The following is a 72,089-nucleotide window of genomic DNA, read 5'->3' as shown; positions in this document are numbered from 1 at the left end:
AAAAACTCCCTTATATGCCCTCTCGGGAGGTAAAAAGGAGGTGTGACAGCTTCGGCGACTCTGCTGGAGATAAGAACCCAAAATCTTTGGTTCACGGTTCAGAATTCGAGCTTGTTAATATGACCTATGCTTGGTTTTATTGTTTGTTGATATTACGGTATTTGTGGACCTAATGTGCTAATTGCCGCTTATTTACTGCTTTGATATTATTTGAATTATATTAAACTGTCTTCTTACGCCTCCCACCTAAGTCTTCTAAAAAATGGTGCATACGTTCGCGTGATCCACTTTTCTGTTAGAAGTTGTACCAAATAGAACGAGCTTGGGCCAGCAACAAGGCCGGGTAGACTTTCGTGCTCCCGGTACGTTACCCCCTCCTCGGCTCGAGCTGTCCGCTCGGGTAAGCCAGGTCAAGAACATAACCCCAGGTGTAAAGCTAGAACAACATAACCTTATGTCGGATCCCTAGTAGGAACGTTTGTTTGCATCACGTGCATTTGACTTTGGGGACTCAACACAGGGGTTGGGTCCGTCTATGACAGGTGTACCCAAAATAACAGACCACCTTAATGCATCTTGCGTGCTATGTGTATATTTATTTGTTTCGGTTTGTATGTTGATCGTCTAAGGAAAGAAAACAACAAAAAAACCAAGAGTGAGGTAGGATAGAGAATTCACCTGGTTCTGAAAACTCCGGTATTTGAAAATGCCTCGAAACGCTGCCAAAATTTTTGAAAAAAAACGAGGAAAAGAAAATGTTTTTAAAAAAAATGAAAGTGAGTCAATATCATGTTTTCCAATTATGTCAAAACTGGGCGAACTACGCGGGTCTGATTCTCGCCAGATGTGAGATACGTAGGCAAGCCTCATCAATTCCAGCCCACAATTTTTCAAAAAAATCCAAAACTATTTCTTCTTTACTTCCTTCTTTAGAAAGTCTTTCTTTTAGACCCCAATTCTTTTTAAAAAAATACAAAAATATTTTCTTTTAATTTCTTCTCAAAATCCAAAAATATTTTCATTCTTCTTTCAAAAATTGAAAAGAAAATTCAAGATTCAAAAATATTTTCTTTTTCATTAGAAGCATTTCTTTCATAAATTCAAAATAAAATTCAAAAATATTTTCTTTCTTCTTTAGAAATTTTTCTATCGAAATTCCAAAAAAAGAAAAGAAAAAAAAGTCAAAATTCAAAAAAAAATATATATTTTCTTTCTTCTTTAGGTCTTTCTTTTCAAAAAATTTTAAAAAAAAAAACAAAAAAATCGAAATCAAAAAAATATTCTTCTTTATATGTCTTTCTTTTGGAAAAAGTCCAAAATCCAAAAAAAAGAGATAGTTTATTTACTTTATTCTTAATCTTCCCGAACTACGCAAAGATCTGATTCATGCGGCATCATGATACGTAGGCAACCCACATCAGGATCGATCGAATGGTTTAAAAGAAAAAAAAAAGGAGAGAAAATAAAGAAAAGAAAACAAAAAGAAGAGAAGAGTGACCATTATAACATGTTGTTTGTATTGAATTGTTAAGAAAGTTGAGTTGGTCAGTTTGTGGTAAGCTGGCAACACAAGATCCAAAGGAAAAATGCCATTGACAACTGACATCGAAGCTGTTGCAAGCAGTCATGAGACTCAAGGTCAGAGGGTTCAACAAGAGTCTACTATCGTTGAGGAAAATAGAGTACTGAAACAAAAAATGATTGAAATGTGTCGAGCATGGGCCAATCGCCAAGGACCGCCCTTATCTATTCAAAGTTTCCCAGAGTTCACACCGATCTCGACTACTGTCATGCCGGTCTCATTTTCTGATCAATCATATCCACCTGGGTTCAGTCATTATCTCAACTGTACAACTACAGCAGGAACTTCTGTTGTGCGCTCCTAAAGTTTGCCACTGACAACCAATCAGACAACCACTACTGTTATGCGCGTATTCACCATCCCACAACCGATGGTGGTGCAGAAAAAAACTCATGAGTCACAATTCGCTACCCAACAAGAGCAGTACCACTCTCCTGAGTACCACTCGTACTTGTTTGATCTTCCTGCAAACATTGAGAAGCCTTCCCGAAAGATCGTAGAACAACAGTTGAAAAACATACGAGGATTGGCTGGTCAGAAGAGCATTGCCTTGAAGGATCTATGTATGTTCCCTGATGTCCACTTGCCACCTGATTTCAAGACTCCCAAATTTGAAAAGAATGATGGACATGGAGACCCCATCGCTTACTTGAAAAGGTATTGCAATCAACAAAGAGGTGCGGGAGGAAAGGAAGAATTACTGATGACTTATTTTGGGGAAAGCCTTAAGGGAGTAGCCTCCGAATGATTTATGGATCAAGACACATCTAACTAGTATGTCTGGGATGACATGGCACATGCCTTTGTCAAACAGTTCCAATACAACATTGACATCGCCCCAGACCGCAATTCCCTTTCAAACCTAAAGAAGAAACCAACTGAAAGTTTTAGGGAATATGCCATTAAATGGAGAGAGCAAGCAGCTAGAGTTAAGCCACCTGTGGATGACCACGAGCTAATCACTATCTTTCTTCAGGCACAAGAGCCAGATTATTTTCAAAAAATGATGTCCGTAGTGGGTAAATCCTTCTCGGAAGCAATCAAAATGGGGGAAATGGTTGAGAATTGCCTTAAGACAGGCAGAATTATAAGTCAAGCAGCTTTCAAAGCTGCAACTCAGGCTGTCCAAATTGAATCCGGTGACACGAATGATATGGATGAAGAAATCATGATGACATCATGGCCGAGAAGAGGTCCTAGGAGAACGTCTGGAAGGTATGACCAGCCTCATCTATTTTCCGATAACTCCCCTGAGCATTATTATCCACCTTAGAACCCGCAATACTTTGTTGTTCCATCTCAGTGTGTTGTCCCGCCACCAAAACACCCTAGAAGGCGAGCACGAGCACCGCAAAATCTTCACCAGCCACCACAAAATTTTCAAGTTCCCCATAACCCACATCCAAGCCATGGGTATAGAAGGGAACAAAGGTTGAAAGATAATTTTACACTAATAGGAGAGCCCTATGCAAGCTTGTTTGAGAAATTAATGCATTATGACATAATTGCACCTATTCCTCTAAATCATGTGGACTCACGTGCAAGAAGCATTGACCCTTCTAAAAGGTGTGAATACCATCCCAATGCCGAGGAGCACTATGTTGAAAGTTGTCGAGATTTGAAAAGAGAAATCGAAAGGATGATCCAGGAAAAATTGATTGTGCTCCAAGACAGTGACATCTAGAATATTATGCAAAATCCTTTACTTGCACATGATAATGCACACTTTGCGGGGATGATACGTGGTGGCATGGAGTATGAGATTCCTCTCCGGAACTTGCTGAATGACATTAATTATATTGAAATTGGAGAAGGCCTTGATTATTCTGATGAGCAAATTTGTGGCTAAATGTCAAGCTTAGCAATTGAAAAGTCACTCCCTCCTCACTAGGAAGGAATCTTGGTAGCTTGTTTTGATGTTTTTTCTATTATCTAGGTTATTTCAAGGTTATGATCTAGATTTTATTTGTTTTATTCAGTCAAACCCTTCTATCTCTCTATTCTGTTTGTGTGAGTCTTGTCTGTCTATTTTGTTGATATTTTGATTAGCCGGGTTATTTTAGGGTTATAACCCATATTTTAGGTTATGTGTCTTGTTGTTTATTCAATGAAGTACTGTTTGTACTTTTGTGTCATTCCATACTTAGTTTTTTTCCCGCTAGTTTTAGTGATATGACATGCATGCGGAATTTTTGGTCATATCTTAGAAAATTGATTTAAGTTTGAATTGGATAACCGAGAACAAGACGCTTTGAGGATGAATAAGGAGTTGAATTAATTTGGAATTAAGGTCGAGTAAAATTCACCTTTAAATCATTGTGAAGATCGGGCTTGAGGATATTGAACCAATTGAAGCCTGGTCGAAAGTTTGACATTAATAGATGGAAAGTATTTTTCGAGCACAACACACCAAGAAGACAGACATGCTCATTAATGTTGCGATCGTAAAAGGATACTATGTTTGGTGTTCTCGAGGCTGGGAGGTCCTTTTTTCTGCTACACAAACACTTTATACCCTTTGTTACCCTTTTTGCGCCCGTGTTACTTTCTTTGACCACCCTCTTTTGGAATCAAGTTCAGCCAAAAGTCAAAAAAAAAGTCCATGCCCCAAGAGCAAAAACTGGGGCAACTTTTAGAAAGTTAAAATGAAAAAAAAAAAAAAGAAAAGAATAGTGGAAGGTCCATGCCCTTAGAAAATAGAAGTTGGGGCAACTTGTTTTGAAAACAAAAAAAAGAAAAAAAGAAAAAAAAGAGACAAAGAAAAAGAAAGAAAGATGAAAAATTATAGTTAGGTCAGATGTTTGAACTACGTTCGACCTGATTCCTTAAAAAAGGATACGTAGGCAGCCTCACGGTTCAGTCTAACCAAAAAAATTCAAAAAAAAAAGAAAAAAAGAAAAAAAATTCCAAAAATCCTCAGTATCTGAAACTGAGGCAAAGATTTTATTCGACTTTTGAAAGAGTCGATTCCTTGTAAGTCTACAACCCCCCTTAGTTTGAGTCTACTTTGAGCCTTTATGACGATCCTTCTTTCCAACCCTATCCAAAAACCTTCCAAATAAAGACCTCCCGATATGCCTTCAAGAATGCAAAAAGAAGCATGCAATGAGCAACAGTTGTCACGCGACATAGAACACTATCAAGTTGCTCACAAAAGAAAACCAAAAAAAGGGAAAGAAAAAGAAAAGAAAAAACTGAGAGAGTCTTACTAGTGAAAACCCTCACGAGCACTGTAAGACGATGGTAAGAAGAGATAAATAAATGAGAGAGTTGTTGGTAAAAGCCCCTAGGGGAACCACTAGTCGAAAGTGAGACATGAAGTTGATGCAAAGAATTGGCACGAACAAGCCCGACTTCAAAGGTCATAAGAATGGTAAAAGAGAAGATTGGATTAGTTTGATAGATCCGGCCATTAAGTCCAAAATGCATGTCATGATCATTAAGGCTAGTTATTGAAAAAAGAAAAAAAAAGAAAAAAAACCTTCCTTCTATCCTTCTCGACAGGGACATTTCTTGTTAATATTATTTCTTTGCATCATTTGTGTCCTCCACTCTGAGTCAGTCCTTGTCAAAACAAGCAAGAAAAGATTTAAAAATCTACTACCAGTTTTTCAGTTGCATAAAGTAAATTTGGCCAGCACACTCAATTGTTACTTTCAACATGCCTTGAGGATTCATGCAAAGGCTCCCCCCAAAAAACTCTTGTCATCCTACTTGGCGCAAGCAAAGATAACTTGTGATTCTCTCTGACAGACAAATTGCTCAAAAAGCAGGAAGTCTTTCAAGTTATCAGAAAAGGTCAACTGAGCAGAGATCTCCAGTTGGGATAAGGTTGATTGAGCCTCAAATACAAATGGTACTGGGTGTGAAACAATCAAAGTTGGTGCAGAACAAAAGTCCCTTGAGACCGACTCAAGCTACTTAAGACTCAAGGCCACAAACCGACCACCACTTTTAAAACTGACAAAATTTTCTTTGTTTATACATGAACAAAGCAGTGCAAGGAAAGTGGTTTAAAAAAAAGAAAAAAAAGGGAAAAGGAAGAGAAGAGAAGAGAATAGCCAATAAAGGAAAGTTTCTCAAATCTTTACCTTTATTGTCTTGCTAATGTGCATAAAATGTTGTCATTGCACTCATATTTTTCCTCCTAGGATAAAAAGCCTTAGTCTGATGGATTTTCTCCCAATAAAAAATCTTAGTCTGATGAATGTTTCTCCTAAGATAGGAAACCTAGTCCGATGAATCTTTCTCCTAGGATCAAAATCTTAGTTTGATGAATCTTTAAATCTTAGTTTGATGAATCTTTCTCCTAAGATAAGAAACCTAGTCTGATGAATCTTTCTCCTAGGATAGAAATCTTAGTCTGATGAATCTTTCTCCTAAGATAATAAAAAAAAACCCAGTCTGATAAATCTTTCTCCTAGGACCGAAATCTTAGTCTGATGAATCCTTCTCCTAAGATAAGAAACCTAGTCTGATGAATCTTTCTCTTAGGATAAATGGCTTAGTCTGATGAATCTTTCTCCTAAGATAGAAGACCTAGTCTGATGAACTTTCTCCTAGGATAGAAATCTTAGTCTGATGAATCTTTCTCCTAAGATACCAAAAAAGAAAAAAAGAAAAGAGACCTAGTCTGATGAACTTTCTCCTAGGATTGAAATCTTAGTCTGATGAGTCTTTCTCCTAAGATAGAACACCTAGTCTGATGAACTTTCTCCTAGGATCAAAATCTTAGTCTAATGAATCTTTCTCCTAAGATAGAAGACCTAGTCTGATGAACTTTCTCCTAGGATCAAAATCTTAGTCTGATGAATCTCTCTTCTAAGATAATAAATAAGATAGAAGATCTAGTCTGATGAACTTTCTCCTAGGATAGAAATCTTAGTCTGATAATTCTTTCTCCTAAGATAGCAAAAAGGGACCTAGTCTGATGAATTTTCTCCAAGGATCAAAATCTTAGTCTGATGATTTTTTCTTCTTAGATATAAAAGCCTAGTCTGATGAACTTTCTCTTAGGATAGAAATCTTAGTCTGATAAATCTTTCTCCTAAGATAACCAAAAAAACTAGTCTAATGAATCTTTCTCCTAGGATAAACGTCTTAGTCTGATGAATTTGTCTCCTAAGATAGAAAACATAGTCTGATGAATTTTCTCCTAGGATAGAAGTCTTAATCTGATGAATGTTTCTCCTAAGATACCAAAAACAAAACAAAAAAAATACCTAGTCTGATGAATCTTTCTCCTAAGGTAGAAAACCTAGTCTGATGAATTTTCTCCTAGGATCGAGGTCTTAGTCTGATGAATTTTCTCCTAGAATAGAAATCTTAGTCTGATGAATCTTTCTCCTAAGATACCGAAAAAAAATATAGACCTAATTTGATGAACTTTTCTCCTAGGATCAAAATCTTAGTCTGATGAATTTTTCTCCTAAGATAATAAATATAGACCTACTCTGATGAACTTTTCTCCAAGGATCAAAATCTTAATCTGATGAATCTTTCTCCTAAGATAATAAATTAGAAAACCTAATCTGATGAACTTTCTCCTAGGATAATTGTTTTAGTCTGATGAATTTTTCTCCTAAGATATAAAAATCTATTTTAATGAATTTTCTCCTAAAAAAAGAAAAAAAGAAAAGAGGGTGTCTTGATTAAAAATAAAAAGTCTTTTGTTCATGCCTTTGAAAAAAAAAAAGATTGGGGCAATTTGTTTAAAAGAATGATTTTCTCAACAAAAAAAAACAAACAAACAAAAAAACTAAAACCAAAAAAAATCCAAAAAATCCTTCTTGGTTCATTTTAGCATAGGTACACAATTCAGTAGTCTCACTTTCCAACATAGGGTCCCACTCCCTAGTGGATGCCAGCATAACCTGGTAATCATTTCCACCATAGGGTCCCACTCCCTAGTTGATGCCAGCATAACCTGGTAATCTTTTCCCAACATAGGGTCCCACTCCTTAGTTTATGCCAGCATAACCTGGTAATATTTCCAACTTAGGGCCTCCAAACCCTAGTTGATTTCATTTTAGATATAGGGTCTCCACCCCCTAATCTCTTTTTCCCAAGGATATACAATCCTGACTTTTATTGCTTTCAATAAAGTAGTTTAGAATCTTGTTACAATAACTCACGAAATTTTCCTAGTGAAAACTGGGGCAGAAAAATTTCGTTCGTTTGTTTGTTTTGGTGTCTGAGCAGGTTTTACCTCAAGACACAGGGTTCGAGATGACCAAAAGAATGAGTCTCAATCGAGAATAAAGACAAAAGAAGTGAACTCAAAGTGCAGAAGCGGAGAAAAGATGTGGACTGCTCGAGACGCGATTGAAGTCACAAGCTTTGCATGTCCCGCTTTGATCCGAAGAAGCTGTGGAAGAATGAACTAACACCTTCAGCTAACAAGCATCAAGATTCAGATCAGAGTCCGCATGAAGAACCAACCAAGACTCAAGATCAAGCTTCAGAAGACTCATAAATAGGAATTTTGTAACTCGTAGCAGATAGGCTTAGTTAGTCTTTTTCATTTTTGATTTTAATGTAATAACAGGACCGCATACCGGAACCTCGACGGCACCTCAATCGGCTCTCCACCTTGGTACTATATCAACTCATTCACTTCTGAACTACACGTGGCATGATTCCTTTATAGCAAAGGATATGTAGGCAGCTCAAATATCAGGGCTCGGTCACATTCTCCTTTCTTTTAGTTTTTGGTCTCTCTAAATAAGGGTCGGGTCAAAAAACTTGTCTCATCGTTCTTTGTCTGAAAACTCTTCGTGTTTTCAGTCAAAGAGGTGCAATTGTAGACATGTAATTTTTTACCCTCCCCAGAATTTCACATTTTTAGTGTTTAGATATTAGTTTAGGTCTAATAGTACGATTTTCACTATTTTTTTAACTTTTACTTTATTTTTATCACAAAAAAATAAAAATTACAAAAAATATTTTTTCTTTAGGTTATTGTCAATTAGTATATTTATATTTATAGTATTATAACATTTGAAAATACAAAAAAAAATCAGTTTCACTCGTTGTATTTAGTTTTATATTAGTTTATTTTAATTTAGAGTAATTTTTATATTTTTATAGATACATTGTATTGTTTGGTCTTTTTAGCCTAAGTTCAAACCCAAAAGACATGGTCCAACCCAATTACCCTTAGCCCATTCTTCCCAACCCATTAGCCCACTTAAGTGCAAGATTTAATCCTAGTCATCTATTTCCTTCTAATCTAATGGCTATCATCCCTTCCCATCTCCATATAAAATACCCAATTATAGAAACCCTACCCTAAGTTTTCAATGACCAGACCTAGACCTAGTCTAAAAATCGGCAGCTTCTTCCATTGAGATACATCGTTTTTAGTCCTTTACTGTATATGTAATCCAGTATTAGGTCTATTCGTTGTTTCTCAAATGTAATTAGAGTTACATATAATAGCTTTAAAAGGTGAAGTATCTATTAATGACCAGGTGGGGTTGAAGCTATTTGCAAAATCTGTGGCCTCTCCTATTCCAAAATTTCTCTTCACCAATCATTACTTTTACGGTGAAGACGTCTTCATTGGGGAAATTGAAACGAAAAAGAAAAGAGAAAGGGGAAGGAATATTTGGAAAAAGAGATAACAAAATTGAAGAAAACAAAAACAAAGAAGTTGAGAGGAAACAAAAGGAAAATAACCTTGAAAAGAGTAAAGAAAAGACTTTTTCAAAAGAAAGAGGAAAGATTGCTTTAACAAGAAAAAATTCTGGTGAGAATAAGAAAAGGAGTTTTCCGTTCGTGGCTTTTGATTCGAGGTTCCGGTTTGTAATTTCGGTATTTTGGTCCAAGAATTATTACTTTGTTTAGCCCGATTGACTTGCAATTTTCAGCTTTGTTCATCAATAAAAGGTCCATTTCTCAATTTTTATTTTTATTTCGTTGTGTTATGATAGCTTGGTGCGCGTGTTGGTTGATTTGTGATTCTATGTTGTTTGAGTAGCATGTCTTAGTTTTCATTTAAATTGTCTTAATTAGTTTTTATTTCGATTGTGATGTATATGTAGTCTTGGTTCTTGAATAAATGCTTTTAATTGGGTAGATGAAAATTGGAGTTGTTTCTCTCTGGGTAAGAAAATAAGAATGGGTCATAAAGTGGGTCTTGAACTATAAGGAATTTAGGCCAAGTAATATCGTGTTAGCTATCCTATTTGCTCCCCCAATAATATCTTGTCCATAAATTCGGCATCATAACAATCTCAAAGTAGTTTAGTAAAATAATTCATAAATCTCGTAGCTTGCTTTAAGCGCGATTTAGTCTATTATCGTGGTTATGTATACGTTCGCGTAACATAATTATGATTTTTTTTATTTTTTGTATAAACATATAATAATAAATCGAGGTATGCGTTCGCTCAATTTCGACCAAACTTTCTTAATATTTATAAAGCGTGATTAATTATGGACACGTACGTGTGATATGATTCTTGACGCGCCAAACAAAAGAGTACACGTACGTGTGACTCCTTTTAAAACAATTTTTTAATCACGAATAAATCAAGCAATTAAAAATGCTAAAAAGGTAAAATTCACATAGGTTCTAAAATAAGTAATTAGACAACTTAAACCAAGTATAAATTGCTAAGCGACCGTTCCAGAACCACGGAACCCAGAAATGCCTAACACCTTCTCCCGGATTAACAGAATTTCTTACCTGGATTTCTGTATTCGCAGATCATAAATAAGAGTCAACTTCCTTGATTCGGTATTTTAAACCGGTGACTTGGGACACCATAAATTATCCCAAGTGGCGACTCTGAATTAATATAAATAATTCCGTTTCGATTATTGTCACATTAATTGGAAAAACTCCCTTATATGCCCCCTCGGGTGGTAAAAAGGAGGTGTGCTAACTATGACTCCATTGGTTAGGTTGGCGATATTTCAGCCAATGAGATGCAATAATATAATGCTACCAAGACAAGGCTTAGTCTTGTGGAACTCATGGCAGGGCTTAGCCTGATTGAAAACCAAATAGATAGTACTAGAATAGAGCAATATTTATGGAAGGAGGGACAATGCTTAGTTTCATGCAAATGTGGAGGCAGGGATTAGCCTCATGCAAATGTGGAGGCAGGGATTAGCCTCATGCAAGTGTGGAGGCAAGGAATAACCTCATACAGGTATGGAGGCAGGGATTAGCCTCATGCAAATATGGAGGAAAGAATTAGCCTCATGCAAATATGGAGACAAGGATTTGCCTCATGCAGGTATGGAGGCAGGGATTAGCCTCGTGTAGACTGGGAGGCAAGAATTAGCCTCATGCAGATATGGAGGCAAGGATTAGCCTCATGCAAATATGAAGGCAAGGATTAGCCTCATGCAAATATGGAGGCAGGGATTAGCCTCATGCAAATATGGAGGCAGGGATTAGCCTCGTGCAGACAGGGAGGAAAGGATTAGCCTCATGCAGATATGGTGGCAAGGATTAGCCTCATGCAAATATGGAGGCAGGGACTAGCCTCATGCAAATATGGAGGCAAAGATTAGCCTCATGCAGATACGGAGGCAAGGATTAGCCTCATGCAGATTTAGAGGCAAGAATTAGCCTCATGCAAGTATGGAGGCAAGGATTAGCCTCATGCAGATATGGATCTAGGATTAGACTCATGAAGTTATGGAGGCAAAGATTAGTCTCACGTAGATGTGGAGGCAAAGATTAGCCTCATGCGGATATGGAGGCAAGGATTAGCCTCATGCAAAGAGCGAGTAGCAAATAAGAGTAGTATATGTCTTAGCTGGAGATATATTCGGTATCTGATTGGCCTGATTGATAGTGACCTTGTCACGTGTGTATACTTATGGACTCTATCATTATGTCAGATGTGCCTGGGTTCAAAGAAAAATTATAACTTTTGTGAGGGGGGAGGTTGGTTCGTGCTTTTGTCTGCTGGCCTTGCTTTGCTTCGTTTTGGAGGCCTTTTCGAGTTTCCCCGGGTAACGCCTGACTGTTACGAAAATAGAGTTTTCGAAAATATGCAATTATTGATAAAAAGAGGGTTATTTTAGAAAACATAGTGAAATATCAAGTAATTTTAGATGAACTAGAGACTGTAACATATTTCAGAGACATTGCAACTTCTTCATGTTAGAATTTTGAGGGTCCTCCTCAAAATTCTGCCCCAGTTTGGTAGATGATCCCTCGACCGTTTGTGAGTAATGAGACTTGTCGACTCTTCCTCAAAATTTTGAGAATCCTTCTCAAAATTCTGCCCCAGTTTCTTAACCGATTTCTGACCGTCTGACATATGTTGGCGTTGGCTGGACTTGCTCTGGAATTTTGAGGGTCCTCCTCAAAATTCTTCCCTAGTTTCTAATTTTGGGGGAAATGGAAATTTCATTATGATATGACCGAAGCCATAAGGCTGCCTACGTATCCCCTCTTAAACGGGAATCAGGTTAAGCGTAGTTCAATTACATCAGATGAAGAAATGTAAATAGTCTATGCATAGTATCTCTTGACTGCGTCTGAATTGATTGGTTTTGGCCAGACTTTTCCATCCATTTCTGCAAGTATGAGTGCTCCTCCTGTCAACACCCTGTAAACCATGTAAGGACTTTGCCAGTTGGGAGAGAATTTCCCTTTGGCTTCATTTTGGTGTGAGAAAATCTTCTTCAGCACTAGCTGTCCCAATGCAAATTGCCCGATCCCTCAGACTCTACCGAGCTGTCCGTGAGTTGTGAGACCTAAGTAACCCAGGGCTGTGATACCAACTTGTCACAATCCGGATTTCCCACCATCGGGTGTCGTGATGACGCCTACTATCGGAGCTAGGCAAGCCAAATATTTAAAACACCTTTCCTGCTTTTTTTCAAACAATATAATAAACGAGACAAAATTTAAGCGGAAGACTTTAAATCTAAAGCAACTGAAAACGAAAAGTGCGGAAGTTTAATACACATCACTACCCAAGGTCTGGGGTCACTAGCTCACGGACTACTACAGAATACTACAAACAATGTCTGAAAGGAAATACATCATGTTTGTCGGATACAAGATGAACAAACGAAAAAAACATGGAAAGAGGCTTCGGCCTGCGAACGCCAGCTAGGCTACCTCGAGAGTCCCTGGACTGAAAATAGCTCCCAGAAGTCCTACTGCTATGGTCCGTAAGCTGCTCCCTGATCTGTGCACAAAAATGCACAGAGTGTAGCATCAGCACAATCGACCCCATGTGCTGGTAAGTGCCTGGCCTAACCCCGGCGAAGTAGTGACAAGGCTAAATAGGACCTACCACAATTAACCTGTACAGATATATATACAAGTGCAAGAAAACAATAACAAGATAATACAAAGTAAAGCTAGGAGGGGACATGCTATCGGGGAGTAACAGATAAAAATGAAATATCGGAAATAAACAGAAGAAACTCCGGTTCCCATGATATATATAGATAGTGGACGGCGTGCCACACGATCCCATAATATCATATATAAGTGGACGGCGTGCCACACGATCCCAATATCATATATAAGTGGACGGCGTGCCACACGATCCCATAATATCATATATAAGTGGACGGCGTGCCACACGATCCCATAATATCATATATAAGTGGACGGCGTGCCACACGATCCCATAATATCATATATAAGTGGACGGCGTGCCACACGATCCCATAATATCATATATAAGTGGACGGCGTGCCACACGATCCCATAATATCATATATAAGTGGACGGCGTGCCACACGATCCCATAATATCATATATAAGTGGACGGCATGCCACACGATCCCATAATATCATATATAAGTGGACGGCGTGCCACACGATCCCATAATATCATATATAAGTGGACGGCGTGCCACACGATCCCATAATATAATTCGAAACATCTGATTTTGTAAGGAGAGTCCCATTAGGGGAAATCAACAACATATCACTCTAACCCGGCAAGGGTACAACTAACAGCCCAAAATATCCCGACAAGGGAGAGCATATATATCGGTCTACACATCCCGGCAAGGGAGTAATCACAACACATTCTCTTTTTAAATCCCTTCTTCCTCAACTAACACATTCATGTTCGAGCTAACGCTCCAAAAGTACACCAATCACAATTTTACCTCAACCGTTCACATTATATGAAACTCATCAAATGAACAAGGAGATTGTGTCACGTTATTCGAATTAAAAGCAATTAAGACTCACGGTCATGCTAGACTCCGGTGCATAGATAACTGTCACCATGCCTATACACCGTACTCCACATTAGCAAGTAGCAAATAACATCCTAATCCTATTCCCTCAAGCCAAAGTTAGAACAAACACTTACCTCGAATGCTCCAAACTCAACTCACGCTTCTAGTATAGCTTTACCTCTTGATTCCACCACCAATCCGCTCGAATCTAGTCATAAGTTACTTAATCACATTAATAATTACTAAATGAATCACTCCCAATGCATGAAAAATAAATTTTACAAGGTTTTTCCCAAAATGGTCAAAAACACCCCCCGGACCCACGTGGTCGAAACTCGAGGTTCGGACCAAAACCCGGTTACCCATTCTCCCACGATCCAAATATATGATTTGTTTTGAAATCGGACCTCAAATTGAGGTCCACTTCTCAATTTGTAGAAAACCTAGGTTCTACCCAAAACACCCAATTTCCCCCATGAAAATCTTTGATTTGAATTTGAAATCATGTTAAAAGATGTCAAGGAATAAAGAAATTAAGTTAGAAATCACTTACCAATCATTTCGGAGAAGAAAAGTTGTTTGGAAAATCGCCTCTTAGGTTTTGGGTTTTTGAAAAGTGGATAAAATGACTGAAAATCCCGAATTTATATATATGCTGGGGGTTGGCGCGGACCACACAGAAATGCACCGCGGCCGCGTGGCTGCCAGCGCGGACCGCGCGGAAATGTACCGCGGCCGCGCCGAGGGAGGGAAGAAGTGGGCTCTCTGAACCCACCCAGCGCGGACCGCACTGATTTGGTGCGCGGCCGCGCTGATCGACCTGGCTACCGACCCTCTGAACCTCCCACCACGCGGACCGCACAGAAAAGCACTGCGGCCGAGTGGCCGCCAGCACGGACCGCGCGGAAATGGCCGCGGCCGCGCTGGGCCTGCAACACCTGAACCTGCATTTTTTTAAGTCTAAGGCCTCCCGGGCCCCACTCAAAACTCACCCGATCCCTCGGGGCTCCAAACCAAACATACATATGATCTTAAAAACATCTTACGGTCTCATTTGTGCGATCAAATTGCCAAAATAACATCATATACATAGAATCAAGCCTCAAAACACATGATTTTCTTTCAACTTTCATAAAACTCAAATTCCCCATTTTAAGTCCGAAACACGTCATATGACGTCCGTTTTTAGCCAAACTTTACAGATAGTGCTTAAAACATATTTAAGACTCGTACTGGGCGTCGGAACCAAAATACGCACCCGATACCACAGTTTTCTAATCAATTTCCTTCTTCATTTTCCTTAATTAATTTTAGAAAACAATTTCACACAAAATTTCATTTCTCGGGCTTGGGACCTCGGAATTTAATTCCGGACACACGCCCAAGTCCCATATTTTTCTACGGACCCTCCGGGATCGTCGAATCACAGGTCCGGGTCCGTTTACCCAAAATGTTGACCGAAGTCAATATTATGCATATTAATATCAAAATCCATCAAATTTTTCACATAATTCACATATTCTAACATAAGAACTTTCCGGCCATACGCCCGAACTGTGCACGCAAATCGAGGAAACTAAAAGCGAGGTTTTCAAGGCCTAGGAAGCGCGTAACAAGGAAGAACTACGGTGATGACCCTTTGGGTCGTCACAGCAGACCTCTCATTCCTTCATCTGTCAACTTACTTTCGCCTTAAGGTGCCCGTGAGGGTTTTCACCAATAAGACTCTCTCATTTTGATTTCTCTCAGCTCTCGTCGCCTTACGGTGCCCGTAAGGGTTTTCACCAATAAGACTCTCTCATTTTTTACTTCTCTCAGCTCCCGTCGCCTTACGGTGCCCGTGAGGGTTTTCACCAATAAGACTCTCTCATTTTTTATTTCTTTTCCCTCTTTGGACCAGAGTGTTGCCCCTGATGTGAATCACCGCTACCTGCTTGACTTGGCATTTCCCGAAGACCGATCGAAAGGTCTTTATTTGGACCATAACATGGGCTTTTGGATAGGGTTAAAAAGAAAGGATATCAAAGGCTCAAAACAATTCACATGGGTTCAAAATTACAACTTTCGGAATCAGATTTCTTACAACAACCACAACTTCTGCCCCAGTTTCTTGCTTGGGGACTTTTGGATTTTTTATTTTGATGAGACTGAACCGTGAGGCTGCCTATGTATCCTTAAAAGGAATCAGGTTGAATGTAGTTCATGACATAGGAATTACTTTATTTGTTGTGATTTTTCTTCTCTTTTTCTTTCTCTTCCTTTCCTCTTTTGTTTTTCCTTTTGTTGTTGTTTTTTTTTCTCTTTTTTTTTCTTCTTCTCTTTTTTTTCTTTCTTTTCTTTCTCTTTTCTTTTTCCTTTCTCTTTTTCTCTCCTTTCTTTACTTATCTTTATGCTTGTGTTTCCGATATTTGCTGTTGATTCTGAAGGAGGGGTTTGAAAGAAAATAAATTAGGCTCAAAAGGGGTAACGAGGGATAAAGCGTTTAGATAGCAGAACAAAATGCCTTTGTCATTTCAATATTCGAGACATGCCAAATACGAATAGGTACAATCAAATAAAGAAATCATACATAATATCTCTTGATTGCATCAGAATTGATAGCCATTTCTACATATTTGCCTTCTACATCTATCAAATACAATGCACCATTGCACAACACTCTAGTCACAACGAACGGCCCCTGCCAATTTGGGGCGAATTTTCCTTTTTCTTCAACTTGATGAGGAAGAATGCATTTCAATACTAACTGCCCCACTTCAAACTTTCGTGGACACACCTTCTTGTTGTATGCTCTTGCCATTCTCTGTTGATACAACTGGCCATGACACACTGCTGTCAGTCTCTTCTCATCGATCAAACTCAATTGTTCTAAGCGGGTTTTGACCCACTCCTCATCATCTATCTCAACCTCCACGACAATTCGAAGGGATGGAATTTCCACTTCTGCGGGTATCACTGCTTTGGTGCCATACACCAACAAATAAGGACTCACCCCTACTGAAGTTCGGACCGTAGTGTGATAACCCAGCAATGCAAACGGCAGCTTTTCATGCCACTGCCTAGAACCCTCCACCATTTTTTGAAGTATCTTCTTTATATTCTTGTTGGCCGCCTCAACTGCTTCGTTTGCCTTAGGGCAGTATGGGGTAGAATTGCGATGTGAAATCTTGAACTGCTGACATACCTCTTTCATCAGATAACTATTGAGATTAGCCCCATTGTCTGTAATGATTACCTTCGGTATCCCAAACCGGCAAATGATATTTGAATGCACAAAATCAACCACCGCCTTCTTGGTTACAGACTTGAATGTTTTAGCCTCTACCCACTTTGTGAAATAATCGATGGCCACCAAAATAAACTTGTGCCCGTTGGACGCTGCTGGCTCGATTGGTCCAATGACATCCATTCCCCAAGCAACAAAAGGCCATGGTGCAGACATTGTATGTAATTCAGATGGGGGAGAATGAATCAAATCTCCATGCACTTGGCACTGGTGACATTTACGCACGAAACTGATACAATCTCGCTCCATAGTGAGCCAATAATAACCTGCCCAGAGAATCTTCTTTGCCAGCACATACCCACTCATGTGCGGTCCACAGACTCCAGAATGTACTTCGGTCATGATAGCCGCGGCCTGTCTGGCATCTACACATCTTAATAACCCGAGATTTGGAGTTCTTTTGTACAAAACTCCTCCACAGAAGAAAAATCCACTTGCCAAGCGACGAATTGTTCTCTTTTGATCACTTGTGGCTTGTACCGGATATACTCCCCTTCAGATGTATTCCTTGATGTCATGAAACCAAGGCTCCCCGTCGAGCTCTTCCTCCACCATGTTACAATAAGCATGCTGATCACGAACTTGAATATGCAACGGGTCTACATAAGCCTTATTTGGATGATGTAACATTGACACCACAGTCGCCAAAGCATCGGCGACCTTATTGTGGATCCTCGGAATATGCTTGAACTCTACTAATTGAAATCGTTAACAAAGATCATGCAAGCATTGCCGGTACGGTATGAGTTTTAAATCCCGTGTTTCCCATTCTCCCTGAATTTGGTGTACCAGAAGGTCCGAGTCACCCAAGACCAAGACTTCTTGGACACCCATGTCCACAGCCATCCTCAAACCCAAAATGCATGCCTCGTATTCCGCCATGTTGTTAGTACAGTAGAACCGAAGCTGTGCTGTAACAGGGTAATGGTGCCCTGTTTCAGAAACAAGTACCACTCCTATTCCAATGCCTCTCATGTTAGCAGCACCATCAAAGAAAAGCTTCCATCCTGGCCTTTCAATCTGTTCCAACTCATCAATGTGCATTACCTCTTCATCAGGGAAGTAAGTCTTCAAAGGTTCGTATTCTTCATCCACAGGATTCTCAGCCAAATGGTCGGCCAATGTTTGTGCTTTCATTGTGGTCCTAGTCACATAGATAATGTCGAATTCTATGAGCAAGATCTGCCACTTTACGAGCCTTCCCGTGGGCATAGGCTTCTAGAAGATATACTTCAACGGATCTAAGCGAGAGATGAGGTAAGTAGTGTAAGATGACAAATAATGTTTCAGCTTCTGGGCTACCCAAGTTAAGGCGCAACACGTCCTCTCAAGCTGAGTGTACTTAACCTCGTAAGATGTGAACTTTTTGCTGAGATAATATATGGCATGCTCCTTCCTTCCACTAATGTCATGCTGTCCCAACACACATCCAAACGAATTGTCCAAGACTGTCAAATACAGAATCAATGGTCTCCCTGGTTCTGGCGGGACCAACACAGGTGGGTTTGACAAGTATCCCTTTATCTTATCAAATGCTTCCTGACATTCATCTGTCCACTTGACTGCAGTATCTTTCTTTAACAATCTGAAGATAGGCTCACAAGTTGTCGTGAGCTGAGCAATAAACCGGCTGATGTAATTCAATCTTCCCAACAGACTCATCACCTCAGTCTTGTTCTTCGGAGGTGGCGATTCCTGGATGGCTTTGATTTTTGACGGGTCTAATTCAATACCTCGTCGGCTGACTATGAATCCCAACAACTTTCCAGACAGAACGCCAAACGCGTATTTTGCAGGATTAAGCTTGAGATTGTACCTGCGAAGCCTTTGGAAGAACTTTCTCAGGTCTCTGACATGGTCAGACTGCTTTCTAGACTTTACAATCACATCATCCACATAAACCTTGATCTCCTTGTGTATCATGTCGTGGAATATGGTCGTCATTGCCCTCATGTAGGTTACCCCAGCATTTTTCAAACCAAATGGCATGACTCGATAGCAGTACGTTCCCCATGGCGTGATGAATGTTGTCTTTTTGTGTCTTCTTCATCCATTAAGATCTGGTGGTAGCCTGCATAACAATCCACAAAAGAACCAATCTCATGTTTGGCACAATTATCGATCAATACATGGATGTTCGGCAATGGGAAGTTATCCTTTGGACTCGCCTTGTTGAGGTCTCGATAATCAACACACACCCCGGTCTTGCCATCTTTCTTCGGCACAGGCACTACATTGGCTAACCAAGTGGGATACCGAGTGACCCGAATGACCTTGGTCTCAAACTATTTGGTGACCTCTTCCTTGATTTTCACACTCACATCAGTTTTAAATTTCCTCAGCTTCGGCTTGACTGGGGGGAATGTCGGGTCAGTGGGCAATTTGTAAACCCCCAAGCCGGTGCTTAGACCTGGCATGTCATCATAGGACCATGCAAAAACATCTTTATACTCGAATAATGTTTTAATTATCTCATCTCTAAGTTGTGGTTCAAGATGGACACTTATTTTAGTTTCCCGGAAGTTATCTTGGTCCCCTAAATTGATTGCTTCTGTATCACTCAAGTTAGGCTTGGGTTTTTCTTCAAAATATCTTAATTCTTTACTAATCTCTTCAAAGGCTTCATCTTCGTCATATTCTGATTCAACATCACATTCTATTTCTTGAATTACTATTTCAGAACTAGATTGGCTTTTAAGACTGGGCCGGAGATTCTGCATGCATGTCATATCGGTGAGGCTAGCATAAAAAGAACTGTACAAGGAAGAAAGGAAAACAAAAATAAAACTATCAGGAAGAAAGGAAAAGAGAAATTACATTTCATTGAAATTAAAGACAACGGGGTTTATACATCCAAACGAACGGAACATAGAATCTGAATTACAACCCTGGAATAATCCAGATAAATTAAAAGAAAATCAAAGCAAACTACCAAAACTCTCTCCTGGTGGGGAGAGGAGTAGCTTCCCAATTGTTAATCTTTGCACGAGGCCCAACAAATTGCACATCCGCCTCGCTAGAACCCTCTCCAGCTTCCAACACGTTCACATCGGCGAATATCCTCTCGAACCTTTCTATCAAATCTTCATCCACATCAACCACCGAAATGGGAACCGACGTCACTGGGTGCTTTCTGGTACCAGGCTTGAGAAATGATCGGGAAAGATGCGGGACTGGCTTTGGAAGGGCCCATGCTCTCTGTTTCATTTTTTTGGCTCTTCTCACGTCTGCGACTATGGGCTTGAACCCCAGACCAAATGTATCCAAGTTTTTAGGAAGGGAAACTGGTTGTACGATACCTTGCAAAGATGCACCCAAACCCTTGCCCGGCACAAAACTATTTTTCAACATTTCAACGGCTACCATGACTGATGCAGCAGCTACCCTTGGAGTTGGCACGCGCTTCCCTTCTGGAATTTTATCTACCGATACCATGTCAAAAACCTGGTGAACCCATGGTCCCTTATCGTCTTCAACCTCTATGAGCGTAATAATGGCATCATTGGGAAAACACAAATTATCTTCGCCATGCACAACAATTTCCTATATATCCCATTCAAACTTAACCATTTGATGCAGAGTGGACGAAACCGCTTTGGCAGCATGAATCCAGGGTCGACCTAACAACAGATTGTAAGAAACAGCCACATCGAGCACCTGGAATTCCATAGTAAATTCAACTGGCCCTATTGTAAGCTCGAGCACTATGTCCCCGACTGAATCTTTCCCTCCACCATCTAATCCCCCAACGCAGATACTATTCTTGTGAATTCTTTCATCATCCGCCTTCAACTTGTTTAGAGTGGAAAGAGGGCAAATATTTGCACTGGAACCGTTGTCAACAAGTACCCGAGTAACCACGGAATCTTCACGTTCCACCGTCAGATAGAGGGCTCTATTGTGTTCGGTACCCTCCATGGGCAACTCATCATCAGAAAAAGTGACTCTGTTTACCTCAAATATTTTGCTAGCTATCTTTTCCAAGTGGTTTACTGAGATTTTTTCAGGAACGTGGGCTTCATTCAAGATCTTCATCACAGCCCGATGGTGCTCGTCTGAATGGATCAATAATGACAAGAGTGAGATCTGAGCCGGTGTCTTCCTTAACTGCTCCACAATGGAATAGTCCTGTACTTTCATTTTCTCAGAAATTCCTTTGCTTCTTCCTCGGTCACATCTTTCTTTACCAACATTGGGTTATCTTTGGAGGTCTTAGCTTTTCTCAACTTTTCGGGGGCAAAGAATCTCCCCGATCGAGTCAAACTATGGGTCTCACACACTTCTCTTTTAACCTCTTTCCCCTTGTAAGTCACTGTCACTCGTTCATAATTCCATGGGACTGCCTTGTTGTTGACTATCGGTAATTAAGTTACCGGTTTGATAATGACAAGATCTGTGCGGGCGCCCATCACAATTACTACAGGATTGTTCGTCACTCCTGGCATAACCACTTTTGCTCTTTCATGTTTTCCTGCAACGTCACTTGAGGACCCCTTCTTGACCTCCACGGATGGTTCGTTATTTGCCCCGTTCAACTTGATCACAGACTTCTCACTTGTTGACTTTTCAAATGGCTTGGCTTCACTAGCCTGAATCATCATGACTGTTTGCGAGGGCTTCTTAGGCTCCCCTACCTTATGCACTATCTCAATCATATTAGTCTCATGATGGGCCGGCAACGGGTTCTGGTTGATATTGGGTGCCTCCGGGGCTTGGACCTCAATACGATTAGTATCAATGAGCTCTTGAATAGCTGTTTTCAACTTCCAGCATTTCTCTGTGTCGTGACCCGGGGTCCCTGAACAATACTCACAACTTACCGAGCGATCAAGATTTCTGGGAGGGGAATTCGGCAGTTTAGCCTCAATGGGATTCAACATACCCAACTATTTTAGTCGGTGGAATAGACTAGCATATGATTCTCCTAATGGAGTAAAAGTCCTCTACTTCTGCAACCTCTCATTCTTAAAGGCTTGATTTGGCCGAAAACTTGTTCCAGGGGGATTTCTGTGGGCTCTCGGGGGTGGATGGGCATTTTGTGGAGCTAGGTATGGATTTTGTGGAGTCAGCGCACGCCATTGTGCATGAGCCGGAGGTTGGGTATAGGTTTGTGCGTGATGGACGGAAACATGGGGATCGGGTAGTGGGTAGTAGTGTTGTGGTAGACTATATGAAGTGTAGGGGTAAGTTTGGTGGTAGGGTCGAGGCGGGTTGTAGTAACGTGGAAGGTTCCTGGATCCAACCCAAGCTCCCGACTCAATTGTAGCAACATCCTCTTTCTTCTTCTTCCCGAGTACACCTCTAGTACCGTTTTGAATGGCCTGGGTGGTTGCTTTGATTGCTGAATAACTCATGATCTTGTTGGACTTGAGTCCCTCCTCAACCATGCCTCTCATTTTTACAACTTCATTAAAGGAATTGCCTACTGTTGACACCAAGTGACCAAAATAAGTGGGTTCCAAAGCCTGCAAGAAATAATCAACCATCTCACTTTCTTTCATCGGAGGGTCAACCCTCGCTGCTTGCTCTCTCTCCAACGGAATCCATATTCCCTGAAGCTCTCACCGGGCTTCTTCTCAATCTTTGTTAATGATAGACGGTCTGGGATAATTTCGAGATTGTACTAAAAATGGCAGGCAAAGGCTTGGGCCAAATCGTCCCATGTGTACCACCTATTGTGATCTTGTCTGGTATACCATTCTAATGCCGATCCACTCAGACTTTGGCTGAAATATGCCATCAGCAACTCATCTATTTCGCCTGCTCCTCTCATCTTGCTACAAAATCATCTTAAGTATGCTACTGGGTCACCATGCCCGTCGTACAGATCAAACTTGGGCATTTTGAACCCTGCTGGTAACTAAACATCTGGGAATAGACATAAATCTTCATAGGCCACACTTACTTGACCTCCCAATCCCCTCATATCTCGGAACGATTATTCTAAGCTTTTGACCTTTCTGATCATCTCTTCATGCTCGGGATTTTTGGGTGGCTTCTCGATCTCTGCCGGGAGATCAAGATGAGGGGTGTAAGAATATAGTTCTGGAACTTTGAAGGTGGGTTCAGGGGGATAGTACTGGTTGTCGTGAGTTTGGAACAGAGGTTCACTGGAAGATCGGTGTAATGTAGCAGGTAGAGGTGCCACAAAAATAGGTGTAATTGGTGGGGGAGGGTGTGGGACCTATTTGGGTAGTGGAGCTTGAGAAGTATGGGAAGTGGCGCCATAGCATTGTTGGTAGAGGGAAAGGCCGGGGACGAGTTCACAGTGGGAGGCTCCGGAGGTTGGGTCGATTGTAGGATATAAGCAGGGTTGGCGGGATAAACCGGTGGTAGATGCCCTTTCACCCAGGCTTGGTACATTTCAGCCATCTGTTGCTTTAACTTATACATCTCTTCCTTCATTGCATTAACATCTAGTTCTTCCACCTCTTTTGACGGGTCAACAATACTTGTCTCCAGTTCTTGGTTAGCCATATTCAGCCTGTCTTTTGATCGAGTGTTGTATGAGTGAGTTGCCAGAATTCCAATCAACTAACCACCTTGTTAGCGATTAGGCTTTAACAAATTGGTAACCGCACATTGGGCATGAATGCACCTAAGCAGTTATCCATCTCTATTATGTATTTGATCGGTTGCATGCGTCATCCCGGCCTTTTCTTTCTTTCAATTGCAAACTTCCCCCTTTCCTTTTCTTTTCTTTTCCTTCCTTTCACTCTTGCCTCTGTTCTCTTTTGTTTTTATTCTCTCTTGATTTCTTATTTTCTCTCTTTTCTTTCTTGTTTTTCCGCTCTTTTTCTTTTCTTTACTCTCTTGTTTTTCCTCTTATTTTCTTTCTCTCTTTTTTATTTGGTTACGGTCGAATCCTATGGAGATTGCCTACGTATCATGACCCCGCATGAATCAGTCCAAGCGTAGTTCTTGGAGATAAAAATAATAAAACATTTTTTTGGAATTTTCAAATTTTCATAATAAGACTCGGAAATAGACTTAAACAAAAACTAACATACTCTGATGAAAGACGAAATACAGACTCGAAAAACAAACAACTCACATACTCTAATAAAAGAAATACAGACTCCAAGACAAACTGGCAAACTTTAACGGAAAGAAAATATAGACTCAAGAATCCACGGGGCATCATTCGGCCTCACCGCGGGCCAACTCGCTAAATCCCCTTGGAGGTGGTAGAGATCTTCCATTACCCGGCAAACAAAAATCATCACAGTAGCGAAGAACATAGATCTAGCCATATCCTCACAGCTACTGCACTTCATCGCAATGTAGTTGGCGACCCTTTTGACTCGCTCTCTTATGACGCCCTTCTCTTGCAACAAACGCCCAATCTGTTCGGTTCTGGCTTCCAAAGTTTGTTCGGCTACCTGGTTCTGCTCTTGGAGTTGTTGCAAGTCTCTTTCTAGCTGTGCCATTGCCGTATAACACTGTTCTCTTTCAGCCTTGAAGTCTTTCGCCTGTCTGATTATTTTATTCTCTATGGTGATGACCTTTTTCTTTAGTCCTGCAACCTCATTGTTGTACTTTTCTTTCAACTGCTTAACCAGGTGCGCTCGTTCATCTGCATTTTTAGCCAATTGCTTTCGAGCCCTAGCTAGTTCACTTTCTGCTTTGTTCAAATCGAAACTGTAGTCATTCACTTTCTGCCTCAGGTTATTTATGAGCTTTTCGTCTTTGGCACTTCGGGCGGGGTTTTCTGCTGCCATTTTCATTTTCTGAATTTGGGCTCGAAGGGCCTCATTTTCTTTGGCTAACCTTTTCTTTTCTCATTCGTCCGTCGCGACTTGCAAGCCACTCTCGAATTGAAGCTCTCTAACTTGCTTTTCCAATTTTCCTATTGTGGCCCTGTACTCATTCTCCTTAGCCAACCAAGCCCACTATTCTTGTGACGCCTCAACGAATTCCTAAATGTGAGGCTTTTTGACTGGTCTTTTTGGTTCAGGCCTTGCAGTATTCTTCTTTCTATACCAGGCAAGATAGGCAGGTGAGACTTCGCCTTTAGATAGGTCACGCACTCGAGTGTTCACCATCAAATACTGCCATTCATTCCAAATAGAGCGAATTGTTTCTTCATGAAATTGGCCGTCGGAACTAACCTCGACCGCATAAACGCTAAGATCTTCATCTGGGTGCATCACCTGACACCTTCCTAACTGTCTCATCACCCGGTAAGGAGTGTAAGGCTGGATACCTCGCAGACCCATTAGGAGGAAGTAAGAACCAGTGGCGGGCATATACACAATCTCTTCAACAGGAAGAAAACCTAATGTCCATTCTATTTGTCCCGCAGTAATGGAACGAAGGCAAGATACCCAATCTCCGAACCCCTCTAGCAGCTTGAACCCCAAAGTCCTTGTGTCAAACACTTTAATGCAACTTTTCTCTGTGGGCCCGTAACTTATATACTGAGGGTGATGACACAGGTACTCGATCATCCACATCTGTAATAGCAAATTGCATCCCTCGAAGAAATCTGCCCTAGTTTTACAAGCTGTGAGAGCTCGGTATATCTCAGACACTATCATAGGGGCAAGAATGCTTTTGGCGTTGGAAATCAAGACCTTGACGACTCCGGCCACCCACAAATCGATGTTCTCGTCTTTTCGGGGAACACCATAAGGCCTAGGAAAGCTACCATGAAGGAGAAATGCCTATGCTCATCCCATTTTGTTTGGCTTCCTCTGCTATAAACCCCGCTTGCCGGATCGTTGAACCCTCATACATGCCCGTACCTCGGATATATAAAACATAGGATAGAAAAACCATCCTCCAACTCGGAATACGGGACTCCCTTGCTTATCTTTAGCAAATCCATGAACTTGTGAGAGTTAACAGCTCTTGGAGCGATCAGGTACTTATGGCTCAGCCCTTCAGTACTTCCCATATAACCTGCTATTTCTTCCAAGGTTGGGGTGAGTTCAAAATCCGAAAAGTGAAATACGTTATGGGCTGGGTCCCAAAACGTAACCAAAGCCTTTATGATATCTCCTCTAGGTCTGATTTTTAACAACCCGGTGAGACCTCCCAAATGTAGATTGACTTTATCTTTCTCCGATTTTCCCAAATCCTCCCACCACATATGCAACTCCAAAGGGATCTTGTTCATGACTGTTATCGGCAAACTTGGACTCGTGCTCATTCTGCACATTTATTAGGGTGATTAAGCAAAAATTCAAGACTCATTTAACTCAAAGACAAAATTGACACTTTTCTTTTTTTTTTATTTCAAAATACAATCCAGTTTTGCAAGTACGGCCTTTCAGCACCTCGGAGACGAAGATTTTAAGGTTGTGTTGGCTAACTGGCGAAAACCTTGAAAAATGACCACATGCGGCTGTTCTTGCAAAAGCAGCCTTCCGGCGCCCTTTTAGGGACATTCGGCTATTTTTGACAAGAATGGAATCACCCTAATTATTTTCAAATAAAAGTAAAATTTTGTTCTTTTGAGCTATTTTTGCAAAAAAGGGAAGTTGGACCCGATGAGGATTGCCTACGTATCCCACACCCTGTGAGAATCAAACTGGCGTAGTTCGGGCAAGTAAAATGGACTATTTTTGAAAACCAAACTTTCTTCATTTTTCCATTCGTTTTTCTCCTCTTTTTTTCAAAAATTCGGCAGAGTTTTGGCGCTATTTGGACACTAGTTTTTCTTAAAACAGGTGATTAACTCTCTTAACCCTCTACACTATTATTTCTTTTCTGAACTCTCTCCTTTTATTCAAAAGCCGGTCAGCATGCAAATCCGAAGTAGATAAATGCACAAGTAGGAAGTAAGATGCATCAGGATAGTCTTTTTATTTCGGGTGTACCTGTCCTAGACAGACCCAACCCCTGTGTTGAGTCTCCAAAGTAAAAAATGCACATGATGCAAACAAACGTTCCTACTTGGGATTCCGCATGAGGTATTGTTATACTAGGTTTTAAAACCCTGGGTTTATTTGTTCTAGACCTAGCTTACCCGAGCGGACAACTCGAGTCGGGGGGCGGGCTGCGTACCGGTAACCAAAAGATCATCCGGCTTTGCAACTTGTCTGAACCTCGTTCTATTTGGGATATGACACTAACAGAAAGAAGTCACAACCAGCATGCACTCCTCGGGAGAGAGAAAAAATGGGTTTTGTAGCAGTTTATATATACAGTTCAGATAATATCAAAGAGGTAAAAAGCAAAATTTAGCACATTAGGCTCAAACATGTAATAAAATCAGATAACAGATAAAACCAAATGTAACAATTCATCTAAGATCAAATTCTTGAACCCTGAACCAGAGATTCTAGGTTCGATCCCCAGCAGAGTCGCCAGAGCTGTCACACCTCCTTTTTACCTATACCCCCGGAAGAGAGTATATAAGGGAGTTTTTTCTTACTTAAAGTGACAATCGAAACGGGATTATTTATTTAAAGATTCAGAGTCGCCACTTGGGATAATTTATGGTATCCCAAGTCACCAATTTTAAATCCTGAATCGAGGAAATTTGACTCTGTTTAACAGTCCGCGAACCAGAAATCCGGATAAGGAATTTTGTTAACCCGGGAGAAGGTGTTAGGCATTCCCGAATTTTGTGGTTCTAGCACGATCGCTCAACTGTTATAATTGGCCTAGTTATCTGATTTTAATCATTTTAAACCTATGTGTATTTTTAAAACTTTAACCACTTTTAATCATTTTAGGAATATTGCAACGTTGTTAAAACACGTCTTGAACCACGTCACATAAATGCACCCGAGGTCTTCGACATATTTTAACATTGTGGAGATTTGGATTTGGGTCACATAAATGCGCACCCGAGTTTAAGAAGGTAATATTATTAAAGTGCGCGCCTAAAGCACCTAACGCATCATTAACTTCGCGAGGGCCGTGGAAATTTGTTAAACGGCACGCCCCGAATTCCAGAATTAAAAGAAATGATCACACGAGGGCCAGGCATTTGTAATTTTGTTTGGCTTGGTGCGCCCCAATTTATTCTTCTTGAAAGGTCTCTAAACTAATTAGAAATTCCCTACAGGATTTATGTTAATTTAAAAGCAAGTGGGGTTCAATTCAGCTCTTAAGCGAACTAATTTTTAAAAAGCAAAAACTGCCTCGTTTGGGCCCAGCGCGAGCCCAACAGCGTGATAGGGGTATCTCAGCTTAAATTCTTGAGGCCACTTGCACTGGCCCAACTAATGAAGCTGGCAATTTCAATTCAAGTGGACTTATGGTCCAAAATCCACAAAGAGTCCCAAATCATAGAATCAGACGCCCATATACGCGAAAGGAAAATAGGCTTACCTGAAGCCCGAAAGAACAGATGCATCAATGTACCCCTTAGAGTTATTGAGCCATACGTTATAGTCCAATTTCGTGATCCAAATTATTCTCATCACAATCATAACCACAATGCTTCAAAATATTCCAGAAATGCTAAACTAGAATTGATTATCTTTAAGCATGATCAAAATGCATTTTGATATCAAAACAAATTTGTAATGAAGGGTATTATCCTATGATGACTTATTCATTATCACCTTGTTACCCAAAAATTAATATTCTCCCTTAGCTTCTAAACAAACAGTATTGCATGGTTTAGATTTTAGGCATAAACGAAACAATCTCTAACATGAATTCCAATTGAAAGATGGTACCTCATTCTATACTTGTTATTTCAGTAAGCTTAACAGTAACGAATACCAAAGCACAAACTAACTTCAAGTTTGACTGAAACAAATATAAACATGCATGAATTAATTAAACCCTCTAACATCACAATTTCGAAAATCCAGATTTAAGACATGTTATACCAGATTCAGTACCAAAACTTCTTCATACCCAGATACTAATTCCAAACTACAGAAAAACAAACAAACTAAGATATTCAGGCAGTCAGTCCTTATAAAATGTTTAACAGTCCACTTACATAGCCAAAATCCAAATGTTCCTTCTAAATGGCCAAAAACAAACTTAAGTCATTGAGCATGGATAAACGACTAACATATTCGTAAGAAAAGACGATGATCTACTTCATAATAGGGAAATTAAAGGTGTAAAACACAAAAGCTAATAGAATTTTAACATTCAAACAGGATTTCTATTCAATTCCAGCTTAGATCTCCAACTTTATGTACAGATTCAGTCTGGTTCTAACTTGTAGCACCTCATTTGTTAGCAAATGGTATAAGGAGATACCTAGAAAAACAAAATAAGAGGGAACCGGGGAATCAACAACAACAAAACAGTGTCAAGCAGCAGAAATCAGCTCAAACCAAGCTTGAATGCCCAAGTTTAGAACTCAAAACAACCCCAGGAGCTTAAAAGAGACCTCATATGCTAATCACAGGAATGCTTGAACCATTTTCAACTCAAATAAGCCAGAGATTTGATTCAGAACTTGGAAAACTTCAAAATCACTAAATAAAATTCAATGGAACAGTGTTTTGCTAAAGTTTTTAGCCACTTTTTTTGTATTTTTCTGATTTTTTCTATTCACTCCTCTGTGAAACAGTAAATTTGGGCAGTTTTCTATATTTTATGGATTTTTAGCTCTCGATCTCTGCATTGCAAGGCAAGAATGAAATGCCTTTATATGCAAGAAAATAGGGCAGTCTAAAGAAATCAGATTTTTCATTTTGACCCTTTTCATATTTTCGTTTTTGCTCAAAAGCCCTTAGTCTAAAACATCAGATTTCATATAAGTCCCCACCCCAGCTTCTAGGAAGCTTCCTAGTTCAGTTATACAAGATTCCCTCACCTAGATTTCCTAAATTACCCTCCAATTCCCTCATTTTTACTGTAGTCTCAACTATCTGACCTTCAACTCATGGGTCAATTTAAATAGGACCCCCATCCAGACTATGGGCCCGAATACTATAGCGCAGTTCCATCAGCTTCAGGCCAATAGCCATTGAGCATTGAAAAGAAAAGAAAAAGAAACAAGGAAGGTAGAGAACTGAGTCTGGAGAACTTAAACGATTCCAACAAAACAAAAAACAAACTCAATTAACCTATCAGCAATTATGAACCAGGCAAATGAATTCAAACAAAACAACCAAACGGGATACTTAACAGCATCTGGCCCCAAAAACACTTAAACGATTTTAATACTAACTATGAACACCAACCGAATTAATTCTAACCCTTCTAACAAAATTTAAACAATATTAACTCATGGCTACTGCTTAACAAGACTAGTTTCAAATAGAAACAGAGGGACAAGAAAAGAAAAGGAAAGAATGAAGATGGAGTAGAAACAGAATATGAAAAAGACATGGTCAAGGAATACCTAAGGTCGGAGACCAATGGCTTGAGAGACTTGTCCGGCAACCTCCGATTCGACCCAAAACTGGTATTAGTCGCATGTTCTCTTTGAGAATAAACGAACAATGCTAGTTCCAGGCCCGATCGTTCATGGAAACTTGAAAGTTTGAAAGGCCTCCTTTTCTTTGTTTTTAGATCTGAGACTGACCTGATTTGGTGAGGATTTGGGGAGAGGAGGCGGTGGATTGGGACTCAAGGACGAATAGTGGTTGCATGGTTAGATTTCGGTTGTGTTTGGGAAAGGTTAGGTTTTTGGTCTAGTTTTCGATTTAATATTCGAGACGAACCACTGGGATTCGAAGGACATAGGTTAGGGATTTGGGAAGAGGAGATGAAGGTGGGTATGTGGTGTGATTTTGGCGTTGAAAGGAGGTGGCACCACCACCGGAGACATCGTGGCGGCGCTAGAGTTTCATGTTCTGATATAAGATTTGCAGGATTGTATCCAGATTTGAGGCATGAGGAGTGGAGGTTTGGAAAGAGGAGGGTGAGGCGGTGATCAGGTGTAAATTTGGTGCCGATTGGACGTCGGCCTCCGCCGTAGGCAGTTTCCAGCGGGCGGCGGACAGTGGCTTAGGGCGTAGCTCGGCAGGGCTTTTGAAAGGTTGAAGGGGACTACTGGGGTAGGGGGCTGGAGTTTCGGACAATTATATACGTGGAGAACCCCAGTTCCTAGCCGTTAGATCAAAGCTCATAGACGGTTGAAATTCATTTCAGCCTAAACGGCACCGTTTGGTTGGGGTATGGGACGGACCGGGTTGGGGCCAATCTGGGCCGGATCTGAAGGGAAAAAATGGTTGGGCCTGGAATTGTTAAAACAAAAGCTGACCCAATTTTGGGTTCTTACAAATGAGACTCAATTTTTGATTTTCTTTTCTTTTCTTTTCAAATTAAAACTCAAAATCTAAATTAATTCTTAATATAATTATCCTACCCACTTAAATTACTTAACTCTAAATGACAATTGCCACAAATAATTAAATATCCAATTAAAAGAAAAACTACCAAAATTCGAAACTCAAAACAAAAAAAATGAGTTATTTTTTTGTAAATTTCTATTTTTGTAAAACGCTAATTTACTAATTAATCTACAAAATGTGTAAAATTAAATCCTAAATGCAGATGCAATAGATATTTTTTGTATTTTTCAATAATTAAACTACACAGACAAAATGCAAACAATTAACAGAAATGCTACGAAAAATCTACGAAATTGCAAACAATGGAAAAATTATTTTTGAATTTGTGGGATTAATTCATATAGGGCAAAAATCACGTGCTCACAACCATTATCATCCGTTTATCATATCTTACTTATAATGCTTCATTAACTCTCTTCTTATCTCCCACTAATTATCTATGTCTACTGCTTTATTCTAAAAACTCGAACAAAACATTCTTTTTCCTTTGTATCCCCTTGATCCATCCCTTGGCTCTTTTAATTGCCTAACATTCTTTCTTTACTGGAGGCGGGAGCCATACTAAGGTAATATTTATTCCTTCAAGGCTTCCAGTGCTCATATCTAGCTTTAATATTTTAGGGTGCACCATCTAAGTGTCTCACGAGGAGATATACTAGCACACTTGCAATATCCTTTGGAAATGTCAACTAACACAAACAATCCCTTCACCATTTTGGTTTACTCTAAACCCAGCCAGGTCCTGATGTTTCGTCCTTTTCTTAAAATACACCTGTTAGCCCCCATAGGGCATAACTGAGATGGGTACGGCCAACTGTACATATCTCTGTTACTATTGAGGGTAACTCTTAATGCTTATGTTTTTCTACCGGAACTGTATTACCGATAATCTTTATTAATTGGGCGCCTCGTACCCTTCTTCACCTTGCTTCTTTTACTTCTTAAAAGCATTGTCTTTTATCATAAAGGTGGATAAATATTCTTGCCTTAAGGTCCCTTATCAAGAGGCTTACACCTTTCAATACACCCATGATTTGCTAAAGACCTCACATTTACTTATCATAAGCAAGATGCAAAATCGAGTTCCTCTAAATCAATAATTCCACAGTTGTATCTCTTATCGATCGTCTTTCTGAATGCAGGCATCGTCTTATTACGAATAGAAGTTCGAGACTTGAATTCTTATAAGTGAGCTCTACCACACAATCTAGAGTAAGCAGAAAGAGTGACAGTCCTAAATGCCATGTAGCCTCCTATTTATAAGTGTGGTGCACGACACACCCATAAATAAGACTCTACTAGACACGGCTTGTAGACTCCCTAGAACAGAACTGCTCTGATGCCATTGTATGCGGCGAAAATCAGAAGACTTATTTTCTTCCTATCAAGTCATTTCGAAGGGATGCCTCGAGACCCCGAGGACGTGGTGCCATGGTTGAGTCCCCTCCCTCGGGGCTCGTCGAGGCCCAACTCAGAGAAGACAGAGATCGAAGCCAGGACAGAAGGGGAAGCTCCCAAGGCACACGGCTAAGTCTGATAGGGCCGGCCTATCCAGAGCCTATGCTGAGGAATCGCGTCAAACCGTCCCATCTCCACACTTTATAATTAATGCCCATGTACTATTAACCGAGTTCCCCTCCTATATAATGGGAACTCGCACTACCTTGTAAAGGGCTAATGTTGCTCCATTTTCTCCACAAGTGCAATAATATCTCTCTCTCTCTCTCTCTCTCTCTCTCTCTCTCTTCTTTCTAAACTTGTTCTCATTGGCCCGAGGCCACCTTAATATTTATCGCTTTCTTACTTGTTCTTCATTTCATTGCTTGGTATTGGCCATAAAGAGCCTCGTTTAATCATATCTTTAACTTTTATCCCATTCTCGACTATCCCCGATACCTCAATCTCGATCCAGACATCAGCCCCGAGGCCCCCATCGATCGATCCTACGCCCAGGCAGCAGGTTCCTCGGCTCGTTCAACTCCTCATTTTAGCTTGTATCCCTTTGGTAAAACAAACCCGGGCAGTAAACCTTCAGGTTTGGTTATTGCCCCGTTTTTAGCTTGCATTTCATCATTAAAGTCCACATTTTTAGCACCATCTGCTCTAACAACTAGCTCAAAAATAGATCACGTATTTTTAGAATCCCATTTACAAATTTAATTGTTGTTACCATTTTCATGGTAAACAGTTTGGCGCCCACCGTGGGGCTAAAAATAATAGTGATTATTTTCTTGCTGGTTTCATTGCACAAACGCACATTATCTTTCACATTTTTTCTTGTCCAAGATCCTTTGATTTCAGGTTAAAATGTCTGGCTTGGTAAATAGAGTCAAGAACGACAGCCACAAAAATCACGGCAAAAACGGTGTGGTTGTTCCAGTGGTTGGAGCAATGCCGCAGAATCCCGATAATGCATTTGGGCCGATTCTAGTGGGCGCGGGTTCGCTAGGCGAGCAACAGGTCAACAAAGCTTTGCACATCGATGGGAGCATACAGCATATCGACCGACATTAAGCCCAAAAAACCTCGGCTTGAGAAGCACGGGAAGTGAGTCTTCACGATATTTTTAAATGTTGCAGGCACAGCAGTTGGTTGTCGCTCAGCTGCAGAACCACCCGGAGACTCCCAGCACAGTAGCACCGGAAACAGCTCCCCATGCCGAACGAATACCCGAGAGATCGAGCAACAACGGATCGGTAACCGACCCTGCCATAGCGAAGATGCTTGGGGATCTCTCCAAGAGGATCGAGTCAGGTTCGTGGAACTTCATACAACAGTTATCCCTCGAGGAAGCAGTCCCAGGACTCGTTTCACAAAAATCCGAAACGCTGGAACTCCCTAAGTACGACTGGACCTCGGATCCCGACGAGCGCAACACCGCTTACACGTGCGTGGGAAAAGGCAGTGACCTTCAAGATGATGAGTTCGAGCCCGTCTCGTTGAAGAAGTTCGGGGAAACACTCTCAAAAGGAACCATGATGTGGCGCTATAGCCTAGCGCCTGACCTCACAAACTCGCTTACCATACCAGCAGATTCCACCGCAGGGGCACACGCTAATGCCATCGAAGCAGCAATGGGAGAGACCAACACATCTGAGGCCAAAATAAGAGAGAATGAAATGCCACAGGAAGTCGCACCTCGTTACCTAATAGAATGAACAAAATCGCCCTCGGTTTCAAATGACTAGGCAACACAGGCCTTTGCCCGAAGCCTAAACGAACCATGCCCAACAACTTCAGGGCATTTCAAACGAAGCTTGATCAGATACCCAACTGAGATCTGGCCGGGTGCCCATACCCGGCACCAGCCACAAATCAGGGTCGTGGACGACCATCCGGAAGCCTTCTCAGGCTCGGTGTACCCAAGTAGGCTCCCGGCAAAAAGACTAATGCCAAACAGGTGGAGGTACCACCCATGCGCTGCGGATAGGAGGAACGCCACAAGATGCAACCTACCTCGCAACGATCGGGAAATAGCTCAAGGGCAACATCCTCGAGGAATCTTTAGTAGAACTAGATCCGACGAGGTACAGACGGCAGGAGGATCCTGCCCAACAGAGTATGATTTAAGCATTGCTATACCAAACATCGTGATCACCATAAGCGAGACTAGGGACACCGAAAGACTCAGGCCTATTCGACCAAGACCCCTTCAAAGGAACCGCAACCCGGCGCAGGAACCGCAGAGCGCACGCGGCCACGGGGTCAAAGTTGGTCACCAGCTCAAAAGTAGAACAGTCGTGCTACTCAATAAAAATCATTGTCGAGTGCTGTCGAGCGATCAGGCTCGAATTCAGCCCCAAGGGAGGAAGGCAACCAGGCAGAACGAAGCAAATGATCCACGACGTATTGCCACGACAGCGGAGACGCGGCAACACCCTCCAAGGACTCATAAAAATGGAAAGTAAAAACGTTCGTTGCTAGGAAAAGACGGCTCTGGGATACGTCCTAGAGGATGCCCTTACATCCAGCAAAAAAGGCACTGAGACTTCGCCTTGGCCTCACATTGACGCATTGGTAATCCTCTCCCTCATTTGATCTACTTCAAATAAAACATGTGTTCATGAATTCAGGTGGTTCGATCAAGCATACTAACGATGTCGGACCAAAGTCAATAGGGAGGTTCGGACTAACGAACCAAATCGCACCCGCATCTCGAATCCTTAACGGATTCCAAACAATGATAACCACAAAGAGCATTCTCTTGATACAGCCCATCTAAGCTCGGGCTGGGACGCCGAGCTCTGTACCATCAAATAAGGCTCAAGGCACAGACGGACATCGGCACACTGCCCAGAGACAGCGTCGACCCCACTTCGCCAAGAGGATGAAATCCCACGCAAGGAGCGGGATTAAAATAGTTGGCAGGGAGCAATACACGACTAGGGGAGACTCCTTGCCATATGATGCATCATCGGCATCAATACCTCTACCCTCGAAAGGGTCAAAGGGAACATACCAAATCTCGAAACGTCGCCTACACATCCCGCGGTAAGGAAGAGCTGCTTCACTCCTTTGATTATTTTTTTCACTAACCTGTATGAAGACAATCAACTGGGACATTTGGAAGTTCTAACTCCACCCGGGGATCCCAAGGCCTTAACAGGTCCCGCCGCGCTCTTTCCCCTCAATCGGACTTCCGCCCCTAAGAGGGTCTCGCCAGCAAGATATTAGCAGAGCAACGTACCCCAGAGGAGGATCTGATAAGGTCACAGGCCTTTTTCTACAGTCAAATGACGAGCGATGATCTTCTTTCATGGGCGCCATCCCCTCAAAAAGATCGGGGAATGGCAGACGGAGTTTCAATAGGGAATTATGTACCAGACCAAATGGTCCGAGGAGCCACGTCCGCGCGGGCCGAGATCACCACAATGAAATGATATTTGTTTACGCCAAGCAATAAAAGAATATCTTTTAGCATCTCATTCTCCAAACAAGGAAATCGCAGTATACTCCCGGCAGGGACCCCTCCACCCAATGCATCCTGAAATACTCGGAGACTTAACGTCAACAATATGGCACCCGCATGACTCTAGGGTCGGAACTCCGAGCTAATAAAGCCCCTGCAAGGCAACTCCGAGCTCACAAAAAGCGGCCTTCGAGCTTAAACAAACTCGATGACTTGGAGACAGTCATTAATCTCCATGCACTGGAAAACCAAAAACTATAAGACCCCTAGCGGACAGACTCGGCATAACCAGATCTATTCTACATCATAACAAAAACTGTAAGACCTTAACATGCATGACAGACTATAAGACCTCAACAAGAATGACAAACTGTAAGACGTCAATAGGCATGACAGGCTGTAAGACCTCAATAGGCATGAAAATCCCGAAGTTTAGGCTATACGTCGCATTTTGTAAGAATCCTGAAAGGGCATACCCTCGGTGTAGACGCCTAAAGTATCACTCGGGATCAAAAATGGCTCCGGCCAAACTCACATGACTATGGTCAAAATGGCTGATACAGCCAAAATAACGTGACTCAGGGACGCATGGCCGTTGCTAAACAAAATCGCAGGCTACTACTTTGAATATACTTCGGAAAGAACCGGTTAAAATAGGCTTCCCTCAACAGGCAAAAATGAGCTTTAATCATGTCAGGTCCAAATCACAAGGCGTCGATCTACTCGACCTACAAGCTAAAAATATTCCGAGTTGCTCAAACACAGCCGATAATGACTTGAAATCGAGGTTCTTTCGGAACCGACGACGGGTCAGGAAAAATTATTTCAAAAGATATTAACGAGCGGAAAACAAAGCCTACAAAAATCCCACGGGCAAAACAGCGTAAAAGCTATTGTCGCCAGCCAAACGAGCCTCCGGGCCACACACTAAAAGGTCTCTATGACCAAACATCGTAAGAGCCATTGTCGCTAGCTTGAAAATTGACAACTTGAGGATTAAAATGAGCTCGAATCGTAACCCGATTCGGAGACCGGATCAAAAATAGTTAACTATACAAGCCTCCGGGCCACATATTAAAAGGTCTCAATGACCAAAACAGCGTAAGAGGCACTATCGTCGGTCTAAAAATCGAAAAAACTTAAGGGTCAATTAAAGCTCGAATCGCAACATGACTCGGAGACTGGACCCGAAATACTTAAAACAACAAACGCCCGAGGGTGAGAAATAAAGGCCATCATTGTTCGCCCATGCAGGCAAGAAAGAACTTAAGGGTCAATTAAAGCTCGAATTGCAATGCGACTCGTAGACTGGACCCAAAATAGTTAAAACAGCGAATTCCCAAGGGCAAGAAATGAGAACAATCACCATCCGCCCGCACGTGCACAGAAGATCGAAGTTCAGGCAAGCTCGAGTCAAGGCCTGACTCGAAGACTGAGCCTAAATAGCTGGGCAGAGCATAGAGGCCCCAACGCCTACTCACGTCAAAGATCGCACTTAAAAGCCTCCGGGCTTGCCTGATTAGTTCCGGACCTACGGGGCTCCCACCAAACATGGAAGCCAGCCTGCCTAGTTAAAAGCAATACAGAAAGAGATGCAGAATAAATAAAGCTTCAAGTTTCCTCTTATCTTACAAACACAAAAAAGGCGCACTCTTCATCTACAACTATGCTCTACAAGTATCAAATACAAAAAGGAAAAATAGTGAAATCTACAATCCTCTCCAAAAGGCTACAGCCTTTCGAATTTGCTCTCCATGACATCAGCAAGAAGTGACTGAGTGTCACGCTCGTCAGCCCTTGCTCGAACCAATTCCTGAGAGAGAACGAAGCCCCTTGCGTCGATCTCCTCGAGTACCTCTCTTCGGGATCTACAACGAACATATTCCTAGATCTTATTCTCCCTGTCGAGGGCCCGCTTCAGCTCGGCCTGGGCATTAGCAGCGTCCTTCATACGAATCACCATCTCCTGATTAGCCTTGGTTTGGCTTAGTGCCGCTTTAGCCCGGGAATCGATTAGCTCGGCCCTGATCTTCGAAATATCAAACTCGAGTTTCCCGATCATATTCGCTTGAACTATAGCGTTGTCTCGAGCCCAGCGAAGTTGGGCTTCGAAGGCAGGGACCTTGGCCAAAGCGCCCGTCTCCTCTAAAGCTTGGGCTTGCACCTTAGCTCGCCAAAAGCATTCCGGACATGGTCGGTGTCGCCCTTGAAGTACTCCAAGGCCTCCATCGTTTTCTGCAGCTAATATAGCAAAAAGGGGTTAACCTTGAGGACCAAAAAGAGCGAAGCACGTGCCACAAAAGGTTACCTGCTCCATCAAATAGCTCTGGTAATTCGAGCTTCGGTACGCCTCATATCGCCAATGCAGCAACTCAACCTCCTTCTCCTCGCTAAGGAGCCTAAGTGACTCGCCCTCGTCCAGAACTTTTCGAAGCCTGGCTCCTTGACGAAGCAGCTCAGACCTGAGCCTATCACAGGCCTGCAAAAGGAAAACTCGATGAAGATAGGAGGAAGCGCAATACATAAATATGCGCCTAAACTCACCACGAAGTAAAGCCAGTGGACTTCCTCGAAGTCAGAGCACACTCCTATTGATCCTGCCTCTTCGACCCCAAGAGAACCAACCTCGAGCGAAGCATGTTCACTCGGAGGAACCGCCGTCCGGGAATCAGATACTCTGAGAACAGTAGACTCGGATGATGCCCTCTCCTCGAAGAAATGGGCTCGTTCGGCGCCACTAAAAGCTCCATCGCACTGCGGGTACCAATCCCATTTATCGCCATCATCCCTCGGCTTGGAGGCCGACGCCTCCTTCCCCTCTTCGGAAGAGCACTGCCTCATCCCAAAGAACCGCCCGATCCCTGCAAATGGCAAAGCCAGTGCAAAATAAAGGGGGGAAATGTAACCGCAAATATACGAAGGCCAAGGCAAGGGCAGCATACGTGCATACCTTGGTATTTCGCTCCCCATTTGATGCGGAATACAACTCGCCATCTACACTCATCGCAAGTCGAATGGGTCACCAGCCTCCGGACCCAACCGGACAGGTCAAGAACTTCGCCCAGCGTCCATGAAGTGGTTGTAAAAGGGGAAGAACACGATTACTCAACTGATTTTCGCTACAAGAAAAATCTGAAAAGCACCAAACGCTCCACTCACGTGCATAATTCCATCCCTCGGGAAATGGCAAAAGATCCACAGGGATAATGTCGGCCGTCCGAACCTGGATGAACTAACTAGCCCACTCTCAATCCCCATATTCTTTGTCGTCGACAAGAAAGGGCGTGGATGAATGGCACCTCAGGGTTAGTAGGACTTGGTGATGAAAGGGTCGGTATAGCCTGATGAGGTGGTAAGCGTGAATTAAAGCCCAACTGTCTCCGCAAAGAACCTCATCATCAGCACCACTCACCAAAACAACGGATGTATCTACGCCAAAGTAACCCGATACTTCAAGCAAAAATCAAGCATGACCCTATCAAGGGGGCCAAATACGAAAGGATATAGGTATACACTCAAGAATCCATCAGTGGATTTTGTAATACTCTCATCCGGAGAAAGCACCTGCAGCGTAATCTCCTCGCTCCATTCGCAGTATCTCCTCACCATCTCCAGATGTTCCTCTCTTATCAAAGACATGGTCTTCAGAGCGAACTTCCGCAGATCCTAAGCGTCGGGAGCAGCACTCCCCACTCCCTATCGGGCCGACCCCGAAATAGTCGCCATGACTATGGTAAAATTGACATACTAGAGTAAGGATGCACGCTAACGCCTTTTTTCGCCTAAAGAAATGAAGAACCATATGCCAAAGCGGAAGGGCAGCTATCTAAAATAGTGAGGTCTTTCGAAGAAGCCGAAGCTGCCCCACATATATGCGAGAAGCAGCGATGACTCACCTACCCGGAGTGAGCCTTAGGAAGCCAACAGCCTTGATACGGATCGATGGGGTGATATCCGACCCTAGGGGCATCCATCAACAAGAGGCCAGGCCTCAAGGAGTCAACTGTATTGTCTTCAGTCTCGAGACAGTGTCCGACCTCGAGGACCTCCGCCAAAAAAGAAGTCGGGCTACGAGAAACTTTCAACGCCATCACTCGACTCAAGACGGTACTCGGTTTCATGTTTTCCTTTTCTAAAAAGAGAAATAAGCACGCGAAGCTCCGATCACAAAGGCTCCACGAAGGCCCGAGGCAGCGCCTGAGTACAGGCAACTCCTCAACAGAAGTCTATCATATACGCTTTAAAAATCTATCTACATCAAGATCAAAAGGGACCCCCAGGTACCCAAAGCTGACCTTCATTCAGGATAACATTCTCGAAAGCTCCGAAACTCGGCATATTATCTCCATGCAACTCGGAGGGCCCGACAGCCCGAGCCTATCAGATCAATTCAGGCTTGGTCCGAGGTACGACGATGGGCTCAAAAAGGAGCCATGTCGATCAGTAGAATATCGGAAAGAATGCTCGCATCTGAGTCAGATATTAGTGGTCAACAATAAAGGAAGACATTCAAAAGGCCTCGAAGGGCACGAGAGCATGCAATTATAAGGCAAGAATCGAAAGCAGAAGTCAATGAGGCATATTCATATTCATAAAAATCCATGTACAATAGCCCTCGAGGGGTCCTTACATACAATTACTAAGCCTACAGAGGTTCTCTACACCTAAAGGAAGAAACAAAAGGATGCACACGCAAAGCAAAAGCCTGGAGACCGGTCCACCTTCAAAGGTCTGCCTCCTACAACGGGCGCCTCCGAACGCATATCCTCAGAAGTTTCATCCCGACCTTCCACACTGATATCCCCAAGGGATAGGGCGAGTAGCAGGGGGATGAAAAAATGCCATAGCTCCTCGAAGCTCGAGGACCCTTGTTGGCCAAGAGAACCTCGGAGAGACAGCGGACCGAACAAGCCTCGGTCCCGCTTGCACGGCTACTTAGAATTCACTTCTTGGAATGTCTAGCCGTGCAAGACCCCAGCTCGGGGCAGAGCACCACGTCAAGCTGAGGTATGAAGGTGATTAGCGGTGTATAATCTGAGCCCCCTTTTGAGCAGCGGTATGTAATTCGAAGAGCTTTCTGCGAACAAGGAAAGTTGGCCCTCGTATGTCATCATCTCGAGCTAACAGCAGCAAACCTAACAACGACCACAGCAATGACAGGACAGCATGATTATGCTCGACAAAGGGAAGCCCCGGCAAAGGGCCACAACACAATCTAAGGGAGTTCCACCAAACGACCTTGAGGCTATGGGCTCCAAGTATGATGTTCAAGGGTAGAGGAAGATGACAAGAAGAAAGGGGAAAATGAACCAGCGAAGGCGCTGGGATGGGAAAAACAACGCCAAGGCACCCCCACTTATAGGGGGTTACAACATGGTCGTCGAGACTTTGAAAGATTTACCAGCGGACGCAATTACAGTATTCTTGAGAAACCCAATCGGTTGCGGTACAGTCACCTTGGAGAACGGGAATCGGCAGTGCATTGAATGAAGTCGAAATACACAAATTTGTGGGATATCCCGGTTGCCACAAAAGCTCGCACCACAGTTTGCATCATTAGTGTGACGTCGCCGTAAGAAGCTCGAGGAGTCAAGTGTCAGAATTATTTCCCTTCGCTTCGTTCTGGGAAACGTGGAGACTATCTGTATGTGGCGAAAATCAGAAGACTTATTTTCTTGCTATCAAGTCATTTTGAAGGGATGCCTTGAGACCCCGAGGACGTGGAGCCACGGCTGAGTCCCCTTCCTCGGGGCTCATCAAGGCCTGACTTAGAGAAGACGGAGATCGAAACCAGGATAGAAGGGGAAGCTCCCAAGGCACATGGCTAAGTCTGACAGGGCCGGCCTATCCAAAGCCTATGCTGAGGCATCGCATCAAGTCGTCCCATCTCCATACTTTATAATTAATGCCCATGTACTAGTAGCCGAGTTCCCCTCCTATATAAAGGGAACTCGCACTACCTTGTAAAGGGCTGATGTTGCTCTATTTTCTCTACAAGTGCAATAATATCTCTCTCTCTCTCTCTCTCTCTCTCTCTCTTCTTTCTAAACTCGTTCTCATTGGCCCAAGGCCACCTTAATATTTATCACTTTCTTACTTGTTCTTTATTTCATTGCTTGGTATTGGCCATGAAAAGCCTCATTTAATCATATCCTTAACTGTTATCCCATTCCCGACTGTCCCCGATACCTCGAGCTCGATCCGAACATCGTCCCTGAGGCCCCCATTGACCGATCCTACGCCCAGGCAGTAGGTTCCTCAGCTCGTTCAACTCCTCGTTTTAGCCTGTATCCCTTTGGTAAAACAAACCCGGGCAGTAAGCCTTCAGGTTTGGTTATCGCCCCATTTTTAGCTTGCATTTCATCATTAAACTCCACATTCTTAGCACCATCTGCTCTAACAACTAGCTCAAGAATAGATCACGTATTTTTAGAATCCTATTTATAAATTTAATTATTTTTTCCATTTTTACGGTAATCAACTATTTTTGTCATGACCCAAACCAATGGACCGCGAAGGGCACCCGGTACCTTACTCAACCGAGTACCAATGTAACGTATCTTTCTTATTACGTTACCATATACGCGTGACATACGATCCTAATAGGTCAACATAATCATTTATAAACTCAAAACATAGTCCGATAAGGCCGTACAATCTTTCACGTACACGACATATGTCTACAAGCCTCTAAGAGTACATGAATGTCATAAAGGTCGGGATAGAGTCCCGCCATACCAAACAATACACGTTTAAATCATACCAGCCAAACAAGCAACTCTAAAGCAAACGGAGAGCACCAACATCTTCCGCTAAGCTGATAGCCTACGTGGAGGGCTCTCGACCTGTCTATCGGGACCTGCGGGCATGAAACGCAGCGTCCCGAGGCAAAAGGGACGTCAGTACAAAAAATGTACCGAGTATGTAAGGCACATAAATAAGTACATAACAGACATGGAAGAAATATAGAGTACTTGATTGAACCTGTAAGTCTGAATAACTCTGTAAATCATGAAATACTTTTAGCATCATACATATGCGTATGAATGTCATGTCGTGCATAGGGACATGTCTCATAACATCATCAACCACTGAGGGCATCCAATCATATCATACGGCCACTGTGGGCAAAATCATCAACATATACCAGTTGATCAGGTGGTGGTGCGTATATAATGTCATAACCTCTTCACATATCCCATATACATATACATACATATATCCGCGTATATAACGCCGTTTGAATCATATTTCAGCCACTGTGGGCAACATCATCATCATATACCAACTGATCAGGTGGTGGTGCGTATATAACGCCGTAACTTTTCCCATATCCCATATACATATATTTACATATATACGTGTATATAACGCCGTCTGTTCATGGGTAAATGCACAAGTATAAATGAGTGAAATGCATGAAAAATACATAATAATCTCGATATTTCCTTCCGGATAAACTTTTCTAACTGCGTGTTATTCTGAGACCCATGAACAGGAAATAATAATATTTTTCATGGGGTATCAAGAATATAGACATCCCTAATAATTTTATGAATATAGTAATTTATGAAAACTGTGTATTTGCTTGTTTCATCAATATAATTTGGACCATGCCAAAAGAAAGAAGAGAGGGTCTTAACATACCTAGAGTAGGAAAAAATCCATGTAATATTCCTTAGAAATCCAAAAATTGGATTAAGCTTCTGCTTTTGTTGAAATTCTTAAACGAGATTTTGCTTAATTTGTTAAATTTGAACGAAATTGCTTCATAATGAAGCTTTTGATTGAGCTAGAACGTTTCTGCTTTATCTTCTTTGGCTTTTAAGCCAAAAGCAGATCTTGATGTTTTGAATTTGAAGGAAACTTTTCTATGGATTTTGAATAGTGGACAATTGATTATGTTTCTAATGTATTTGGTTTCAAACCAAATACAGAATGTGATTTTGGCCACAAGTCTTAGTCATCTTCATGACTAGCCATTTGGCAATAGTGACTACTTAATCACTTCCAAAATTTTGGCTTTTTGCCACGTGGGTGGGTGGGATATAAATTTTTATCCACTTATTAGTTAATCGGATAATGTCCTGTTACCCGATAATTAATTAATTACCCGCATAATTTAAAAATTACCACAAATTACTTAAAATTCTATTTATTTTTAAAATACGTCATAACACTTATTTATTGCTTGCTATAAATAGCATAAGTATATTAACGTCAAGATGATCTCATCCCCGAGTCTTACATCGGTTAACTGTAAATGAAATTTTAACATATAATACTTCATGGTGCAACGTCATTGTAACTTAATACTGCGAAACGTGACATCACCGTAATGTAATATTGTGGGACGTGACATCTCACTTCCGGGCTCTCATTAATTAATTGATGATGTATTTTCATGTACGAAAATATAGGGTGTAACATAAGGGGTGCTGCACCAATAGGCCTATGCCTCTCAAAAGTCTCCCACCAAGTGAAGGCAGCTCCAGAAAATTGATAAGTAGTGAAAGCGACCCCGCTTGTCTCCAGAATACCCGTTGTACGAAGCATCCTCTAACACTTATCCAAGAAACCCTGGGCATCCTCGCCCTCTGCACCACTAAAAGTCGGAGGCTGAAGTCTACCAAACCTCTCCAACCTATGTTGCTCATCCTCTGGCATGGCAAAGGAGCTACATAGTCCTGAGCAGCTACAACCGGCTGGGCTGGATGTGCCCCCAGTGTCTGAAGTCCCTGCACGACCTGCTCGGGTGTACGGGCAGCAGGAGTCTGAGTGTCTCCCCCAGCCTGAGAAGTAGCTGCGGCTGTAGTAACTGAGACCGCCTGAGCTAGGCCAGCTGGTGCCTGAGCTGGTGCTACTGGAGCGTCCACAGCTGGGACCTGATCCTGAACTGGGGCGGCTGGTGGATTTGTAGGTGCTGCCCTAGCTGTTGTGCGGGTCACACCCTTGCCCCTACTGCAACCACGACCGCGTCCTCGTCCTCTAGTGGCCACAGCTGGTGGCACTGGTGGTCATCCATCCTGACTGGTAGCGTGTGTCCTCACCATCTGTGAGATAAAAGAATAACAGAAGTTTAGTACTTGGATCAACAAGTTCTCACAACAAGAATTCCAAGAATATGAAGTTTTTTCTAAAGGTTCTCAGTCTCTCGAGGACAAATACAGACGTCTCCGTACCGATCCGCGAGACTCTACTAAACTTGATCATGACTCGTGAGACCTATGTAACCTAGGCTCTAATACCAACTTGTCACGACCCTAAACCCGGGCCCGGTCGTGATGGCACCTCTCGTGAAAACAAGGTCAGTCGACACATTCCCAATTCATTTTTAAGCAATTAAGTAAAACTAAGTCTTAACATAATAATAAAAATCCCAAAATAAGATAAACAATACAGTTGCGGAATATACATAGCTCGACATCGGGGTGTCACCAGTCATGAGCATCTATCATAAAAACTACAAGTCTGAAAAGAGTCTACACAACTATTACATAACTAAATTAGAAGAAAATAAGATAGAGGGAGAAGCACTGGGCTGCGAATCGTCGGGCAGCTACCTAGTGAATCTCTGGAATCTGCTGGACAACTCTTAACCCTCGCAAGCAGGACCTGATGTGCTTGAATCTGCACACGGGGTGTAGGCAGTAAAGTAAGTACCCCAACTCAGTGAGTAATAATAATAAATGCAGACCGAGTAATAAGAAATCACGCAAGGGCACATTAATCGGCTATAAAGAAGCAGTAAAATCATAAAAACAATGAAGCAATAAAATATGTGAAATCACTTTATTTCAGTTTAAACTTTTTTAAAATGCATTTTTAACAATTAAGCAAGTAAATGGCAGGCAACTAGGAAAGGTAAACACATAAAGAACCGCCCCTCGGGCACAATGTCAACAAAATTCACCTCTTGGGCAATATCATAGAATAACACTAGCCCCTCGGGCAATATCTCACATCATAATGGATATCCGCGCTCACTGCGGGTGTGCATACTTCTGAAGGAGCCCCTTACGGCCCAAGTGCAATATCAAGCCATCTCGTGGCATAATCATATAGGCACTCTGCCTCATATCAACAAGCCACCTCGTGGCGAACAAATCTCAGGCCCTCGGCCTCATAATTATAATCAGTGTTTCCTTAAAACATAGCCCCTCGGCCTTACTCAATCAGAATCTCACAAGCCACTCGAGCAACAATAAAACATGATGCTCAGCCCAAAATATCATTTTAAGTGTTAAAGTAGAGTAAACATGGCTGAGTTATGAAAATAATAGAATATAGCATGACTGAGTACAAGTATAAAGTCAAACAGTAAGGAAATATCAGTAAAAATCTCCTAAGGGTCCAAATAGTTGGCACGAGGCCCAAATATGTCATTCAGCTCAAAACATGATGATAGCAAACAGTTTCCAGTCAAATACGCGGTAAAACAATCATTCGGGATGGACTAAGTCACAATCTGTAACAGTGCACGACCCCACGCTCGTCATCTAGCATGTGTGTCACCTCAATATAGCACAACGATGTGCAATCCGGGGTTTCATACCCTCAGGACAACATTTACAATCATTACTCACCTCTACCCGATCCAAATCTATAGCTCGCGATGCCTTTGCCCCTCTAATCGGCCTCCGGATGCTCCAAATCTAACCAAAATCAGTGCAAAACCATCAAAATATGCTAAAGGAACAAAGCCCACTCGAAAGAAATCAAATTACAATACAAATTCCGAAATTGGCCAAACCCGACCCCCGGGCCCACGTCTCGGATTCCGATAAAAATTACATCAATGGACTCCTTATCACTCCCCAAGTTCATTCATACCAAAAGTAACAAAATCCAACCACAAACGACCCCTCAAATCCCAAATTCTAGGTCTCCAATTACAAGCCCTAGTTCTTCAATATTAGGCTTAAATTCGTTGGTTAATTAGGTAAAATTCACATAAGAATCGAGTATTAAGTCCATAAATCTTACCTCCAAGTGTTTCCCCTTGAATCCCTCTTCAATCCTCTTTAAAAAGCTCCAAAATCTCTCAAAATTGGTGGAAGTTAACCCCAAAATCGCAGACCAAATGGCTATTTAAACATTCTGCCCAGGCATTAAATCCTTCTTCGCGAACGCGGTCAATGCCTCGCGTTCACGAAGCACAAACTTACTTTGACCGAAATTGCTTCATCGCGATCGCGACACACAGCTCGCGAATGCGAAGACTTGGCTCTCTAACTCACCGCGGATGCGACCCCCTCCCACGAACGCGAAGAACAAATCCACCTCAACCTAGCTGCTCAACTTTTTCTCTATGCGAACGCATCTGAAACCTCGCGAACGCAATGCACAAGATCCCAGCCCTTCGCGAACGCGGAGCTTACCTCGCGAACGCGAAGGCTAAATCCTCAGCCTCACCTGCTAACCCTCCGCGAACACGAAGGTCATTTGTCCGCAACACTGAACAGCAGTTTTCTGCATTTTTCCAAAATATGAAATGGTCCGATTGACCACCCGAGGCCCCCGGGACCTCAACCAAACATGCCAACATATCCCATAACTTCATTAAAACTTGTTCCAACCTTCGGAACGCTAAAAACAACATCAAATCACCAATTCGCATCGGATTCAAGCCTAAGAATTTTAAAATCTTCTAAATTATGCTTTTGATCAAAAACCCAACCAAACCACGTCCGAATGACCTGAAATTTTGCACACACATTCCAAATGACATAACGGAACTACTACAACTCCCAAAATTCCATTCTGACCCCTATATCAAAATCTCACCTATCAACCGGAAAACACCAAAAGTCCAATTTCGTCAATTCAAGCCTAAATCTACTCCGTACCTCTAAAATACATTCCGATCACGCTCCTAAGTCTCAAATCACCTCGCAAAGCTATATGAACCATCAGAACTCACATCTGAGCCCTCTAACACATAAGTCAATATCCGATTGACTTTTCCAACTTAAGCTTCCTCAAAAGAGACTAAGTGTCTCAAACCTTCTCAAAATCTTTCTGAACCCGAGACAACTAACCAGATCACATATAGAACCGATAAACAAAGCAATAAGAAGTAGAAATGGGGGAAACAAAGCGGTAACTCATGAGACGACTGGCCAGGTCATCACACTTACATACTCAGTACATTATTCGTACTGACGTCCTTTTGTTAGGGATGTTGCATTCTTGCCTGCAGGTATAGATAACCGTATTGATGAGCCCTCATAGTAGATGAGGTTTGCATTCAGGGAAGGATCGGTAAGACTCCACCTCATTCGGAATGCAGCCGAGTCTATGAGTCATCGTGTTAGAGTTTTGCTACAGATGTATGGGTAAGCCGGTTCCCTATCATGTTTTGATGTCTAATACTCTTAGAGGCTTTGTAGATAGAGGTTCACTTTGTACAGTATGTTAGAGGCTTTGACAGCCCATATGTATTCTTGTTTTAAGAACGATAGTTTATTAATAGAGTGTCTGCCCACTTACAATTGTATCTTATGAGTTGTGGCCATGTTGGCCCATGATAGTAATAAAGAAAATAAATAAGTTACAAAATGGTTCGCTCGATCCAGTACGATACCGGGTGCCAGCCACGCCTCCCCAGGTTTGGGGCGTGACAAAGTGGTATCAGAACGGGTTATGTCCTAGGGAGTCTACAAAGTTGTGCCTAGTAGAGTCTTACTTATGGGTGTGTTGCGCGCCACATTTATAATTGAGAGGCTATAGGGCATTTAGGAAATGTTACCCTTCTTATGTTTCCAGATCGTGCCATAAAGCTGAGTCGTAAGAAGTCAGTATGACGCTTTTGCCAGATTTTATGTGCACCAGATGTACAAGTATTGCAATTGAGCTTTAAGGCTCAATTTTCACCTATGTTGAAGGGAGGGAATCAAAAAAACAGAAGATACAATGTGAGATTGAAAGGTAAGTACGGTAAAGGTGAAGAAGATACGAGATACTTAAGTACAAAAGGTTAAAAATAGTCGAGACTTCAGATATAGTTTGGATTTTATTTTAATTTACAAAGGAGACCCTAGTGAAAATTTTGTAAATCTCTAAGATTTAACATTTGAGGATGAATGTTCTAAAGGGATAAGGATGTTACATCCCGTACTTAATATTAGGATAAGTCGTAGTAATCCATATGAGCTTGAAGGGATTAAGACCGTTCATGAGATTATAGAGGATTTCTGACTATGTTATTGTAAGACCCCGTAAGTTTAACAACCTTGATACCGTTATATACATTTGATATGGTATTTTGAGTGGAACAATCTTTGTAAAAAAAATTTGAAAAATATGATTTTATATAATTATTAATATTACTACTTTCGAATATGCTTTAAATTATACACATAATATGAGAAAGTTTTCTTTATTTTAAAGCTAGAAATTATTTTCTCACAAGAAAAGAAGGTTATCTTTTTACCATTTTAAGAATTAAGCGCACGAAAATTTGTACTCTTTATATGAGATTAGAAAAATTAGAAGTTGAGAATATATATATATATATATATATATATATATATATATATATATATATATATATGAATATTTTTGTATAATAATAGTGTATGTATTAATTTTATATGGTACCACATGACCATAATAGTAAAGTATATTATAGTAAGGTGTATAAATTATATTAAAACTGAGTAATATTTTAAATAATTCTTAATTATATGGGTAAATTGATAATTATCTAAAAACAATTTGGATAAAAACATCACGTGACGTATTTTGGCTTAAAAATATTGTGACTCTTACCTTCATTAAACTAGGCGGCATGAATAAAAATGAGACATTGAAAAGGGATAGTTGGGTGGCAGTATGTAAAGTAAGGCTGACAATTATAATATCTTGAAAAGGGATTTCAAGCAAAATAACGTTCTTTCTAAGAGTTAGCCAAGATTCCTTCCATTCTTTATAATTTTATCTCTTAAGGAACGTTCTTTCTAATATCATTTCAGCAAAGAAATGTTCTTTCTAATGTTATTTCTTATCTCTTAAGGAAAGTGTTTCAACAAAAATTATTTTTCAAATAGCAATGTTATTGCTTCGGGTATTTCATTCGAATTATTTTCTATTTCGATCTCATTGTTACGTATTTCGTCGCGATTGGCGTATGTTAGAAGGATTGTCAAGAGAATTGATTCAGGTATGTTAAGACTATTCCTTCTTTCTTTTGGCATGATCCAAGTAACGATACGTATACGTAATGCTATTTCATAAGTGGGTTTACTCTTAATAGTTAAGGATGTCTATGTTATTCATTCCAGTGAAGTGATATTCATTCCAACGAAGTGATATTCATTCCTGGTGATCTTTTCATGATTGTTGAATCATCCATATGTTATGCTTGCCTTGATGCTTATCTTTCTTTTGATGTTGGGAGGATCTTAAGTGCTTGGTATTAGAATATGTTCGTATATGTTTTCTTTTGCTAATTGTGACTACTCCATTACAAATATTACTTTAGCTATATGTTAGTTTTAATCGGAGATAAGTAAAAAGTAAGATAGAGATCTTTGTAAAGTTATTTTAGTTTTAATCGGAGATAAGTAAAAAGTAAGATAGAGATCTTTGTAAAGTTATTTTTTTCTAATCAAATTATGAGTGGGCACAAGAAATTATTCCCTCTATTTTGTTGATTTCAATTTAGTGACCATTAGGGAAGACTTAGTTTTGTTATTCACTATAAATATTATTTTAGTTATATGATTTTTTTGTTGGGGCTTGGTGAATGAAATTGATATATTTTTATTAGACATCTACAATGAGAAAAAGGATAAAACTCAATTAGATAACAATGTTGTAGAGCTCACTTGATACAAATTTGTAACGTTGCACTTATTAAACTTGATTGTTTTAGATGTCTTTGTCGTTTATATCAAAGAATGCCACGGATTTTTTCTTGAGGCAGTCAGGGGACTTGTGATTGAATATTTTCTTATTCTAATAAGATTCACAAAGAATATTTTCGAGCATTAACATATATTGGCACAGAGGCCATCTCTCGTACATTATATGTAATGTCTCTAAGTCCCTATTGAGGTATATGATAAAGATGTTAATATTTATAATATAGTAATACGTGTGTCGTCATGCATATTTATTTACCACCGTGCTACGGCCGATTGGGCAGATATGCATTTACCACCAGGCTACGGCCGGTCGGGCAGTTACCACCGATTGGGTAGTTACCACTGATCAGTTGGGCAGTCATCAATCATACAATATGGATAATAGTCTCAAAGAGAAGCATTATATATATATATATATATATATATATATATATATGTGTGTGTGTGTGTGTGTGTGTAATTATGATAAGTATGCATATACGGTGGCACTTCAGAGATTCAGGTTAAGTTTTATATGTCTTCAATTAATGTTGACTTATTGTTATGTTTCAGTTCTGCCTTACATACTCAGTACATTATTCGTATTGACGTTCTTTTGTTGGGGACGCTGCATTCATGCCTGCAGGTATAGATAACCAGATTGACGAACCCTCATACTAGACGAGGTTTGCATTCAGGGAAGGATCGGTAAGACTCCACCTCATTCGGAGTACAGTCGAGTTTATGAGTTATCGTGTCAGAGTTTTTCTACAGACGTATGGGTAAGCTGGTGCCCTATCATGTTTTGATGTCTAATATGCTTAGAGGCTTTGTAGACAGAGGTTCACTTTGTACAGTATGTTAGAGGCCTTGATGGCCCATATGTATTCATGTTTTAAGAACGATAGTTTATTAATAGAGTGTTTGCCCACTTACAGTTATATCTTATGAGTTGTGGTCATGTTGGCCCATGATAGAAATAAAGAAAATAAATGAGTTACAAAATAGTTCGCTTGGGCCAGTACAACACCGGGTGCCAGCCATGCCTCCCTAGGTTTTGGGGCGTGACATCTGCCTCCCTCTCCTACGCGATCGCGGACCTCTGATCTCGTTCGCGATGAACAAACATGTAGCCCCAGCTTTTGTCCACATAATCTTATGCGAACGTGACATAACCCACGCTTTTGCGATGCTTCACCTGATCAACCTACGTGATTGCATCCCTTACTCTGCGAACGCGATGAACAACTTGTCTGGTCTCAAAAAATGCTCTACGCGATTGCGAGCTTCCTCACGTGATCGCGAAGAAGGATCTTCTGCAACAGAAATACTAGCACAATGTGCTAACTCTTCAAGTCCAAAAATGTCCCGTTGGGCATGCGAAACACACTCAAGGCCCTCGGGACCTCAACCAAACATGCCAACACATCCCATAACATCATTCAAACTTAGTTGAGCCTTCGAATCATTCAAAACAACACCAAAACACCAAATCAACCTAGGATTCGAGCCTAAGAACTTAGAAACTTTCAAAATTCCACAAACAACGCCAAAACCTATCAAAATAACCTCCGAATGACCTAAAATTTTGCACACGTGTCACAAATGAAACAAGGACCTACTCCAATTTCCGGAATTCTATTCCGACCCTAATATCAAGATTTTCACTGCCGACCGGAAACTCCAAAATTTCAATTTCACCAATTCAAGTCTAAATCTACCACGGACTTCCAAAATACATTATGATCACGCTCATAAGTCCCAAAATTAAATTCCAAGATTATTTACTCACAAGTCAATTTTCGGTTGACTTTTTCAATTAAAGCTTCCAAATAAGAGATTAAGTGTCTCATTCCACTCTAAGATCACTCCGAACACAAACCGTCACGATATGATGAAATACAGTTGAACAATACATAAGGAAACAGAAATGGGAGAAACAGAGCAGTAACTCATGAAACGACCGGTCGGGTCATTACAGGAGTAAATCCTAGCCAAAGATAATTAACTTTAGGTTAATGAATGATAAGTAAGAAGAGTTGAGTAAGGTTAAGCTCACGAACTCATTAAGATAATGGGGAAAAAATCTAATGTATATGATGAGCTTACATTCATTCTTGACATCGTTAATCCACAATGTAACATAAAGAATAAAGAAAGAATTCACCATTAATGACCACGGGGTATATCTTTACTTATTCCATAACGATGGCTACAGAAGATGAATAGCAAAGTTCTGAACTTTCTCTCATCTTCAAGATGGATTCTCCTATTCTCATCCCCTATTAGTGAAGAAGCGTGTGATTTGTCAGAATCCCCCTTTTTCTTCGTTCTCTCACCTAGTATATATACTAAGAATTCTCATTTACACAATGGTCATTAGCTAGAGTAGCTAAGTCATTTAACTGAATTACAGGCTGACCCTCTGAAATGCCGTGATATCCAATTCACCGTACAAGCATGCTAAGTACACGACCTTGGTCGTGGCCGAAGTGTTTGTCGCTATAGCGTTCTACGAATACGACTTCGGCTCAAGTGACTTTGCCGTCCCTCTTTACGCAGATTCTTATTTGGTCAGATTTCGACCCATACAAAATATTGTGGGTATAACAGAGAAAAAAAATTGTCTTCTCTTGATATGCATAAAGTAACAAGTAAAAATGGAAATTTATTTTTAGTATACATGCCAAGTAAAAGTGAATAGAGGGAGTAGATACTCACTCCTTCGAACTCGTAAATTGAAACAAAGGAAATAGCGTTCGAGTAAATACAACTTTCCAATCCCACTTATTTTGAAAGAGTTCCTTTAATGATCCTATCAAAGGTATATTTCACATTATTTAGCAAAAACTGAAAAATTTCCCACCTAACTTGTTAGAACCAAATGTTGGGAAGACTACCGAAACAAGTAGGTTGGTAAGGAAAGCTCGCGTTCTCAAGGCACGTGCTTCTGTAAAAAATCGTGCATTGGCACGTTCGTTTTAATAATGCTAAAGTTAAAAAGACTACTAAAGCACGCCGTTCGTTGGCAAAGAGTTCCTTTCTCTTAAATTATGTGCACCGACACATGCATTTGTTCGTTAAAATATATATTATTCAGTCTATGTTCTATTTCTTCTATCCCAAAATATGTATTTTGGTTTTCTTTTTAATTTGTTTCAAAGAATTATAGTTTTAATATTTTAAAATTATTTAATTTTAAACTTTTTTATTTTATTTTTTATAAAATAATTTACATCCATACAAATATTTATAACTTGTTAAAGAACAAAATTTTAAAAGAAAAAAGATTTTCACTCTGTGTCCGGTAAAAGTGCATCACATAAAATCAGACGGGGAGTAAAACTTTTCTCTTTCTCAAGGAAAAAAGAAGACAATTTTCTCAAAGTATAAGAAAATGTGCATTGAAAAAGGCCGAAATTTGGTCGGTATGAAGTGTAAGCTGGGTCCATCTGATAGGATAAAATATGTTGTTCAAAGCAAAATCAATACTACATGAATATCACACTTTGTTAAAGTCAATCAGTGGTAGCCCAGGACGGCTAACGCTCATCTACTATTAAGCTAGTTGTTGCTAATTACGAAATGGTGGTCCGTCATTTTAATGATAAAAAAATAATACAGTGTTCGAGTTAAAAACAGTGAGTGCTTGAGCTCCAATATATCCTGGATGTAGATTCGCCGGTGGAAATCTGTTTTTTCCACATAAATTTTGAAATACAAATTTCTTACTACCATTTTTATTTGAAATGCTATATTTATCAACTTTTTCTTCTGGAAAGTAGACAAGTGACAGTTACAACATTAGTTTCTTTCGAAGGACGACTAATATTAAAATTCGCGTGATATGCAGTAAATATTAAATGAAATTAATCATAACAAATTATTTTATTTGTTTGAACGCATTAAATCTAATAATTTCAATAGAGTTGCATAATCAAGCATTTATATATCCAATTATATTTAACAATAACACATTTATTTATGTTGGCTTCCAGTTGCAGATAGAGGCAGACGCACATTATGGGTTAAGAGGTCAATGGTATCCGAATATTTCGGCAAAAACTCCATATATACTTATAAATATTTTCAAAAAATAGTCAGATATTAGCATAAGCCCCCTACCAATCTTTATAAGCAATAAAAATTTATATTAAATATCATGGTGCCCCGAAACGGCCGAAAGTTGAGTCTGCCTCTGGTTGCAGAGTCAAGCATTTTGTAGTTATTATACTAATATTCGCATATCATTTTATTTTTTAACTGTAATTATATTTTCACCAATAAGCTAAATAATAACATGATTGCTAATCCCCTCCATTTTATATAAGGTGTCTCTATTTAGGAACTCAAGTATTTTTTTTCTATTATAATAAAATATGTTAAATTGTTAACTATGTTGATTTATATTAGTAGTATTCTGGATTCAACTCCCCTCCATTTTCTAATCTCTCCATTTCTCCAAGTTTCTATTTGGATTGGAGACACTTGTCATAGTTAAAAACAACATCTCATTTTTCGTTCATGTCCTAGCTGAAGGAGGGTAAATTTAAGAATTAATTGTTTCTGACTTAGTTGTTGTCGTATTTCTTTTCTTCCTGGTACCGTGAAAAATCAAGGAATAAGGTAATTAAATAAAGTAAAGCTCTAATTGTAACGACCCGACCGGTCGTTTTGAGTTTTAAGATTCCGTTCAGTAGCTCGAGGTCTTGAGTATCTTCCTATTGTGTATTATGACTTGTGTGCATGCTCGAATTTAACTTTCGAATGATTCGGAATGAATTCGGATGAGTGATTCTCACTTTAGAAGCTTATGTGAAAAATGTTGACCGAGGTTTGACTTTTGTTAAAACGACCCATAGCAGTGTTTTGATGGCTCCAATAGGTTCCTATCGTGATTTCGGACTTGGGCGTATGCCCGAAATCGATTTCGGAGGTCGTAGGTTGATTTGTATTATTTTGACAAAAGTTGGCAATTTAAAGGCTTAGAATTTTTATAAGTTTGACCGTTGGTTGACTTCATAGATATCGTATTTGAATTTCTATTTCGAACTTGGAATAAGTTCGTTTTGTTATTTGAAACTTGTCTGCAAAGTTTGGCGTCATTTCGAGCTGATTTAATAGGAATCAGACGCGCGGTTGTGTTTTTAGAAGTTCTTGAGTTTCATATTAAATTCATGTGTTTTGAGGTCCGATTTATGATTTCGGATGTTTATCTTGATGATTTGAACACACGAGCAAGTTTGTGTTATGTTTTTATAATTGTATTGATGTCTCGTTTGGAGCCTCGAGGGCTCGGGTGAGTTTCAGATACATAGCGGAGTGTTTGCTAGAGTTTAAGTCTGCTGGTTTTTGCACAAATACCTCTAGTCTCGCATTTACGGTAATAGGATGAAGTCTGCCAGGTTCGTATTAGCGCACCCAAAGTTCGAATTTGCAATGGAGGGTGGCTGGGTGAGCTGTTCGCATTTGTGATCCCAATGGTCGCATTTGTGAGGTGTCCAAAGTTCACATTTGTGAATGAATCATTACATTTGCGATGACAACAGGGATGTGAGTTTTTTTGCTTTTGAGGGATTTCCATTTACGACACCTACGATTGGACAACAAGCTGAGAGATGGGATTTTGAGTCTCATTTTTATATTTTGGAACACTAGACTCGGTAGGAGGCGATTTTGAAGAGGAATTTTCATCTGCAAACTTTGGGTAAGTGATTCTAATCTATTTCTAATCATATTCCATCAATATATCTTAGACTTTAACATCATAATAATGTGGATCAAAGTGAAAATTTGTTAAACTTTGTCAAATCTTTGAAAAATAAGAATTTAAGTTTTGAGAGTCGATTTAGACTCAAATTTTAAAACTAATCACATATGAACTCATGGGGTCATGGATAGTCGGAATCTACAATTGGACCCGGGTTTTGATAGGTGGTCCCGGATTGTCTTTTGTTAATTTTTGCAGAATTGTGTAAAGATCATAGCATTAATTATTAGAGTTAATTTCTCTTTCATTAATTCATGTTATTAAGTCGATTTTGGATAGATTGTGCCGAGTGGAGGTGAATTATAAAGGAAAAAAAAATATTTTTGAGTATTGATTGAGGACTTTTGAAGTAAGTATCATGCCTAACGTTGTGTGGGAGACTACCCCGTAGGAATTGGTTTGTTTGTACTATTTGAACTACGTGAAAGACGTGTACACGAGGTGGCGAGTATGTGCACGACTTATATATGAAAATTTAACCGATTTAGACTCTTAGGTTCTTATGTGCATTAAAATGAAGTTGTCTTATCATGTTAAATTCTCAATTGCTAAATTTACCCTTACATGTCTTATTTGAAGCTGATTAGTTCATGTTCCATCCCTTTATTGCCAAATATACTCTTATATGCCTTAATTGAAGTTGTTACCTCTTTCATTGCCATGTATCTCTTTCGTAGTTGATTATCCTTAATTGAAGTTAATGTTATCTCTTCCATTGTTGACTTATCCTTATTTGAAGCCATTGCTACATGTTATCTTTCTTATTGTTGAGTTGTTCTTAATTGGAATCATTGTTACATGTTATGGCTCTTATCATTGAGTCATTTTTATTGGGAATCATTGTTACATGTTATTTTTCCTATTGTTGAGTTACTCTTATTTGACATCATTGTTACATACTATCTCTCTCATAGTTGAGTAATTCTTGTTGAAACCATTGTCATTTGTCATGTCTTTCATCGTGAGCCTGTTCTTCCGTTTCTTTGTATTTTTGTAATTCTTGTGGTGATTTACCTGCCGTACTCTCATATTATTATTGTTGTTGTTGTTGTTGTTGTTGTTGTTGAGCCGAGGACTATGTGTGACTGAAATTATTGTAAGGAAATATTATGGCACATGAGCAGATATGGTGCGAGTTATTATATTGTATTGTTATATTTTTAGCACACGTGATACTTTGCGAGGATTGTCGGGGTGTTCGCATGTGAGTTGTCCGTGCTATTGTTATTATTAATTTTACACATGCAGTGTGATAAGGCGGGCTATATATATATATATATATATATATATATATATATATATATATATATATATATATATATATATATATATATATATGGTTTTGCGCAGAGACAAGGAGGGCATTTACTTTATTGTTGTGCATGTGGCGAGACAAGGAGGGCTATGTCGGGGATGATTCGTGATGACTTGTGATGGTCTGGGGGCACTATTACTGATGATTTTTGTGTAATGGTGTGTCTACCTTGTGTGAGTTATGCATTCCACGTTTTGTTGTTTTATTTCCTAGGTGTCATTCGTTGTCTCTGCTCTTACTTGTTGACTCGAGTTACGATAGAACACTTGCACAAGCATACACGTAATTAATCACTCATATTGATTTAAGAAGGTGAATCCTGATGTTTATTCATCATTTACATGTATTTTCGTATATTTGTCTTCTGTGTGAGAGTTGTACTATTGGCACGTGAGTTGTCCGTGCGGTTATGAATTATTGTTATTGCTGGCATTTGAGTTATCCATGCGGATATGAGATATCATCACTCCCTTAGCACGTGCCTTGTCCGCGCAGATATAAGGTATTAATGTTATTGACACCTGAGTTGTCCGTGCAGCGCGTGAGTTATCCGTGCGGTTGTGATTTGTAATGTAGGGCACAAGATGCCAAGTGATTAAGGTTTGTGAATTGGGACCCATAATTTGTGACTCTGAGGTGTGGTACCTCGGGGAAATTCTTGAATAAATCTTATGTAAAAGCGGCTGTTCTTATTGAGTTGTTACTTGTTTTCCTTACTTGGTTTCACCTGACATAAACTATGTTCAGCTTACTCTACGAGTTATTATCTGTTAGTTCCTTGTTGCTAATTGTTGCTTCTAGTTTTATATTGCGAGTATCAGTTGTCGTTTCTACCATGCTTAGCTTTATATTGATATTGTTCCCTGTTAGTTTCACATTCATACTTGTATATGTTATTATGTCTAGTAGGTGTCTTGACCGTTCCTCGTCACTACTCCACCGAGGTTAGTCTTGATACTTACTGGATACCTCTGTGGTGTATTCATGCTACACTTTTTGCATATTTTTGTGCAGATTCAAGTACTTCGGAGTTTGTTGATCATTAGATGGCTGATGAGATATTGTTGTGGAGAATTCAAGATATACTTGTCGTCGCGTTCGTAGGCATGTGTGTCACCTTCTGAAGTTTATTTTGTACAGTTTATTTCAATTCTGGAACAGTTGTACTTAGTAATTTCCTAGTGAACTCTGTAGAGCTTATGACTTGTACTACCGGTCTTGGGAGATTGTATATATCATGTTGGGATTGTTGGCTTTATATACAAAAATATGGTTCATGTTTAATAGTTGTTTTGGTTAAATTCTGTTATTAACTTAGAAAGTGTTAAGCTTACCTAGTCTTAGAGACTAACCATCATGATTTCTAAGGAAGGATTTCGTATAGTGACACTAACCATGGTTAAAGTATTTAATTTCTTTATTTTATCTATAATTCCCAAATAATATCTTTTGTCTCTTTTAACTCAAGTCTGCCCTTGTACAAATCTATGTGATTGTCCTTGTGTTTTTTCCCCCCTCTGGAGAACAAAGGACGACATTGACAATGATTCGACAATTTTTTTACCTTGTTTCTGCGTTCTGAGCTATTGATGCCTAACAAGTTGCCTTATTCAAACTATTGTGTGGTAGTATATAGATGGAGTTAAAATTATAGATTGTAATGATTGCTAGATATTGGAAGATTGAATATTTTTTTCCAATGTTCTGAATATGCAAAATTAGAGAGAAATGGCAATTTAAGTGGAGGCTCCAAATAGGTTTATATCCTTCTCTAATTTTTATTGTCAAAATGTTGGAATTTATTTCTAATATTTCTCATTTTTTAATGAGAATGTAAGAAGATTTTGTAGAAATGGAAAGAAATTAACTCACGGAAAGATCGAAAACTACTACAAGAAAGAGAAGGAATCTTAGATAATGTGCAACTATAATTCTGAAATTGCAAAAGATATTAAATGGAATAAATAAAAGAAGGAATTAAATACTTTAACCACTGTTAGAGCTTTATTTTATTCAATTAAGGCAGAATAGTTAAAGATCCCCTTAACTTGACTTTTTTTTGGCGTGGGTACACCTTAACAATTCGAGGTTCTAAATACCCCATTCAACTTGGTTTTTTGAAAGTTATTAACTCCTTAACGCACTATATGGCAAAGAAAGTAACTTCAAATGAGTTTGGGCGCGTGAAGGTGCCATTTAATTGTCACATCAGGCTAAAATTACCATTTTTCTTAACTGTTATTCACTCTAACTATAAAAATGGTGAAATAACTTTTTTTTTAATTCCAATCCCTATATCACCATCATCATTCCTAATTCCATTCATCTTCCTTATTCTCATCGTATTTTCATATTCATTTTGTGATATAACATCTTCTTCTTACTCTAGCAAAATAACAAATTTCTCCCTAAACTTACGTCATAAATTACGCTTGATAGGCCTTGTAAATACCTCAAATATTGAGTGTATTTTCGGAGAACATTACCCGCGGTAATGGTATTAATCCCGACATGTGGGACACATTTGGACAGTGATTGAGACCCATTTGGGTTGGGTTTGCCGGTTTCTTCCATCGGAGTTATACTTAAAACTGATTTGAGTTAGATTCTTCCACCGGAGTCTTCGTCGAATTCTTCCGCCGGAGTTATATTTAAAACTTATTTGAGTTAGATTCGAGTTTTCGCCGATTCTTCCACTAGAGTTATAGTTGTATTTAAAACTGATTTGAGTTTAATTTAAAGGACCCATTTGATTCTTCCACCGGATTCTTTGTCGGATTTAAGTTGGCCACTGAAATGGCGTGAAAGCCCTGATCTTTATTAGAGTTTAAATTTTTTAATTAAATAAAAAAATAATTTATTTTGCCACTGTGTACAGCCACATCAGATGAAAATTTCATATGGATTGCACATGGATGGACAATGCTAAGGTCCAACAAGTTAAGGAGTTAATAACTTACAAAAAACCAAGTTGAAAGGAGTAATTAGAATCTCGAATAGTTAAGGTGTACACTCGCTAAAAAGCGTCAAATTCATGAGGGTATTTAACTATTATGCCTTCAATTAAATCTCATCCTTTGATTTTTACCCATAATAAGTGTCTCCAATCCAAGTAGGATCTTGGAAAAATGGAAAAAAAAAATTTAAAAGCAGATTTGACCAGTTTAAAAGCCAATTCAAACGCCCTCGAGTAAATGGTGGGGAGTTGGTTCCTAGTATTCTTATCCGTGTTCACATTTAAAATTAAAACCTTATATTTCCGAAATCCTTCACCTATATTGAGACATTAGTACTAAATTTTGTCTTAGAACTGTGGGCATCACGTGGAAAAGAAAAACTGTAGATATCATAGCTCCACATTGTAGAATCTCAACCACTTGACCAGTCAAAAAGCCAAAACGAAACTTTCTTTTTTGGCAATTGGCATTAAACAAAAATAATAACACAAAAGTGGAAAGAGAGACAAAGTGACAACCAGCCACTGAACAGCTAAAGCCATCGCTTTTGTATAGCAGTAGCAGCCAGGAACTTCCCTACCTCTCTATATAAAGTACACCGATTTCTACTTCAGACATAAACTTTCCTCAATGGCTACTCTTTCAATAACCCGAATTTCCTTGTCCCTTTCACTCATTACTTTGACAGCTTTCTTCTTTACTCCTTCAACTGCCCAAACAAAATGCAATATTAATTCAGTGTACCAACTCGGCGATTCTCTCGCCGACGCCGGTAATGTCATCCGTACACCCGGCGCCTCCATCATTTTCCGTGCGGACCGCTCTCCTTACGGCTCTACTTTCTTCAACAGACCCACTGGCCGTTTCTCAAACGGCCGTGTCATTATCGACTTTATTACCCAATCTTTCAAACTCCCTTTCCTCAATGCTTACTTGGACAGGGGTGCTGCTTTCACACAAGGCGTTAATTTCGCTGTCGCTGGTGGTACGGCCCTCAACACTTCCTTCTGGACTGCCCGAAACATTCGGTTGCCCACTTGGAACACCCCGCTCGCAAACCAATTAGGTTGGTTCAAAACTCATCTTCAGTCCACCTGTGGCTCCAGATGTGCAGACTCTCTCAAAAACTCTCTGATAGTAATGGGGGAATGGGGTGGAAACGATTACTACAATGGGTTTTTCCAGAACAAGCAGATCTCAGAAGTTAGGACATACGTTCCTAACGTTGTCGCTGGGATTATGAGAGGCATCAAAGATGTGATTCAGCTCGGAGCCACGCGCTTTTTGGTTCCAGGAATTTACCCACTCGGGTGCTTGCCGCTTTATCTCACATCATTTCCTGACAATAATACAGGCGCGTACGATCAAATGGGTTGCTTGAGGAACTACAACGAGTTCGCTTCGTATCATAATAGATACGTGAGCAGAGCTATCGCGAATCTGCAGCGCGAATTCCCCAATGTTAGTATTGTGTACGGGGATTTCTATGGTTCCCTTTTGACAGTTATGCGCAGTGCTTCTTCCTTTGGATTTGACCAGAACACGTTGCTTAGTGCATGTTGTGGAACTGGAGGGAGGTATAACTTTAACTTTAGGACCGTGTGTGGAGCTGCTGGGATCAATGTTTGTTCGAATCCGGCTAGATACGTGCACTGGGATGGAATTCATTTGACAGACGAAGCTCATCGTCGTATGACAGACATTCTTGTCAACGACATGTTGTCCAAATTCAGGTGTGCTGTTCAGGCAACTAGCTAGGTTGAAGATTATTATATATATCCAAGAATCGGATATAGTTGGGTGTTTTAATTAGAGTCAAATGTATGCTATAAGAGAAATGATGTAATTGCATGCCTTGAATCTTTTTGTTTGATGAGTGGAGCTAGAGGTTTTGATCACGTGCTCTCTGTGAGCTGTGACTATTCAAGCGTCCAAAAGTTCTCGTTTCTTGCTAAATAAGACTACGTTTATTTTCGTTTAATTCAGAATTTGATTTAGATTCTCATTTATGGTGAAAATCAACGAACTCACTGAGTTAGCAAGTGACATGATATGAATTTTTCCTTTAAATGGTAATCAAGACAAAACGCAGCGCGTCTCACATGAGTTTGACACATTACCAGCTAGATATCTTTTGAATTTTTTATATGCAGTGTTTGTAAATATTACCTATAAAACCAGTTATTTTAATATCAATGTTTAAAAAAAACGACATAAGATCCATTCATATGTTTATTCTGTAGAAAATAAATAGAAGAACATCGATGATGAGGTGATTCTTGTATAATAAATAAGATTCTTAACTGTAATCGTCAATCATGCATATGAAAAGCGCATAAACAGATTTACTTTATATTGCATTTAGTTTGTAATTGTATCACTAGCACTTAATAGGTAGATAGATTGATGTCTCCAAATGTTGATCAAACCTATGCGGTGTTGATATGACGGGGCTGGGTATTGTTATAAATAGTAAAATATAACGACTCGATATGTTGTTTTGAGGTCTAGCATCCCATTTTATAATTTGAGACCTTACATAGTAATTTGAGACCTTACATAGTCTTATTTGAGGACTTACGACTTACGTGCATGAACCGTATTGATTTCCGAAAAGTTTAAATGTGATATGTTATTAAAGAAATTTGGTCTTTAAACTTAAAAATGTGAGTTGGCCACGGTCAACATTGTTGGTAAGCAACCTCAGATAGTTGTTTTGACGATTCCGATAGGATCAGATTTTGGACTTGTACGAATGTTTGGTTGTGGTCCCGAGTGACACGATGTCATTTCAACGCTTATTGTGAAAAATTAAAATTTGAAGTTATAAACTTGAAAATCTTTGATGCTTGATTCTTGATTTTAGCTGTTATTTTTATGATTTGAACTTCCGAGCGAGTTTGTATGATACTTGTTAGCATGTAATTTTTAGCCCTACATAAATTGCTCCTAAAATGCCATTTAAATTAGTAATTCATTTGTTTGTTTGACTTTTCATAAGAATTTTAGTAATTTATTTTTATATTTATTTATTTTTGCATTTTAGTTGCATTTAGTTACAATTTAATTGCATATTATAATACACAAAAATCACAAGAATATCATTTGTTACTCATCTTTGCCTTTAGAATTTAAATAGTATAATCAGATAATGGTTAGGACTGATTGGCATTTTAAACCATTAATTAGATAAAAAGGGGCTAAATGTGAAAATGAGGCTAATGACTAATTGAAAAAAGTGGCTATTTATCTAAAAGCAAAGAGGAAGGAATAGTGTAAAAATGGCGTGTAGTAGCCACTAATTAAGGGTGTCTTTAATTTTTATCCACTAATTATAATGCTTAGCAAAAATAGCCACTACTAATAGAAAAAAGACAATTTTACCCTTTCTTCCTCTCTTTCGCATTGCATTTTCATCTGGAATACCCAAGGTGATTTCACGGTCGGCCTCCTCCATGCTTGGTCAATAGCATCAGGTCTATTAGTAGCCCCAATTACTAGGACATAACCAGGTCCATCACGAGGTCCTTCTGATTTTGCTTCATTATTTCTTTTACCAATACGTACAGTAGTTCCTTTTGCATCATCAAAATTTTCAAGTTCTGAATTTTTGAGCAGATGTCTCAATTACGTACAGTAATTTCTTTCTTCTTACCTTGTTTTTGTTTCTTTTGAGTTCAGAGATTAAAAGTTAAGGACATGAGTCTTTAAGTTTGACATGCAGGTTTAAAAGTTAAGGACATGCAATCCTTAAATTTGACATGCAGGTTCAAAAGATAAGGACAGACAGTCCTTAACTTATAGTTTCAAGTTCAAAACTTAAGGACAGTCAGTATTTAAGTTATTGTTTCAAGTTCAAAACTTAAGGACTTGTTGTCCTTAACTTTGAGTTTCAGATTCAAAAGTTAAGGACAGACAGTCCTTAACTTATAGTTTCAAGTTCAAAACTTAAGGACAGACAGTCCTTAAGTTATTGTTTCAAGTTCAAAACTTAAGGACTGTCTGTCCTTAACTTTGAGTTTAAAGTTTAAAAGTTAAGGACAGACAGTCCTCAAACAGTACTTAACTTACAGTTACAAGTTCAAAAGTTAAGGACGCTTGGTCTTGAAGTTTGAGTTCCAAGTTCAAAAGTTAAGGACATATAACCTTGAAGTCCTGAACTTAGAGTTCCAAGTTCAACAGTTAAGGACATGTAGTCCTGAAGTCCTGAACTTAGAGTTTCAAGTTCAAAAGTTAAGAACATCTAGTTCTGAAGTCCTTAAGTTAAGGACATGAGCAGAAGGGCATTTTCGTCCGAGCAGTTAACGTTTATTAAACCAGTGGCTAAAGACTAAAGACATAAATGCTGGCTTTAAAATAAAGACATGAGCGGTTAGTGGCTATCTGTGCAGATCGCCCAGGAATAGTATGTGATGGTGACCCATTAAAACTAGGCCGAGTCCCAAACGACCCAGTATTCTGAAACGCATCCCCGCGTCCGATCTCCTGATTCGGTCCGACATTTCTGCCTTTTAATCCTTCAAACGACGTTGCTTCACCCCAAAACACGTCGTCTCATAATTCACGCCTTTTAGCCGAAAGAGATCATAAAGGTCTCACTTTTATAACCCCCACCCAATTTCCTCCGACGAGATTAGGAATCTAGTGTGGCAGAAAATCTCTTCAACCACCGTCCACTATCCCATTGACCACAGTTGACCACGGACCTAAAATCATCTCTGCCGGCCGGAGTTCACAAAATTGCCGCAAACCACCCTTGTTCTTCTCTTGTTCTCCTCACCTACACCCTCTTGATAAGATCGAGTCCCAATTCTTTCCCCACTACCACCAGAATCAAAACCCTAGCCTGCTCTGCCCCTTTTTGATTTTACTCACAACAGTTGATAAAATGACCTTGAAACCTACACCATCTGATAGAATTCAGAAAGATCTATATAGTGGTGTTGGTATTAGGTCATTTAATGGTCATCGGCGCTGATCAACTCATTGTTGACCGGCCAAAATTCATGCAATCCCTTCGTCACCACACTCGTTTGACTCCCATGAGTCTTTCTTCCAAGAAGATCAATTAGGATTCTAAATCCAAGACGGATCTCTTGGAGGAAAGACCCTTGGAGGTCGAACAAATCAATGTCTGCCACCTATGTTCTTCCGGGCCCCTCTTAATCATAAATGGTATATTGTGAATCTGTAGTTCTTTTCCTACTTATCTTGCACTGTTTGAATGTGATCTCATGCGACCATGTGTTTTCCTGTCATTCAATTTGTTTGCACATTAACTATTAGGTTTTCTTTCAAGTTATAGTTTGTTTATTCTAGATTAGTTGATGGAATTAAATTGCGTGTTAATTGATAAGTATGGTCATTCTTTATATAATTGTGTGCATTTAAGATAACTTTATACCAGGCGTGAGTATAGCCTGATAAGGTTTTTTCTTAGATTACTAGTGGTTAATATTATGTTCACAGTATTCTTCCGTTTTCAATAGTGTCGGGCCTTATTTATTTGTTATTGTTATTATTTTCATCTATTTTCTAGTTCTTACGTCGTTATTATTTCTATGGTATGTTAATGGTACTGATGTATTTGTCTCTTTTCGTCTTCTTGAGACGTGAGTCTTTTGAAAACAGCATCTCTACCCTCTCGGGTAGGGATAAGGTCTGCGTACTCAGTACCTTTCCCAGACCCACTTATAAGATTTCACTGGATTATTGCTATTATTGTTGTTGCAAGTGGCTTGGTGGATTATTTGCAGCATGATTGTTGGCTAGCTTTTATTTATTTAATGGTATATTTATTTGTAGAATTTGTTCTTTTTGGATGTTAAGTCAAGTATTAGGTTTTGATGGAAGGATTTGGGAATTGAAACTGGTAAGTTGGGCCTGTTCTGAATATGAAACACTGGTCCATATGAAATACCTCAAGCCACCATGCCCAAAATCCACAATCGCGCGCAATTCTACATCAAGTACCCAAGGTGCATGACCATACCTACGGAGAAGAAAATGACACGATGCCACACAAACCCGAAAGAATATAACCAATGCGCAATTAATCATGTATCATCCAAATATATATCTCGCTTAAATTTCGCTATAAGGCCCCAATAGAACTGCACCATGTGTGCATATAATCAACGAATTACAACCCCTCGTAGCATAGAAGGGTAACTCATAGAACATATCAGAACATGAATAAGCTCAACACTAACTGAATGACACATCCCTCACAATGGCAGTACGGAGCCCACCGATTCGACCCGGTGTAAAATACACATCCTCATTAGGCCTACAAATGGGCCCCAAATCAACTCTGCTCATCCACAAATAGTTAAATAACCCTTCGAAGGTCAACAATGACCTAACCATGACACATACCATACTTTGACTAGCTTTTGCCACATTTTCACAGTCCACAACCACAAAACAATCTGCTCCTGAGAACTTCTAACCTCCAAATGCATAGAACACATAAAGTACCATATCTGATCCCAACTCCACTGCCTGAATGTCTAACACATCTATCATATACGAGCATCCCATAAGGAATACTTCCATAATTCTTCTGTGCCACTTATAAAATTTTGAATTTCAACAATCGATCAATCATGCGAGTACGACAATACCAATGAAACATCCGTAAGTCAAAACACAATGTGCCTTCCGAAATGCGCACCCTTCTCATGCAAGACCAAGCAGTTATAACATTCATCTAAACATAAGAAACCGTCCATGTTGTCTAAGAATTCAAGACCTTCTCTTCCAAAACTGAACCGTGAGCTTGCATACGCAAATCTTAATCCCACTCAATACACTGCATCAATCATGCCATAATATGAAAAGTACGAGGATCTCATAATCAACTCTGAGTCACAAGTATAATACATATTCAATTAGCCAGGAACCTTCCATTTGATCTCATCACGGACAAAATCACAATACACAACATGTTCCACACACCGGTAGGAAATATACACCTCGAACCATGGTAGAAACCACTGAGAATATCTTGAAACCCCTTTGCATATAACCAAGTCATCAGAACTGAATCTCTCTAACTCAACCGAGCCACGCAGGTCGCGAAACCCAAGCACTCGTAGAGACTCACCACATCATAAGTACATGAAAGAACTAATCCCATCCATTACTGTGTTGATCCAACATATTACTAAATTGTCATATTTCTCCAAGTTCCGAATTACCTTCAAATTGATACTTCTCCTAACTAGAACACCACGATCCTTAACCAAAACTCACCCCACTTACTCTAGCATAGAACTACACTGTCCTAAGGCCTATAAGCTATTGAATTCCCTCTTAAGTACCCCAAAAGTACCATAATCGAGATACCCACTCTGAAGATACCTTTTGCGAATCTAAAGTCGTTTCCTTCACCTTCCTGACATTGAAATATAGAATCCATAAGGATATTGAAATACCGCAAGTCCCGACCCCATCTGATGCAAATCTCAAATTCTAGCCATATACAAGTCTGGGAAATTCCCAATTGCCGCATATAAATCTTGAATCCATTAGAACATTCTCGAGAGTCATCCACTCCACTCAAATCTCAATTGCACCGATCAAATAGGCTGAACTACAATGTGCCCCATTAGCACAACAACACCCAAGGAAGTAACCCCACCTTAATGCAACCAAACAAATTCCTACACCATGCACACTATATCCTTCACGAATAACCACTCAATCATTCCATGATTTTCATATACCCATAGACTGTAATACAACTCTGTTTACCTTGAAAATGATATTAACAATTATATTTGATTTGGTGGTTCTAAAAATATGTGATTTATTTCAATACTAGTTGTTAGGAAATAGATGCTAAGTGTAAGTAAAGAGAATAAGGTATGCAAACCAATGTTTATGAAGGATCGAGGTCTTAAAATCAATGGAATCAGGGACCTCAGGTCCGATAATAGCAATAAATGAAGAATAATAAAGCTGAAAGACAGTATTGAGCGTGAGTAAAGCAGAAAATGTTCCATTGTGGTAAAGAAAAATGTCGTGTCCCCCTACAAGAATGTTTGGGTACCCTTTATATAGGAGGGGTGAATCCCAACACAGTACAAGCCCAATCATGACAGAGAAATGCTATTGGTACAGCTGTGTAACAGACTTTTACGGGCTTGTACTATCTTTGCAAACCTTACCAGCTTTAACCACGCGTCCTTGAGAGTTTTCCTGCCTTTCCATGATGGTCATTGAATTTATACTGCCTCGAGGTAGGCCGTGGTAAGCCTTCGACATGCTTTATCGAGGTATGCATTTCGGGGTCGAACTTCAGTTTTTACTCTGAGCCCCTCGAGATTGGGCTTGACATGCCATAGAGGCCTTGATATCGGGGCCCCCGGTATCGACCGCACACAGATAGTCCCCGCGTTTCTTAGAATGAAATGATAAAAAATGATTTGAATTATTTGACTCTTCGATGTCCCTATACACAGATAGTCAGCTGAGGTCAGTGAATGATGTGACAGAAAAGAAGTGCAAAAGTCACGCCTGTACATTTCTCGATAAGCTTTAAATCGAAAATGGCGGCTGGCCATCCTTTTACCTTCTTCAACATGCATGACTTTCCCTATAAATGCCTCAATCCTTCGTTGCTTAAACCTTTACTTTCACAATATCTTCGGATCTTTAGCAACTGTGTTTATACGCTCACTTCTTCCTTGTGTTCATCTCTCAACCGATTTCTTCTTCTTCTTCTGAGATTTTATAGCAAGAATGGCAAAAACCTCTAAAACTGTTCCCCAAAAAGAGAAAGCCCCTTCGTCATCATGCTCGTCTAAGAGCAAAACGGTACTACCACCTCGTATAGAGGAGTGTATTCCCAGGCCTTGTGAAATATCTTCTGATTTCTAGGTCGAAAAACCTTCCTCTATTCTGGGACGATGCGAACCTATGACTCGATACATCAGCCTAATAACTGAAACTAAGAAAGTGAAGGTTGACTGCCGTTGGGGGGAGGCGGTGCAAGTAGAGATTCCTTTACGTGAAGATGACATAACCAAACACAAATCCGGTTTTCTTAGTGTATACACATATCCTTTCACCTTAGGCCGGGTAGAAGTCTCTTCGCCACCGATAGACCCAGTGATCCTCGATTTCTGCAGACAATATCAGGTGACGCTTGGACAAATCTATCCATCATTCTAACGCATCGTTTATCTGGTTAGGTATTTCTCGAACATGGTCGAGGGGATGCCTTTTAACCTTGATCATCTGATTAGACTGTATACCCCTGACTTTATCGAGGTGGCCTAATTAAGTTAAAACGTCGATCCCCGAAGGACTTTTTTGCTAGCATTGATGAGGACAAGGACCAAGGGTGGATGAGCCGCTTTGTCTGATTTAGGACCTCGGACCTGATCTCCACTGAGAAAATGCCATTCCATGAGGAATGGAATATGAAATGTAGGTAAACATGTTTTGCTAATCGGATATCTTTTCTTGCCTTCGAATTAACTCCCTTCGATGATGCAGCTATCGAGTGGTACCACGGTACTGTCAAGGATCTCTCGGGCTGGGTCCGACAACTCGATTTGACCTGCCCATATGTGAAGCACGTGTGGCGTGATCTGGCTAAGACCCATTGGGAGGCCAAAAACCATGGTGAGTTTTTATTTCTGCCATACTCGAGCTCCTTAGAGAAGATATCTCTTGATAATACTTTCACCCTTTGTGCTTATGCAGGCCTTGGAGAGGCCGTTTTGATGAGGGAACCCCCGCATGGGGAAGCAAATACCCCGAAGCCCGCTAAGGAGAAAAAGAGAAAGAAGAAATCACCAGTTGAGTCCCCGAAGCCAAAGAAGGCTAAAGTTCAAAAGCCCAAGGTCGATTCAGCGGCCTTAACTTCGAAAGTAGCAGAGAGCCACCGAGCTGGGGGTGAAGAGAAAGATGACTCCCCGCTAGCACACTGGGGAAAAAGAAGCGTGATTGCTTCGGACCTTGCTGAGTCGATAGTTGTTGAGCCAAAGGCTTCTAAACTAGAAGTTGCTGATGCTTTCCTACCTCGGGCCGAAGAGGCTCTCGAGGGTGGATCAAATGATGTCCTTGAGTCGGTTGGCGGCCAAAACATTTCCCGAGCCGAGGGGCATTCGATAGATGAGTTAGGGGAGCCCAGTTCTGAGGCTCCTCAGAGGCAAGAGAAGGCCCTGATCGATCCAGCCAGAGTTATTGATGTGGGTGATTCCCCTCCGGGTCCGGCATTCTCTCCAAGGGAGATACGTGATGCGCATAATAGAGAGATTTCTGATATGGGGGTGTCCCTTAGGGAGAATGATGCGTTTGAAGGATTCTTCACTGGGATCAGAGAAAAGCCCGAGCTTAATGCCCCGCTCATTTTCGAGGAAGCCGAGAGGCTCTGCAAACAGGTAATCTTTCGTCGACTATGCTCTGAGCTCCGATCCTCATCTTCCTTATTTTGTACTTTTACGCTTTTAGGCTATAGTGCTTTACAATCAGGCCTTTGCTAAGTCTCAAGCTGAGTTGACCCACTATGAGGAAGAGTGTCGGAGGCTCTCATTAGAGGCTGACGGGCTCAGAGCTCTTTTTACCAAAAAAGAGGAAGAACTTCATGACCTTCGGGCTCGTTTGGAGATGGTGTCTTGAGAGCGGACCGCTCTTGCTGGGCAGGTAATACAGTCTTCGTATGTTTTTATTTTCGTGCTTGTCCGACTTTAGCATTTAACACCTTTGGGTTGATTTTTGCAGCTTGAGCAGAAAGATATCCTGATGAAGGAGGGGCTCAGAGGCAGGGATATTGAGATTCTCGGACTCAAGCAGCATGTGGACGAGATAGCCGCCGAGAGAGATACCCTCCAGTGGAAGTTGACCTCGGTTGAGCATCATCTTCAGGATGCAAGGGAAGATAGTCATAAGTATAAGGATCTCTTTGTTAACTCGGTCGCCGCTCTATCTGCAGCCAAGTCCGAAGCCGATGCGCTCATATCCTCGTACCGAGAAGATGCTATTGCTACAAATGCTCGA

The 72,089-nt window shown here is 40.4% G+C and overlaps 1 protein-coding gene across 1 annotated transcript; it reads left to right on the top strand.

Moving 5' to 3' along the window:
- Positions 1 to 61,681: 61,681 nt before the first annotated feature.
- LOC107778783 (GDSL esterase/lipase At5g03980-like) lies at positions 61,682 to 63,057 on the top strand. Its single transcript, XM_016599089.2, has one exon. It carries the CDS (start codon positions 61,707 to 61,709, stop codon positions 62,832 to 62,834), a length of 1,128 nt encoding a protein of 375 aa, XP_016454575.1. The 5' UTR covers positions 61,682 to 61,706; the 3' UTR covers positions 62,835 to 63,057.
- The last annotated feature ends 9,032 nt before the right edge of the window (positions 63,058 to 72,089 follow it).

Source organism: Nicotiana tabacum, chromosome 8 (genome assembly GCF_000715075.1).
Source record: "Nicotiana tabacum cultivar K326 chromosome 8, ASM71507v2, whole genome shotgun sequence".
NCBI lineage: Eukaryota > Viridiplantae > Streptophyta > Magnoliopsida > Solanales > Solanaceae > Nicotiana > Nicotiana tabacum.
This window is presented reverse-complemented; position numbering and strand designations above follow the sequence as displayed.

Bases quoted from the DNA above. Each gene is read 5' to 3' on its own strand.
- LOC107778783 (XM_016599089.2), top strand. From the start codon at position 61,707: ATGGCTACTCTTTCAATAACCCGAATTTCCTTGTCCCTTTCACTCATT.